Source organism: Polypterus senegalus, chromosome 12 (genome assembly GCF_016835505.1).
Source record: "Polypterus senegalus isolate Bchr_013 chromosome 12, ASM1683550v1, whole genome shotgun sequence".
NCBI classification, from domain to species: domain Eukaryota; kingdom Metazoa; phylum Chordata; class Cladistia; order Polypteriformes; family Polypteridae; genus Polypterus; species Polypterus senegalus.
The window spans coordinates 165,609,249-165,681,337 of NC_053165.1; the positions used below are offsets into that span (position 1 = coordinate 165,609,249).

The window sequence follows — 72,089 nt, forward strand, 5'->3', positions numbered from 1 at the left end:
TAAAGGAAATGGGTACCTGAACAATGTAAAGTGTAAAATACCTACCACACATATTTTATATATATATATATATATATATATATATATATATATATATATATATATATATATATATATATATACACACTAATAAAAGGCAAAGCCCTCACTCACTCACTCACTCACTCACTATTAATTCTCCAACTTCCCGTGTAGGTAGAAGGCTGAAATTTGGCAGGCTCATTCCTTACAGCTTACTTACAAAAGTTGGGCAGGTTTCATTTCGAAATTCTACGCCTAATGGTCATAACTGGAAGGTATTTTTCTCCATTAACTGTAATGGAGTTGAGCTGGAAAGACGGGGGCGGAGTTTCGTGTGACATCATCACGCCTCCCACGTAATCACGTGAACTGACTGTCAACGCAGTGCGTGGAAAACCAGGAAGACCTCCAAAAAGCGCTTAAGAAAACATGCATTATATAATTGAGAAGGCAGCGAAACAATAAGAAGCGGCGAGTGACATATACTACCATATTCATGAGTGCTGCTACCTCAGAAAGAAAGAAAGGTGTAAACCTAAACTTTAAATTAAGTTCATAGACAGGCTACCGCTGGCGTTTCACATGCCCACAGGTAATGCGGGATACAAGTTTAATGAGAGGACGAGGATATAAACGAGAGTTTTGATCACTTTGTAACTAAGTTAAAATTGTAGGTGAAGGGTGTGCTTATGCAAATTCGAGAGACTGTGTTTGTGGGGATTGACAGTTAAGGCGGTGGGGAGTCACGCCATCATCCCCTCCCATTCATCTAATTTCGGTCTGAGCTGAGCTCTGCAGCTAACGCCGTCTTCCGAAGCAACTTCGTCAGACTGCCACCAAATACTCACAGAAAAATCCACAAGTTAATACACACGCTGTCTCTAGAGTTTCTACACACTGAATCCTCCAGGCACTACTTACAAAAGGTCACATTGACAATCGTGTTACGTTATTTTTAAAATCTTTCCTTTTCTTAGCACAAGCACAGCTGAGAAGCTTCATGCATGTGCTCCATAACGCTAAAAATAATGCATTTAATCACACTTTGCATTACAAGCAAAGGGAGCTTTTGTCAATGCATGATTTCCTGGTACACGATTACATTGATCAGCATCCCGATTCATTTTACCCTCGCACCACCTTAGTTTGAGAAGAAGTATGAAAAAATATGAGGTTAACACAGAAAAACAGATCACCAATTCAAGCTTTATGAATAATCGATTCGCCATCAATAATTGTTTTGGTAAAGCCATCCTCCTTCCATTTTATAATTTTTCCGCCACTAGCCATGATTAAATGAACGGTAAAAAAGTAAGAGCGAAGCGAGGGTGACTTATTTAGGCAGGCATATATATGCCAGCAACACTCATGACAATGTCAATCATGTTACGCTATTATTAAAATGTTTCCTTTTCTTTTCATTACTTCTAACACACTACTTCTCTGCTGCAGGCGCGGTATTTTGATATATATATATATGAATGACCTCCAAAGAGCGCTGAGACTTTTGATATCATGAACGTGTCTGCAAAACTGGGTCTCCTGCCCAGCAAAGTCGAGCAGCCAGCGCGCGTGCATAGCTGTGCCGGCCTTTGAGACGCTGACTGCGCTTCTGCCTTAAGTCAAAGTGAGCACTTTTAATTTTTTCATCCTCCCCGCGCTATAGCCCAGACAAGTGCAAACACGGACCCCTTTTCTACACCACGGCAAAATAATATTAAGGCGATTCACACTTTCTTTTGCACGATATCACGATTATGAGGTCCTCACTCGGATTATGAAGACACGCACACGAGTGGAGGACTGACAGTGCCATCACAGCCGATTAATGGCGGGACGCCTCACCAGTCTACACAAGACCCACCGCGACTGTCCCCAAAAGGCGATCATAACGTCAGCGAACACATCTCTCTATCTATACTAATAAAAGGCAAAGCCCTCACTCACTGACTCACTGACTCATCACTAATTCTCCAACTTCCCATGTGGGTGGAAGGCTGAAATTTGGCAGGTTCATTCCTTACAGCTTCCTTACAAAAGTTGGGTAGGTTTTATATCGAAATTCTACGCGTAATGGTCATAACTGGAAGCAGTTTTTCTCAATTTACTATAATGGAGAGGAGCTTCAACGCCGTGGGGGCGGAGTTTCGTGTGACATCATCACGCCTCCCGTAATCACGCAGTACATAGAAAACCAGGAAGACCTCAAAAAGCGCTCAAGAAAACATGCATTATATAATTGAGAAGGCAGCGAAACAATAAGAAGCGGCGAGTGACATATACAACCATATTCATGAGTTCTGCTACTTCGAAACAAAGCACGATGTAAACCTACACTTTAAATTAAGTTCATAGACAGGCTGCCGCTGGCGTTTGTAATTTAGTGCCTGCCCATATAAGGCCATCCGTCAGCAGCAATCCAATAGCAAACTGCCACAGGTAAATATTCACGGGTGAAGGACTGTGTTTATGGAGAGGAAGATGAGATGGTCAGGGTGGTGTTTGACACAAACTCAGCGAAACTGCGAGAGAAAATTTTAAGTGCCAGGACTAAGGTAACATTAAATACAGCCATGGACATAGCAGGAGATGGCACCAGCACAGCTGGGAACCTTCGATGCATGTACACCGCGGCTCACGTGAACTGACGCGGTGCACAGATAAAAGCAACAGTTCCAGAGCGCTGAACAAAAACCGAATTACACAATTGAAAAGGCAGCAAAAAATATGAAGCATCTGATAAGCATATTCATAAATCCAGCTACTGCGGAAACAAAGCACACGGTGGAAAAAGTCAATGTCCGCTAAAGGAAGACAGTGTAAAAAACCTGTGCATGCAGTGTGTCAGGTCTCAGATAAAGAAGAAGACGAGCTGTTTATTGATGCAGTAAGAAACGAATCGATGAATGAAACCTGTCATCTTTACAACGATTGACAAACACGGAATGTAACTTGAACACAACACATCCTACAAATACGAACCTGATTGAAAGAAATAATGAGAATCAAATCCTTGATGACAGCAACACTCAGTAACACTCACAAAACAAATACTGTATATTGACAGTCATGTTACGTTATTTTTAAAATGTTCCCTTTTCTTTTCTAGCTTTTTAACACACTACTTCTCGCTGCGATCGCGGGTATATATATATATATATATATATATATGTATATATCCCGATCTACATATTCGAATAATGGATACTTTATTTGCCATCAATGATTGTTTTGGTAAAGCCATACTCAGTGTATTCATTAGATGAACGGTAAAAAAGTAAGAGCGAGGGAGGATGCAGGCTGTAGTCTTGGCGTCAACTCTATCTGAATTGCGATCACATTTGAAAAAACATATCTTTTCAAGTTCTATTTAGTCCATATGTGTCAAACTCAAGGGCCAGGGCCACATCTGACCAGTGTAATTATATCCGCCCGAGATCATTTTATATACTGTATTATTGTTATTAATGGCCCGGGTATATGAAGCGCTGGTAACAATAAACTACAGATCCCATAATGCAGCGCTTCAGCTGTGAAGTGATTTCAAGTGAAGCTGCTTTTATGGGAGACACAAATGCACCAGTTCACCTTGCCCCACTTTCCCTGTTGCCAAGTAATGTTAAACCAAGTCGTCACTACGGTGTTCCCAAATACGCACTTTGCTGATAAACTGAGCGCACTGAGTTTGCACGGCGCTTTGGTGACTTTGAAGAACAAAAAAAGTCCGTCTACATGCGGCTCGAACCTTGTGCATGTTTGGTAGCACATATCTGTGTGAGAAGCTCTTCTCAGTGATAGACTAACAAAACAGCACACAGGAGTCGCCTCACTGATGAGCACCTGCAGTCCATCCTGAGAATCTCCACAACACAGAACTTCACACCAAACAGAAACGAACCTGTGGCCAAAAAAAGATGCCAGGCGTCCAACTCTAAAATGACATCTGAGCAAAGACAACTGAATGATTTGATTTGTTATTGCTGAAAGGAACACATTTGATTTATATTTCCAGGTTTTGTTATGCAGCATGTTCATATTTGAATTTGTATAATTTTGACAGGATATATTTTTATGGAGAGCAAAATCTTTTGGGATATTTAAAATCTAAGTTTATTTTTATAAAATATAAAATTACATAAGAGTAAAGAAATTTGAATGTTTGTTCTTTTAATGTTTACTTTATTTCTAACTTGTATAATTTAGACAGGATATATTTTTATGGAGAGCAAAATATTATAAGTTGTTTAAGGTTTGAGTTTATTTATTCAGGAATAATATTCCTGTCTGTTTTTACCTTTCCTACCAAAGATATTTCTTTCGACTAAATAAAAATTCCTTCTATTTAAAATTTAAATAGAACTTGAACAAATACGATAGTTCATAATATCCACGCAGACTTGCACGTAAGAGCGGGAGTTATCCGTTTTAACAAGCAGCGTATTGCACTGATACAAAATAGCTGTGTGTGTATATATGTAGATATGTATGTATATGTATATATATGTTTATATATGTGTGTGTGTATATATGTATATATATATGTATTTGTGTGTATATATGTGTGTGTATGTATATGTATGTGTATATATATATATATATATATATATATATATATATATATATGACAACAACACTCATCACTCACAACAGTGACAAAACAATTACATTGACAATCATGTTACATTATTAAATGTTTCCTTTTCTTTTTCATTGCTTCTTTAACACACTACTTCTCTGCTGTGAAGCGCGGGTATTTTGCTAGTACTATATAAAAGAAAAAGGCAACTTTCCTTTCTTTACACCTTTTTTCCTTTTATCCCAAACCAAAGCCTTTCTCTCTTAACACTGCAGAGGACACAAAACTAATTTTCTTTAAATGCCAGTAAGGCACATTACCAGAGGCACAAATTTGAACGTTCACATAGAAAATGTAATTTCTATACCACAGCCGTCGTGTAGCGCCTTTCAAAAGGGATCTACTACCGAGATGATCCATATATATTTTAGCTGCTGTTAGTTACTTACCTGTTGTGTTACACAGTCTTTAAAATGTAGTTTACCTGAAACCACTCCAGTAGTGCTCAATGTACCTGTACTTCTTAAAACGTTAACTCAGTGACCAAACCTATACACACACACATATGGACACATACAAACATACACACAAGTATATCTATGTGTATATACACACACACACACATACATACACATATATATAATTTGTGTGTGTGTATGTATGTGTGTGTATATATGATGTAGATAGGTATGTGTATATATATATATATATATATATATATATATATATATATATATATATATATATGTGTATATGTAGATATGTATATAGATATGAAGAGATGTATATAGATATGAAGAGATATAGATAGATATATCTATATCTATGTGTGTGTGTGTATATATATATATCACAGCGACACTCATAACAGTGACAAAACAGTTACATTGACAATCATGTTACGTTATTTTTAAAATGCTTCCTTTTCTTTCTCTTTCCTTCTTTAACACACTACTTCTCCGCTGCCAAGCGCGGGTGGATAGATAGATAGATAGAGATAGATAGATAGATAGATATGAGAACAACACTCATATCAATGACAAAACAATTACATTAACAACCATGTTACGTTATTTTTAAAATTTTTCCTTTTCTTTTTGGTACCTTCTTTAACACACATATATATATATATATACACACACACACACACACACATACATACACACTACTTACTCATTCTTATCTAAATTTTAATTTGTTGGTCTTTTCTAGCAATTATTTCTTTGACATCTTGTGAAGCTCTCTGAGCTACAGTTTATCCTTTGATTAAAAAAGTGACATAGAAATAAATGCTGCTGTTGACTTTTCTTCTGTCTAAGTATTGTATGGTGGCATCTAATGGCACTGCACTGTAAAGGTGGGGTGGCCAGTTTTTGTTTTTTTGCCCCCAATGAATGTTCTGAATTAAATAAAATTCCAAGAGTCAAATAGAACAACCATATGCACATGATGTTCAGTTAGATGCTGGACAAAGATAATAGATGCTGATGCCAAAAAATGATTTTATCTGCTCACATCTTTAAAGAGATCTCACATCGAGTAAGATGGCTGGCCACTTGTGCTACCTCAGAATATATCATCACACCAAGGCTGACCATAGAGTCTGGATTGTGAAGACACGTCAAAGTTGAACTAATGAAAACACAAAAGAGGCGTTTCAACAACCAACGAACAGGACTGTGCCAGCAGATGGGTAACCAGCTCACTGAGGTGAAACAAACTTATTTGTGTAAAATCTGACACACCTTAATTGTTTCTTTTCACTCAGTTCACTCTGCCTCAGTAAAATGTAATCAAGCAGTAGCAGTTCAAATGTTCAACAATGTGCAGGGGTATGAAGCATACGTGCATAACAATCACATGAATGAACAAACACATCAGTTTATTGTTTACAGAAAAAAAAAAAAACACACAACCCACGGATTAAAAAGCACTTTATATTTCTGAATATTCTGTAGGCTGCTGTTTACTGATCTGCACCACTTCAATTAAACAACATGTACTTTTTTAAATAAAAATATATTAAAATGTTTTTTAAAAAAAAAGTGACAGTTTTACAGTTCCTTACAACTTCATCTAACCCCTTTGGTATAACCATCTGGCATCTTCTTATTGTTACTTTACTAAAATAAAATGTCCGACCGGCACAACCCTACAAGGTAAAAGCACATCTTGTAATGAGGCGGATTTGTACGGACAGCGTTTACCTCCAAGCTTACTGATCATATGTGCAGCACAGAGGACTCAAACCAACTACTGTAATGTAAAGCAACTTTTAAATCCCTCTCAGTACAATGAACTCTCAGAGAAGTCTTGCTTGTGTAAGTATGACATATTAAGAATGTAACATTCATCCTGCCAATATAAATGCTGAAACAATTACTAACCAAGCAAGAAAGTGACCCTAATCAACAATCCTGGGCAGTAAAATTAGTAACGAAACATACCTGTTGGTAGGTGTTGGTAGCTATAATAGGCCTAATAACAGGGACTGTTGGTACAGCCAGCGCCACGGGCACTGCTTCCACCACAGCTGTCACTGCTGGCATGGAGACGGGGGCTCCCAGGACCTCCTGTTCAAACCTAAAAGTCAAATAAATGGAGAAGACAAACAAGTCTTTAATAAAAACAAAATGCAACACTTGGTGTATCAGAATAAGATTGTTGTGACATAATATAAAAGACGACATCTCCAACTATTAAGCATGGCGGAGGATCGATCAGCTTTGGGATTGTCTTGCAGCCAGTAGCACTGGGAACACGTCACTGGTACAGGAAGAACAGATTCAAACAAATGGCAGCAAATTCTGGAAGCAAACATCACACCTTCTGTAAAAACAGTTGAAGGTAAAAAGGGGAGAGGACCTGCAAGACGACAATCATCTGAAACACACTTCCAAATTTACAATGGAGCACCTCAAGAGGCCCACACAGTCCTAAACATCATGGAAAATCTGTGTGGAGATCTCAAAAGAGGCGACGGCCCAAGAGCAGAAGTAGAAGCCTTTTTCAAGGCCGAATGGGCGAAAAGACCCCAAGTAAGAACTGAAATACTCTTAGCTGGCTCCAAAAAGGTGCGACGCTTGCCAAAGGGGGGTCTCACTAACTACTAACCATATCGGGGGATTAAACTTTTGCTTCAAACCCTTTTTTTTTTTTTTTTTTTGGTACTTTGTACCCGTGAATAAAGGAAACGAAAAATGTAATCTTGCTTAAAATATTAAAGAAACCTGTCGGGTCACCTCCTGGTCATTTAACTCTTCACAGTAACAGCCATTTTAAGCAAGCAGCCCACCTTTTTGCATGCCATTGTGTGCACACACACACACACACACAGACACTCTCACAAAACTATATACTGTACAATATGTTTTTAAAAATAAAATGTACTCACAGGGCCATTTCTGCCTCCATCTCCTTCAAGCGCTCTTCTCCAGATTTCACCGCCATTTCCAGTTATTGATGCTCGTTTTTAGCCTCTCAGACAAATTCCTGTTAAACGTAACACCAAGTTACACTTCATATTTGACCGTCATTAACATATTAATCATACTCTAAATCAAAATAAGAATTACAAATGGTAAGAAGACGCCTCATCCCCACGCTGGGTTGTTTTACTGAATGATGTAACAGCGACACGAATGAGGCGCCCTATGTTAAAATCTAAATTATCTTTCTTGCCTTGCTTCAGTGACTTAGCAAATCTAAAAAGCGCACTTTGACCATTTAAACTGGGCGTTAAATATGAATCGTACAAGAGGCGCTGCTGCTTTGTAGTGAGGAGACTGAGCGCCACATAAATATAAAGAATTACTATGGAGTGCGCCTCAAAATTACATATTCACATTTACGCTTCATTTTTGTTCACTACGCCAATGAAACTGAACTCCGCGCACGGCCCCTCTACTCACCTCAGACAGAACTTTCCACTTTTACTCTTTTAAATCCTACAGAATGGAAGCCACTCGAGCACGCTCACACTGCATAATTGCTCGTGTGTGTGTGTGTTTTTTTTTCTGTAATAACACACTGCCTGGTCGCTTCTTAATAATTGTGTTTCAATTACAACACAACAAGCGGATTTCAGTTTATAATTATTAATAGCGCAGGATAACGCGCTGAACCACCAGAAACCAAAGCGCGTAAGGCTCAGCCGGAAACTCAACTGCGTGTTTTGATGACATCACTCAGCAACAGTGGAAATGGGGGGAAAAAAAAAATATATATATAACAGGAATAACAGGAGTGTAGGCTTACAACACGATTTAAATACTATCATTTCTCAGGTTGATCTGAGAGAGACATTATACTGAAATGATAAAGTTTCACGATTTCTCATTCGTCTTTCAGCTGTGAAAGTTAGGATGTGTCGCAACAAACGCATGCGCGCTGTGGCTGAGCTCTTACGTCATTAAAAGGCGCCACATAAGCGGAAAAGGGTACGGCGAAGCCTACTGTAGCGATTGATTTTTGTCTTACGTTCATTTCGTAGTCTTCCACCTTTACTGACGGGTGATTAGAATTTTCTAAATAAGATGTTGCCAGATAAAGTAATTCGTGATCTTTACACATTCAGCAGAAATTCTCTTAATTCATCGATTGTCAATCTGTTTTAACGAACCAGCGCGGGAACTTCCTGGGGTTCCCTTTGCCTCCAGCAGCCAAGGAGGTTCACAATAAAATATGTAACGCCATCTGTCCCGCGGCAGAATTTCTTAGACGCAGATGTAATATTGATCGCAAAAATTGTTCATTTTCTGTAATGGATATTGAGAGTTTTTCTCAAACCTTAATTGTAACACATTTTGAAATGATTTGTTCCAAGTTATATCCAGAGTTTCCATCTCAGTCCCATTTTACCAGCCACGATAGGATCTTCGGGATTCTTATGGCGTACAAGAAGGTTTTGTATTTGTTGAGTGCCGGATATAACACAGATATAAATGCCTCCAAATTAAACCTTTATTAAAGAATTGACATTGTGCTATAAATCATTAAAGTATAAGAAAGAAAACGGAAACTTTGGCGAGACCCTCAGCGCAGCCTTTCGTCCTTTTTCGGACTTTCTGCTCCAGATTTGTTTCACTGGGGACGTTTATTTCTGTTGCTGTATTATTGTATTGTGTTGTCACTAAAAGTCTGAATTCTCGCAAGCCGCCCTAATTCGGGTGTTCATAATGTAAGCAGGAGTTCATGTCAGGGAATTCCAATAAAGTTAATTGATAGATTATTTAAGGGAGGAGAAATTTGGTGGGTGGAGTTGGGGGATAGAGAGATAAAAATGAAGTGTTATTGTGTAGCTCAGTGCGGCATCGTCACTGTTGTATTAATAAAGAAATAAATATAAATGGCAAATAGTCCACAAAACTGGGGTGGCCGTCTCTTTGTGCCTTTCCACACATCGAAGACTCAGTCTGCTACGCTACCGAGGTCTCCCGCAAGCCACGAAGGTTAGCTTCGCGGGGTAGAAGGACATAAACATGAAAATTTGTCAGAAAATATTGAAATGTGTGCTTCAAGTTAAACGATGAACGTCTAAACTCTCTCGATTTTAGTCGAACTTGTCATTTGTCGCCATCTGATGGAGGTCCAAACTGAAAAACAACCTGATATTGGTAATCACTGACGCTTAGGTTTGCCATTTGTCATTGTGAACCTTCTGAGAGTAGCTCTTAGTGGGCTGAAGAGTCAAAAATCAAAATATGATCATGTTGGGGATCAGGACCATGAAATGACACCAAGCGACACTCCACGTGACCATATTACCGATCCACATTTTCTCCGAGTTCAGTGAAAAGGAGTAATGTCAGAGGGGGACATTTTTTGTAGACGGAGTCATTCCATTTCTCTCTTGGGAAAAGAAACATGTCAATATTACATTTAAAACCCAGCAGATGAACAGGCAATAGGCACCCATTGTTGGCACTGGGGGTGAGAAGCTAAAAGGCTGTCTGCAGACTGGAGGTATTTGCTGGATTGCAAAGGAGTCACCACTATGAAGTTTGGCTGGTTGAGATTACAAACAATACCAAGTTGTGATAACAGAGCTGCTCCTTCCTTGGAGGATGTCTGTATTTACCTGACTTGGAAATGAACGTGTTTGGCAATATTGGCTTCTAATCAGCAGATCTGTTCTCATTCATGGTTGGTAATAATACATTTTGTTAACTTGTGTTTTCATCGTTTGTTAAACTCAGGAAATTGAGATATGCCATTGTTTAATCCGATTGTCCAGAACTGATAATTGCAGGGACTGAAGGAGATTTAAGCTTCTGGGCAGGAGAAGGCAAGGAGAGGGACAGTCCACTGAGAACGCTGCCAAGACTCGCAGAGAGCACAGGAGCTCACTGGCAGACTGGGGTACGAGGCTGGTGTGACGTGAGGGACACGGATGGAAACACTTACCTCGAGCGAGGGAGGAAGAGACAGCGCCACAAGAAGATGGTTGTGGGTCCAGCGAGTGAGGGAAGCTGCATGAAAGCACTGAGCAAAGCTGGCAGACGAGAAGTGAGTCGTGCCGAGGTCACAGCAACACAAGGAGCGCAGAGTGGAGAAAAAGAACAACGAGGAGACGCTGACTGGGATTCCACGATTTGACAAAACTTCTGTTGGGCAACGAGTGTCCAGTGAACAGAGTGCATCGGTGGACAGTTGGACGATTAATTGTTGGGGTTAACAGTGCACAGACTGGACTCTGCACCACTAAAGGTTGTATCCTCCAATTCTGTTTTTGATGGACTTTTAGAATGTGGACTGTGTGTTCATTCTTGATATTGTTAGACTTTATGTTCATTTATCTTTTTAATGTCCTTGTTATTGTCTGGTGTAATAGAAGTTACTGTTGCTTCACCTGAAATTACTGTTGTGTCTTTCATTGTGTGTTTACTCACCGCCTAATTTAAAGAGACCTGTGTGCTATTATTGGTAAATTTCAGGAGTTCCCAGTCTCTTAATAAACTGGGTGGCGTAGTCGGATATTTAAATGGTGTCTAGGTTAGATTACCTGTAAGGTGACCAGACATCTGTCACAGTAACATTGACACTTTATATCCGGGTCGGTGGATGTGTCCCGTGCAACTTCAGGTCCTTCCGATCATTCTGGCTGAAGACAGATACCTATTGGTTTACTCTTTATCATAATGGTGCACTGAATTTGGTCCAAACAGGGCCTAAAAATGAGAGTTTTTGGGGTCTAGAGAGTGAAAAACAGAGAGGAAACAAAAAAAAAAAACAAATAAATAAATAATTGGATTTTTTGGGGGGTGTATAAGGTAAAAAATAGGGGAGAAACACCAAAAATATCCAGACAAGTCTGACGCGTGAGATTCAGGAGGTGCAGGACAAAAAGAAATAATTAAACGAGGGCGATTTCAGAAGGAACACAAAGCATAATTCATTTTTATTAAGAATTTTATTAAGAAAAAAAAACCTCTCGACATCTCAGCGGCAAAGCTTTGGAAACAGCGACATCTGGTGGTGTCCTAAATCATAGCAGCACCCGTATGCAGGTGATGAAGCCCTGGGTGGTCGCATCGTTTCGGGCAGGTGCGCTCAATGTGTTCATTTTGATCTCCTAACAATCGTCATTATTGTCATTGAACCGCTGTAATAAATGCACATGTCAGTATGGGTGACACGTTTCCACGGTGATCTATCTTTACATGTCTCAAAGGTATCATCTGTGGCCATTTGGTACGTACGTCGTATGGCAAAGCTGTGCTGAGTGCTGCCGGTTTCTCGCTCTGTTCATCCTCCTTTTCGGCAGAAGTGCCACAGTAGTGTACCAATGCAGGTTGCCTCTGACCCTCGGTGAGCAAAGTGAGTGTGGCATCTGTGCAGCCCGGAGCTCCGAGCACCTCGACATTACTTGGCATTATTTGAGTCAGACAGCCTCCCACAGCCCCACTCCTAACCATAGCGTAAGTGTGTGGGGGGCTATGGAGGTCTGCAGATGGACCCAGTCGGTGCCCACTGGAGTCAAGCCCACCTACCTGGAGCTCCAGTGTGGAGCCTGTGGGCTGCAGAGATATACAGAATACGTGGACCTGGGTGGTACGAGTGAACAGCCTAAGGACACAGCGCCCGGGAGCACATGGTACCAGCGGCCCTTTTAAGAGCCTGTAAGGAGGCTCATTCCACTCCCTCAACTCCTGCGCCCTCGGATCAATACAATAGTCTGCGATGTAAACGTCAATTTCCATCGTTAATCTCAATTCATTATTTGAAAGAAAGAAATATCAATCTTCCATGCTTTGGACTGAAGTTTGAGAGAATCGTCACTGGTAAAGGATGAGTTCCAGAAGGTTTCCTCACAGGTCAGAGGTGCTTTACTAACCTGCTCGATCCAGGACTGGACTGGCAGTAAGTAGCTGGTGCCCATCCTGGCATCGTTTGGTGCAAGGCAGGAATGCGCTGGATGGGGTGGAGACTTTAGAGCATCGGTGGACGTCTGAAGGAGCTTTGGTCTGCTGCAGTTCATTCTGGTGTGTCTCCTCAGAAGAGTGGCGGTACTACGATGGCCAAGAGGAGGACACACAGGTACACTTGGGCTACAAACGCCTTATGCTGCACATTCGCACACGTGGCGCTTCTTATGTTAAATGCTGTTCACAACCTTACAGCCTGTGGCCTGACTTGTTCTGATTTGCGCTCTTTCTGTTTTCTGCACCACTTCTGTGTGCTCCATGTACCCCATGAGGAATTCATTTTTCTTTATTATTACCTTCAGCACTGCTTTATAAAGGTTACAAATATTTCACGTCTTTTTGTGGCGCCATTTTGTGGGCTGATTTCTTCACGGTTGTTGCTGTCGTTGCTGTTCACTGGTGTGACTCTGGTAAGGTGGGCTGTGGATGCCCCCAGGATTGTGGATTATTGCAGTTAAAGAATCACAACATTCTCTATTCCTTTTTTTTAATGTCCACACCATTTTCTGCTTCTGTGCACTTTAGGTGGTGATGAGGAACTGAACACCCAAATAACGACAGGGACTACCAAAGTAATATTAATAAAAAAAAAATCAAGCAAACAAAAAGAGCAAAGAAATTAAACTGCATAAAAGAGGACAAAAGACGAAGACTGAGCCTCCTGAGAATGTCCGGCTGCCTGTGGGGGGCCGCTCCACCGGCCCAGTACCCCTCGCTCCGTTCACCTCACAGGTTTTTCTTTCTCTCCCTTCTTCTCCACTTCCTCTGGCCATCACTGCAAGCTCTCAGTGTCCCCATTGAAAGGGGCTTTCAAGCTCCAGGCCAGCCCAGGAACTCTTCTGGGTGCCACCTTGTTGGTCCTTCTGGGCTGCCCAGTCCCTGAGGAACTCCCCCTGGTGGCGCCAGAGTTCTCTGCAGGCTCCTCACACCACAGCGCCAAATTGGCAGCCCCCCACAGCCACAGTGTCCTCTAGTGGCCCACCTTTATGATGTTCGCCCCACTTTTACACTTCAAGTATTGAACTGCGACTTTTGCTTTAGGGTTTGGTTTAGCAATTCATCTGCGTTTCAAAGCTTCACATCAACGTGACCTGGTGTTTTGGCTCTCTCTGAAATGCCAGTTCTCCCAGTTTGGACCTCTTGCTTTCCCATTCAGCTCTTCTGGTCTTTGCCTTCACCCCTGGCAAAACAGAACTGTGCCCTAATCAGAAAGCCTGGGTGAACACAAGGAGAACATGCAAAGCCTACAGAGATGGTCCATGGGACAGCAGTGCTGACCACAGGAAAAGCAACGCATTCCCATTCATGAGGCGCCTGAGATGTGAGGCAGGAACAGAACTTAAAGCAGTAAAGTCCGACTTGGACCCCAGTGGAGCGCTTTGTGTCACAAAAGAAACAGAAAACTGAGTGGACGTGCAGTGCATCATGAAAGTGGCCTTTTATTTTGGAGGACGAGGCCGGTCACCAACTCACAATACAAAAGGCCTGCCTGCCGTGTCAAAGAGCAGGAGGACCACAGGGTCAGCGACAAAACACAATTGCATTTTTAATTAACAAGCAGCTTTTTAGCTCTCCCTGTAAATAATCATTTTAAGGCAAATGAAGCACACAGGCCAGTCAGACACGCCACCTCCATCAAAGGCTTTCATGTCATAAGTGAGCGTGTCTGAGAGAAAAGCCCTGAAGTTACACGCGATGAAGCCCAAGCACTGTCTTCAGGATGGCATTAAATGATGAAGACGAGTCTAGCAGAGTCGGAGGAGCAAAACAGGGGCAAGAAGAAGAACCAGGAGGTGGCCGCTCCATCCCAGCTGTGCTGCGCCGTTGCAGAGATTGTGATTGCAGCATTTAATGTCCGTTTCCTGTTTGGTGCCATAATACAAATTGAAGATTTTGCGGACATTGCAGGCGCTCTCAGAGGCACATCCTCGGACTTCTCCCATTTCTTTAGCTGCAGAGTAGAAAACAATTGGAGGAAAACAGTTAGCCTTGAAAATGGCGCCCACTCATTAATCAGTCCTTCATTTTGAAAAGCTGGGCTAGCCATGTATTTAGTGGCACTTGTGTCTCAAGCCATAGCAAGTGTTAAAGTCCCCACAATGTCCTGATGACAGAGAACTGGCCACACATTCACTTATGGGGCTTGGCCATGTCAAGATGTGTGGATTAAACATGGAGGTGAGGTGAGGAAATGAGCCAACGTGTCTTACCAGAGCAAAGAGGGTGGAGCAGGAAATACCCGGGCACAGACGTCGGCAGTGCTGGCATTGACAGGAGCCAAGGAGTTTGGCTCAGTGTGTGATGGACGGCCAGTTGGCCTTGCCTGTTATGGTGGTCCCAAGGAGCAGCTGACATACTTGGAATCAATCATCAGACCATCCATTTTGTTAAAAAATATGCTGATAGTCCCGATTGGGTGTCTTTGTTCCTTAAGAATATCAGCTGATTCTTGGGAATTTTATTTCCTCATCTGTTCCAACTATCCCTGGACCCCCAAGGCATTTTAAGTTTACCACTTTATTAACATTTAATGCTTCAGGTTGACCACCACTTCTTTGTGTGTGCCATCTTTTGTTTTAATTGCTCTAGGAATGGCACCAAGTTTTTGTTTTCTACTCCTCCGGGGCAGAAGTTTAATGTTAGCAAGAATTCATCTTATAATGACTCTGCTTAGGCTGGCATAGCAGTTAGCAGCCCCAGTGTCCCTGCCCTATTTCTGGGTGGACTGTCCTTCTCGTATTTTGTGAGGTTTTCTTCCTTCATCCCCGTGGATGTGCTGCTTACGGTTGTTTGCTGACTGCAGGTCCACGTGTGTGTGTGTTTGTGTGTGTGTGTGTGTGTGTGTGTGTGTGTGTGTGTGTGTGTGTGTGTGTGTGTGAATGGGCCCCACAAAGCATGCCTGGTGCCCGGGCATGTGCTGCTCCCTGCCAGGACTCCCTGTGACCCTGAACTGCATGAGGTGAGCGTGAGAGAACGAGAACTCACTGAGGTTACGACTGAGGGCGACCGCATCTGTCTGTGTGCTGATGTGCAACCCCAACTCCGAAACAGTCGGGACAAACAAAACGCTAATAAAAGCAAACGTGAGTGACGTGGACGTGGACTTGTATTCAAACAAAGACATTTGATGTTGTGCCCAATCTGCTGCTGTGGTTTTTGAAGATGTACGTTTATTCGGAAATTGAGGCCTGCAACTCATTCCACAAAACTGGCGACAGGAGCAGTTTAGGACAAATAACGATGTGACAAGTTGAAATAACAAGGTGATGGGAAACCAGTGAGGCCATTGTGTTCCAGTACATCAGGACCCTCCAAAACAGGCCGAGCCCATCAAGAGTGAAGAGTTGCCAGCAGACGCGTCAGCGAATAATCTTATACTTTGAGAGCAGCACACCGCAAAGACAAATTGGTACACTTTGGGGCATCACGCTCTCTGCAACCCACAATGTCTTAATGAGACTCAAAGAATCCGATCAAATCTCAGTGCATGAAGGTACAGCAAGGCAGACGTTCACTTGTGAGTGCACATCACTGCTAATCTCTCAGACATCACGCTCTTTTAATATCATGACTGGCTGTGCCATTCACCACTGCATCCATGGATGCCAGTTAAGGCTTCACCGTATCGAGCTCAGCCAAACATCACGCGTTCAGATTGGGGAGCAGCATATGTGGCCATCCAGGGGTCGCCCCTGCGTTTTCTGGCAGCACACCATAGCACTTTCTGCTCAGATTACAAGTTCATGGCTGTATAAGTATAATGGATGAAAGGGACGCAGGAGGAACAGAATTTACAAATCACTCCTTTTTACTTTTAATTAGCATTTTTCCATACAGCACTGCTGCCTCACAGTTAGGAGACCCGGGATCACTTCCTGAGTCCTCCCTGCGTGGAGTTTGCATGTTCTCCCCGTGTCTGTGTGCGATTCCACCCACAGTCCAAAGACATGCAGGTCAGGTGCATTGGCAATTCTGAATTGTCCCTAGTGTGTGCTTGGTGTGTGTGCCCTGTGGTGGGCTGGCACCCTGCCCGGGGTTTGTTTCCTGCCTTGTGCCCTGTGTTGGCTGGGATTGGCTCCAGCAGACCCCTGTGACCCTGTAGTTAGGATATAGCAGGTTGGGTAATGGATGGATGGATTTTTCCTTACTCCCCCAGTTTTTATGGAATTAGGGTTGTATGTAAATGTCGACATTGTTTGTGTTCTGCTGCTGTCATGTTAGATTTGTGAATCTGTGTCAGGGGTCCTGGGCTCTGTACTCCATGAAGGGCACTAGCTAAGGGCTGCTATGAACTGGAGTTGAAATTTTGTTTTCTATTGTTCAGCTCTGTGGCTCCCATCCCCAGGTAGTCGCTTCAATTCAGGCTGAAGATCCCCCTGTTCTCCCTGGCATTTCCGTGGCTGTCCTTTCATCGACAAGTCTGCCTGGTCCTGTCACTGCCTCACCTGGGCTGCTTGGCCCACAATCCATCAGGTCACCCTGAACTGCCACTCGGCTGCCTGCTTTGTGGTCCTGTGCTGTAGCTGCACATCTTGTGTCACCATCATTGTATGCTGTGACGAGGGGACTCACAAGGCTACAGGGTTTTATGTTTACTAATTTCATGATTGTTGTGTCATTCTAACTTGTAATTGATTTATTTGTTTTTAGTTAGTTGTACATTCTTTTGTCCTGTTATTACTATTACTATTTCTGTTCTCTGCCATAACCTTAAATACTTAAGTTCCCTTTATCATATTCATTTAAGTGCCCCTTGCTTTATTGCTGACAACACTAAATACTGAGGTGGACCAGTGACTTGAGGGCCATACTGACTGGTCTGACTGGTCGTTTCTACAAATGTTTCCAAATGAGCAGAAAAATCCCAATGGCAGTGAAGTCGATGCTCCCGTTTGCAGGTTCTTACTGTCCTGTGTGCAGACGACAATGAAATGCTGACTTCAACGCGCTGATCAACATGTAACACGTCACCTGTCTGGTGCCATGCTTAGATAGATAGATAGATAGATAGATAGATAGATAGATAGATAGATAGATAGATAGATAGATAGATAGATAGATAGATAGATAGATAGATAGAGAGATAGATAGATAGATAGATGTGAAAGGCACTATATAACAGACAGATAGATAGATAGATAGATAGATGTGAAAGGTGCTATATAACAGAGAGATAGATAGATAGATAGATAGATAGATAGATAGATAGATAGCTGTAAAAGGCGCTATATAACAGAGAGACAGAGGTGAAAGGTGTAGTGTAGCAGGTTTATAGGGTCGTAATATGGGCAGTGAAATTCTGACTGGCATGTTCTAAATGACACACAACACATCACCAATCTATGGCACTGGGACCACCTCGCCTTCAAACCTCTTCAAACACTAAATAAATGACCACGTCTAATGACTTGTGAAGACATAAAGAACACAACATGAAGTACATCTGCTTACCCACCTAAAGCTGTGAAGTCCAGGAGCCTGAAAGACCACCAGGCTTAGTGTGTAAGACATTCCCAACACCAGTGGCCGGAGCTCATTGTGTGTCCCTTACTCTTTGAAGAGTCATTTGTCATTAAGATTGCAGGACAAACACCAGACGTCATTCAGGATATTCCGGCTCTTTGGCCATCAGTCACATTGTCCCCCCTCGTTGGTCCCCTTTGGTCGAGGCACATTAGACTTACTGTGAACTTTGTAGCACCGATCTTGTCCCTTTGCACAATTCATCTGTTGGGTTTTATTGTCATGGGCTCCGACATGGCACTGGTAGCTGCCTTCAGGCTCAGGTGTGTGCCCTGTGAGATAAAGAGGTTAGCAGAGGTGACAGCACTCAGGGACAGATTTGACTGCCTCTTGGTGATGGCCAACGTTAGAAAAGGGAGAGACATGCAGGCTCTACTGAGGGAAGAAAGAAATAAAAAAATGTTAGTCTTAGGCTGCTGAGCACCCATAGATACTACGGAGGATACCGAGGTGACTCCCATGAGAGAAGGAAATTGTAGGGATTGTGATTTAGGTTTACGCTTAAAGGGTGGGGGACTGAAACAAAAGCAGAGTAGATGGGAGGAAGGTCTGCTGGACGGCTTCTGTAGATAGATGCAGATCCATCAGTTATACCTGTAAACCAAGATGGGGTATCACTGTGTGGGGGGCTGGCTGAAGGCTCCCTGCTCAAAATGCTTTTGTCCCACAGGCTTTTCCCTCCTTTTGTTAGATCTTTGTAACCCACAGACTTCTCTAGGTTCTCCTAGACTGACTTTTCTTTCTTTCTTTCTTTCTTTCTTTCTTTCTTTCTTTCTTTCTTTCTTTCTTTCTGTTATTATTAATTATGTCTTTAACAACAGTCCTTGATACTGGGACGTACTGGCTCTTGGCCTCTCATCGTTGACCACCACTGTGCAGAGGTCCACACATACGGACTAACACATCCCGTCACTCTCGGACCTGCTTGATCAAATTTCATGGTCTTGGGAGGCCAGAGCAGGGACATAAAGCACTAACCAAATCTGGACAAGATGTCATCATTAATGGTGGCGACTCCTTGGCTGAAGGTGACTTGTCTCTGAAGTGATGACTTTAGCGTTTTAGCCTTTGAACTTTGCCTGTTACGATTCCTGAAGGTCTGCTTGTCCTCTTTGCTCGTGTTTAGTGGCCTGGCCAGCCTGACTGCTCTTTTATAAAATCCCATTTAACTGACTTCAGGCCACTCAGGGTCACTTAAACTGTCTGCTCCTCACATGGAGGCTCAAGTGCAACACACGCCAGTCAGGAGTTCAGGGTGCAGGTGACTGGAAAACAAAAAGGAAAGTCTAAACTGGGAGGTCAATCAACAGCAAAAGGGGCGACGAAACCACATTTAAAAACTGAAGCACACAGCAAATGAAAAACAAGGAGTTTTAAAAATGGGCTTCTGTTTGCAAATCCAGATGAGGACGGACATCTCTGAGCGGCGACCTTTTACCGGGTCGCGTTGTCACCAGGAGGCATGACCCCTGAGGATGTGCCCCTAACACAGTTGGAAGATCCACTGATGTAGTTATGATATCTGGATGTGCCCCTCACTGCCGTCATGACAGGAGACACAAACAGTGGCACCCAAGTAAACACAATGGCAGTGAAAGAATATCACAACAACACATGCGATTTGTACAAATTAAAGACACAGCAGTTATCTGCCATACAGAACCCTAACCCTAACGTCTGTAGGGAGAGACGAAGTAGGTGGGCGGGTGAGACAGACACGGGTTCAAGGCACCTGCTCAGTCCGCAGCACATCTGAATTCTCTTAACTGGTACTTGTGTGTCCCTCCCTGCAGTTTATTTTGCTACTAAAGGTGTGTATCTTCTGCCACCGATCTGCCAGTGTGGAGGTCTCCCATGAGGGCCCACTTCCATGACCCTGTCGTTATGAGATATTTCAGCAATCCAAATGCCAACCTGGCAGAAGAGCGCGTTCGAAACAGAAACTCGGAGGTGCAGCTGAACTTGTCCTTACCTTCAGTGTTACATGAGCTCGTGGCGCAGCAGTTTGAACTTACAGTAACATTCTTATTGTCTCTGATGTAGGTGAAGGAAACGTCACAGAGGTCTTTAGATGTGCAGGAAAAGTTATAACTGACTGACTCAGTATAATCTGAAAAAGAAGAAGATATTAGCCAGTAAGAGCCCACTTATTCATGATGGCAGACTTGCATTTTAAAGAGATGAATGAACTTAAAGTTACTTTCAGTCACAATGGAGGATGACTGCTGTTTGCAGTTCAGATTTAAAAATCCAAACTATCCCATAAAGCTTTGCTTCAGTTGCTCGTCTCTTTGCCTGCAGATTTCCGGTTACAGGCGGTTACTTCTAAGCTAGGCGTGCACCACCGTATCTAACACATCAGACGTCAAGACGACAGTCATTGCTAACCAAGTCCTCCATCTCCTCCAAGCTGCTTTTATGAACGTCTTCTGACCTTCGTCAGGCCAGGAAGACAGCCGTTTGAGAGTCACATGATGCCACTCAATAGTCGTGAGAATTTCAGGGGACTCCACGCACATGACATTAAACATTTTAACACACAACACAAAAATGCATAAGCCGTTCATAAACTTGACTGGCATTCAGTGTGCGCCAACTCAGAGTGGTTCGTCTTTCACGCGTGTCTCCTCTAAATGATCCTGACATGAATGATGGGCCTTTTGATTTGGTTTGCTGTTGTTCACTCCACTCTGCCTGGAAACACTGGCCATTACTACAAATAGCATGAGGTAAGTAACAAAAATATGTATTAATAAATAGCAATATATATATATATATATACGCATAGCAGTTTTGGGTGAAATATTCTAAGACCAAACCTGCGCTTTCCTTTCTTCATGCATGACGTGTTCACAAGCGCCAAAGCAGAATGAATCTAATAAGACTTGGAGGGAAGATGATATGAAAACCTAACATTTTATAAAACAGTTTTTGAAGTGGAAGTTACTTCTTTTTCTCAGTCACAGTATTTATTTATTTGCTCCAGGACACTCTATTCCTAAGTAAAGCCTTTTTGTACAATTTGAAAACGGCTGAGTTTGTACTTGTGGCTTCAAATGGGGGCTACAAGTCTGTTGTGCAAATGTGAACAGAAAGCTTAACGGAGCGAAGGCTTCAGTTTCACAAGACAGGCCTTCTGTGTTTAATCAGGTGCCAGGTGAGTCACCACTGACCCCTGGCACGGTTTCCCAGGGCACATCCCAGTTCAACATTATGGATGGAGTGAAAGAGCCTGAAAGCACAGAAGTGTCTGATGCTGTTGGAGAAGGTGAAGGCAGAGCCGTTACAGGATTGGCACCACTAATGTCCTTCACTGGCACACGGAGTGGACCTCATGCCTGGCGTTTGTTTGGGTGGCGTTTCCTTCTAAATGTTCAGGTTAGCTGAATTGGAAACTCCAAATTGGTGTAAGACAGAGTGTGGATGGGCACATGCAAATGAGTTGGTATACAAAGGCGGCTCATTTTTCGAAAATCCTGGAAATAATTTTACACTACATCAGGGATGGCACGAGATGAAATTTAGTAGGGGCACTGGGTGGTCAAGTGCAGGGCGGATGTGTGATTACAATAGAAATAAAACTCACAATAATACAATGAACATTGTAATTCCCAGTAAATGTGCCTGGCAGGACACAAGCAACACGAGAGCAAACTGAACCTCACCTACACAACGCCACGCTGCATTGAGAGAACGCGGTCAAGTGGCATCAGTAAGCACAGGGGTAAATGGGCATGGAAATCCCAATACACAGTGTGGCATAGACTGTCCAGTGTAATGGAAAACCATAAAACCAATATAAGCCTCAAATATAAGACTACCACTGCAGGCAGCAAACAAGACAACTCCGACTAGGACATGAAGACCCCTTTGGTTGAATGTTTAGCCATCAAAGCAGTTTGCCGTGAGGAGACTCCGAGCAGGACGGGTGACACTGCTGGCTTCAGACACAAAGGCAGACGTTAAACCACTGAAGTCGCCATTAGAAGAACTCATTTTTCACCAAACAGTACTTTTTATTTTTGAACGTATAATGCCAGCATTAACCCTGTATATGCTGTACATGGTGGTCTGCCACAGACTAAAGCTGTCAGGTCACAGGGGCAGCGTAGTCACTCATGTACGTGGTGTCCCACCAGCAGGACTCCGCCACACTTCAACATTATTTGTGTACATTGCAATAAACCCACATGTCAATCAAAAGCAATAATGGCGTTTCTACACACCCAAGGGTGTCATCTTTCAAATATCTTCACTAATAAAATGTGTGATTTACACACGCAAACCTCAAAGCGAACAGCACAGCACAGCTGAGTCATCAGATATCGCGTACAGTGAAAGGCTCATCACCATTGGACAGCTGAGGTTCCACCCATTCAAATGACACTCAGTTGTCTGTGATTGGCCAGTCATAATAGACGTCACAGCTGTGCACAAAAGACAGGAAGTCAATGGCTTCTGTGACAGCCACTTATTACGCTCAAAGCTTGACTCTGATCACAGTTTTGACTCTTTGATGAAGGCTTTGAGGCCACACTTGATTTGTGAGCACTGCTCTTGGTGTTTTACAGTTCAGGCGTCCAAACGCTGTCTGCTTCACATTCTCCATGTTAGTTTACTGGGCAGCGCTCTTTCAGCTTCATCTCAGAGTCCAGGCAGTGGTGCCATGCTGTACTCGAGCCTCTAGAGGTTTCATGTGAGGACCCCCTAGTTGAAGGTCATAGTATCACATCACCCACGTCGCTGCATTGTGAGCACAAGGTGGCTTGGTCACAGTATAATCCACAATGGGATCAGCTGTGCTGTGGGGTATTTATTATCCATCCATTATCCAACCCGCTATATCCTAACTACAGGGTCATGGGGTCTGCTGGAGCCAATCCCAGCCAACACAGGGCACAAGGCAGGAAACAAACCCCAGGCAGGGCGCCATCCCACCGCAGAAGGATTTTTATTATCCCATTTGTAAATTTAAAATGTGGCCTTCAGGTGGGGGTTTGGGTCTCGTTCGGTGGCAGTGGCGATCGATTATACCGTGAACAAGCCTCTTGTGCTCGTGACCAGTGACTGCCACCTGAGAGACCCTGACGTGTGTGTGTGTGACTGCATGACCAGCTCTGTGCCCAGGGCTACCATTGGTGGAAACAAAGGTGTCCATTCATATAAATACTTCTTTTCAGAATCTGAGATGTTGCACTCACTATGTCTCAGCCATTTGCAGTTTTTTATAGCAATAAGTGAGTACTGACTGCTTATTTTTGGACTGTAATTTAGACACAAAAAATCCAAAACCCACTCAGTGCATAAGCGGCTAAGAAAAGGACCAGGAGTTGAAAGGTGAAACATCTACCAGAAGACTAGCTGGAGACAAAACCATAAATACTTTTAAAGAATTCAAATCCAACTCCCAATGCGGAAATCAAAGTTGATTTATTAAAGAAGCAAATCCAGCAAATGAAAATCAAGGGTGTCTTTAGAAAGGCCATCCACAGACTTGGACATGAAGGGAGACACAAGCCGCTGACTTAAAGCGCGTCATGTGATCTGACTTCTAGGACACTCCCCTAGCAACGGCTACCTGCGTCATAGCAACCAAAGCTGAAATGGCGGCTCTCATCAAAAACCAGCAACGTCGCATTACAGGTTTTGCATTCATAAAATAACTCATTCCAAATCAAAATCAAAGTAAAACTGCGGCCTACACTTTTCAAAGCCTAAGGAAAGAATAAAATAATAGCAAGAAAAAAGAATAACAACGTTCAGAAAAACAAAAACACCACAAAGACCCAAAATCTTAGCGCACACATACAGTAGAATGTTTTCTGGTGATTGCTTTGTGTAGATGGGGGGCCTGGTCGCCCCTTGTAGCCCCCCTTAAAAGGAAACCACAGAGGCGGATGGGCAGCGAGGTGAAGAGGACAGGCAGACTTCTTTAAAAACAGCAGAATCCCAGAATGATGTGCCTGCGTTTTCAGAAAAACAAGACATGAACTGACACTCTGGGAAAACTCAAGGCTTGAAGGTCGACGTATTGGACTCGTTTTTACAGCTTTGTTTCACGTTTGCCATTTTAAAGGCAAAAGAACAAGAATGAGATGTTTAAAAATGTCTAAAAAATGGCACACTTAAGAATAGAACTTCCTGTGCAGAATCAGTAGACACCGTGATTGAGAGCAAACCCACCCCAGCTGCCTTTTAAGTGCCAGACACACGTGGTGCCCCCCCGACTGCACACCATCATGAACGTGTCTGAGATGTCGAGACTCGGACGTTTGCAGGCCGCTTTCCTGTCTTTTTTACCTTTACTGGTAATATTCTGGATTACAAACACTCCACACATCGTTTCTTCCTTTGAGCAGTTATGTAGATCGTGTTTTCCCTCTGGCTTATTCTCTTTAGTAGTGCAGTTGTAACACATCAGGGAATTCGTTGAACCTGTCAAAGACAAAAGCTGATTAAAAGGTCAGTCAGTCAGTCAGTGATTGTCCAACCCGTTATATTCTAACTACAGGGTCACGGGGGTCTGCTGGAGCCAATCCCAGCCAACACAGGGCACAAGGCAGGAAGCAAACCCCGGGCAGGGCGCCAGCCCACTGCAGGGCTGATTGAAAGGTTCACATTAATACTTACAGAAGAGAAAACTGTAGCAGGTGCTCTGGGAACAAGACCACCGTGCTTACCTGCAAATTGGCTCCTATGTGTCAAACGTGTCGTTGTCTAAGCATGCAGGGCTTGGTGGTCTCAGTACGAGTCCTTTGACTCTGGTGACTGATGACCTTGATGTTCCTCCTGGACATGGCGTGACTATCATCTCTGGATTAGCAGAGGCTTAAGTGAAAGCCAAGGGGCCGCCGAGTCACCTACCTACCTGTCCACACTGTTTGATTCTGATTGGTGGCTTTTGTTTGTTTTGTTGGTCAACGTCTTCTTTTTAAATTAAATCTTCCTTTGTAGAATTTCAGTTTATGTGGTTGAGAGATTTCCTGCATTTCATTACATGTCATGACAAGGTGCCTGCTGGTTCAGAGATCCTGCAGATGCCAACAGCCAGGGCACAGGAGGCATTGGGCAGTGCCAGCAGTATACATGTGAGTGTGAGACAGACTGGGGCAAATGTGCGGTGGGCTCAGCCGACTCAAGAGCAGACAGATGGAGGCTGCTGTTCACTAAGGTTGTGACCCTCACCTCGTTAGTTCAAGGGTGTGAAGGTGGGCTCTGGTGGCCATGTGTTTTCTGAGTTTGGTGGCTATCCCTTTGAATCAGTGGAGTTAAAAGGACACTTGGACATGGACACACTGGGCATTGGCCTCACCTTCCAGAGAATGAATGTTACGGACACAGGGTGGGAGTCTCCTCAATCACCCCAAAGCCGCCGAACCCGTGGCTTCCTGCAGGTGGTCTTCCTGCTCCAAAGGCTCCCTCCATTGGGATTGTCTGCCCTGTTCTCTCATGTTGCAAGTTAAGCCCAGAGGCAGACTGGCGAGTAAGGCATTTGGGCAATGCCCGGTGGACCGCGGGCTCTGGTCTGGTCATGGGCCGGCAGTTTCATGAAATGAGCTTCTAAACATTATCTGTCCAGTACTGTGATTTATATTGTCCTCCATAATATACCGTGTTACGTCATCAGGTTGTTTTAGTTGTCAGTACACAACGTTGCAGTGAAATACTTGGTCAAAACTGTCTTTTGCCGATTTCTGTTTCGATCCCGCTACATTTCGGTTACCACATACATTACTGCAATTTATTTGATCTCATCTCCAGTATTTCAATTCTTCGGTACTAATAATTAGTTTAGATTAGGTATAATGCGTTTTATTGTTCTCTGGTTGTCAGCGTCATCAATAATTAGTGGTTTTCAGCTGCGATTATTAGTGTGAAGAAATAAAGTTATAAAGCACAGGGTAGGAAGTGTTCATATTAGGACGGAACATTTCTAGTTTATCGTTAAGTTAATGGAACGTTTCAGTCAGGTGAGGTTTTCATTATCACCTCGGTTATCATTTATTCATTCTAAATGAGCCGTTTGACTATTGAGTTGAAAATAATTGTTTCATACCTGTAATCACTTACTTGGCTTTATTGTTGATGATGTGGCTGCTGAAAGCAGCGAACTGCGTAAGCTACGAGCCTATAGGGTATACTGGCACTTGGACATGACATTGGCATTTGACGTGTACCCTAATGATCTGTAAGCCGTGTTACTACATTTGTATTCTTCATTCAATTTTATTTCTAAGCATGTCGTCGAATTTGAAGTTGTGTCTAAACAAGAGTGTACAGTTTAAGTTTGGCAACAGTTTAGAGAGAGTTCATGTCGTAGGCTCATAGCGAGTAGCGACTCATCACAGTGAATATCAATCTCGTCACCTCACTCGCTGAAGGATGCCCGGGCCAGTTTTGAGACCCAGTCCGCTCCTGGTTAAGCCTGAGGACCTCCAGCTCTTTTTAGCAGGCTGCTGCCCTGAACTGCTAGGAAGGAAACCCTCACTTACCAGTAGGTTTAGAAGGCTTGTCTTCTGTTGAAGCTGCAACTGAAATACAAGAAGAGAAGAAAAGTTCTGATGAGAAGAAAGCAGGCTGGAGGGTGACAGTCCTCATTGAGCCAAACATCCAAAAGGGCAGCTAAGTCAACATGTGAGGGTCCTAAAGTGCCTCCATTGGGTTCCCTTCATGGTCACCACGTGTGGCATTAACCCTCCCTAGCAATATGTTTACCCCTGGAAAAGACGTGTAAGAGAAATGAAAACGTCGACACAAGTCTGGCAGGAGAGGACGGTCGAGCGTTCAGCGCTGTGCCGATGCTCCTTCAGTACACGCCTGCTGTACGTTAAGGAGACTCTACTCATACGTGATAGTTGTGTATCGAGCGAGTGACGTCATCTGTTCTTGAGTTTTGTCTTGAGGGTCGCCACTTGGTCACTCAAGGCTGTCGTGTTTTGTTACCTACCCTAACCCTAACCCTAATTTTGGGACACCCACTGCACACCCAGCCTACCTGGAAAGGGGTCTCTCTTTGAATTGCCTTTTCTAATATTTCTTCCACCTGCTCCCCACAAGGTTTTTTTTTTGTTTCCTTTCTTGTCTTAGAGAGTCAAAACTGGGGGGCTGTCAAGAAACAATGGCCTGTTAAGGGCCACTGAGGCGTTCCTTGTTAGATTTTGGGCTCTACAAGACATAAATGGCTGTTTTCAAACAGTCAGCACAATTGGGACACTAGACGCCTGTTTCCTTTCTTATATTTTTTTGCATGAAGGGGTAGAATCTCAATGCCTGATTTACACGACTGACGCGCCCCTCGTGTTCCTTTTTGTCATGGAGCTACTGTCACACTGTGGTGACACTTCACATGATAAAATTCAGCGGGCATGTCAAGACAGTCCAATCGTATGCATCACCATCATGCAATAAATCTTAAGGTTCAGCTTCAGTTCTTCTCATTTAAACGTCACTGTGCGTGACCCTGTAGTTAGGATATAGCGGGTTGGATAATGGATGGATGGATGGATGTGCTTTCACTTGGAGGCTCATGAATATTGATGAGTTGCACAGTAATAGTCGTGAATATTTGCAGCATGATTTGCATCCATTAGATGGCAGCAGAACCCTGCCCTGTAAAGACACCCCAATTCTGAGGAACATTTCTAGTTTATCGTTAAGTTAATGGAACGTTTCAGTCAGGTGAGGTTTTCATTATCACCTCGGTTATCATTTATTCATTTTAAATGAGCCGTTTGACTATTGAGTTGAAAATAATTGTTTCATACCTGTAATCACTTACATGGCTTTATTGTTGATGATGTGGCTGCTGAAAGCAGTGAACTGCGTAAGCTACGAGCCTATAGGGTATACTGGCACTTGGACATGACATTGGCATTTGACGTGTACCCTAATGATCTGTAAGCCGTGTTACTACATTTGTATTCTTCATTCAATTTTATTTCTAAGCATGTCATCGAATTTAAAGTTGTGTCTAAACAAGAGTGTACAGTTTAAGTTTGGCAACAGTTTAGAGAAAAGTCATGTCATAGGCTCATAGCGAGTAGCGACTCATCACAGTGAATATCAATCTCGTCACCTCACTCGCTGAAGGATGCCCGGGCCAGTTTTGAGACCCAGTCCGCTCCTGGATAAGCCTGAGGACCTCCAGCTCTTTTTAGCAGGCTGCTGCCCTGAACTGCTAGGAAGGAAACCCTCACTTACCAGTAGGTTTGGAAGGCTTGTCTTCTGTTGAAGCTGCAACTGAAATACAAGAAGAGAAGAAAAGTTCTGATGAGAAGAAAGCAGGCTGGAGGGTGACAGTCCTCATTGAGCCAAACATCCAAAAGGGCAGCTAAGTCAACATGTGAGGGTCCTAAAGTGCCTCCATTGGGTTCCCTTCATGGTCACCACGTGTGGCGTTAGCCCTCCCTAGCAATATGTTTACCCCTGGAAAAGACGTGTAAGAGAAATGAAAACGTCGACATAAGTCTGGCAGGAGAGGACGGTCGAGCGTTCAGCGCTGTGCCGATGCTCCTTCAGTACACGCCTGCTGTACGTTAAGGAGACTTCTACTCATACGTGATAGTTGTGTATCGAGCGAGTGACGTCATCTGTTCTTGAGTTTTGTCTTGAGAGTCGCCACTTGGCCACTCAGTGCTGTCGTGTTGTGTTATGGAGGTGGCCGTGACAGTTTGGTCATCGAGTTCTGTGTTTTTGTGCGTTGTCTTTATCCCATTTTGGGGCACTCACTGCACACCCAGCCTACCTGGAAAGGGGTCTCTCTTTGAATTGCCTTTTCTAAGATTTCTTCCACCTGCTCCCCACAAGGTTTTTTTTTTGTTTCCTTTCTTGTCTTAGAGAGTCAAAACTGGGGGGCTGTCAAGAAACAACGGCCTGTTAAGGGCCACTGAGGCGTTCCTTGTTAGATTTTGGGCTCTACAAGACATAAATGGCTGTTTTCAAACAGTCAGCACAATTGGGACACTAGACGCCTGTTTCCTTTCTTATATTTTTTTGCATGAAGGGGTAGAATCTCAATGCCTGATTTACACGACTGACGCGCCCCTCGTGTTCCTTTTTGTCATGGAGCTACTGTCACACTGTGGTGACACTTCACATGATAAAATTCAGCGGGCATGTCAAGACAGTCCAATCGTATGCATCACCATCATGCAATAAATCTTAAGGTTCAGCTTCAGTTCTTCTCATTTAAATGTCACTGTGCGTGACCCTGTAGTTAGGATATAGCGGGTTGGATAATGGATGGATGGATGGATGTGCTTTCACTTGGAGGCTCATGAATATTGATGAGTTGCACAGTAATAGTCGTGATTATTTGCAGCATGATTTGCATCCATTAGATGGCAGCAGGACCCTGCCCTGTAAAGACACCCCAATTCTGAGTCACGCTTGGGGCTCATCTGGGGTCCCTGCTTTTGCTGGAGGACTCTGGATGAAGTCTCGGCTATCATCTTTAGTTCTTTTTGGTTTCCTCATGTTACTCTTATACATTTATATCTTTTCCTGCCTGCCATTTTCTTGTTTGCACAAATATCCATGACAAACACTAGCACCATTGTACTCAACGTTGTCCCCAATCTTTGTCTGCGTCTGCTTGTCACTCTTACATTGTGTCTCCTCATCACCAATGCAGCAGACCTCAATTAAACAACAAGTCAACAAATAACAACAAAAAGAGGAAGAAACTCGCCAAACCCGAGTGAACACAAGAGCGCCTGCTGACCCTCTGGCCTGAGCTCACTCGCTTGTCCACTGACCGCTGCAGAGGGGCCTGACTCACCAAGACGGCTCCTGACAGTTACAGACAGCACTGCACAGCACAAGTCCCTGCCTGACAGGTGACAATTCACAGGTGACAGTGACAGTGGCACAGCAGGACATGGCCTGAGATTAGAACGGCTCTTGTTTAAATGAGCACTTCATCTAAAAGTGGGCAGTATGCTCTATTCTGGGTCTCAAGTTGTTGGATGTCATGGCTGCGAAACACATTTAATTTCATACTTTCATACACTGCAGACATCCCATCAATTCCTGATATGAAGGGCTTGAATGAGGACCCAACCTGAACAGCAAAACGTCAACGAGTCACGAGTCAAAGGCTCGTGCATGTCATTCACTTGGCAGTCATCTAGTCGTACGTTCACAATGTCCCAAACATAAAATGAAACACTTGTGGCAGTTAATGTGTGCACCAATGAGCTTGAGCATTTGAACTAAAGCCCCACCTCCCTCCTCTTTTATTGGTCAGAAGTCCCGGTCAGTCCCAGCTCCTTGGTAACCATGGCGTGTCATGTGATATCTGAGAGGGGAGTGCAGGGTTACCAGGTAAAGAGAAGCCAGTGAAGCCTCAATGTGCAGATCTGAGGGGATTCAACGTGACTGTGCAGATGGTCAGCTTAGCAGTGCAGTTTGACAAACGGCCATTGAAGGATTGAAGGACCGGGAAGTGCTGCCGTGGAGGAGCACCCAGTGTGCCAGGCTCTGTATCATGGGACTGGGATAAAAAAGACGTCATCAAAAGTCGACTAAAAGGTCTAAACTGGGAGATCAATTTACACTGTCACCAAAACGAAACTGAGAGATTGCAGTCAAAAACTAAACAGAGTGAAGGCCAGAAAACACAAATCAAAGGGAGTTCTGACAAAAGGCTTCTGTTACCTGAAAATCTGGAAGAAAAAGTGCTCTGAGAGACGCCATTTTGAAACAGCGTGTTCTCACCAGGAGGTCATGACCTCTGAGGACACGCCCACCCTCCCACCATGCTGCTCACTCTCCTAGCAACAGGATACACCACATGGCAACGCCTGTAACTAACCAAAATAGTGGCGAAAACAGACCTAAAAATATTACAACAATTAAAGTTAGCACAATTTTAAAAAAAACAGAACCAGCAAGTAGCTTCGGGGTCACCAAAAGAGTTGTCAGGATTATTAAAACAACTTTGTGACTTTTCGTTCTCTGCAAAAACTGGACATTAAAAGTTTCTTTCGGCCTCACAGGGTGAGTATCAGATGGTAGATGCCAATTCTCTGCTCCTCTCAGCTCTTTGTCCAGGCTCAAAAAATGTCAGGACAGCCATGACACAAACACACAAAAGAAACTTGACATTTTTAAAGAGGAATTTCACTGGACACAGGACAATAAGGACCCTATTAATCTTTTCAGCCCCAGCCAGCTGCCATGTCACCACTCCTTTTTGTCCCTTTGATTTATTCATTCTTCAGGTGAGGGGGACAGAAGTTTCCAGGTCAGGTAACACTAACCCCCAAGTCAGGGCACCATGTTGTGTGTTGATAAGTGAACTCAGGACAGAAAGGACCCTATAAACATATTAATACACATGTTCATCAAAATGTTTCCATGCCACTAACACATCATTCAATAGTTTGGTCATTCCAAACCATTTACTTGTACGTCCAGTATATTTTTATACCTTACAAACGATGTTCCCTAGGAGTGTTTCTTAACCCCTGGGTCATGACTCACTTTTGAGCCACTTGCTGCCGGAGTTGGGCGCCTCACCTAAGTGACTGACAGTGCCACCCTGGCTCTTACTCTTGTGCTCCGTTCTTCAAATGAAATTCCCCAGCCCATTCTTATGATCATCCTCACCTCATCAATTGCTTGTGGGTCGTCAAAGACTATGAAAGGGTTAAACTGGATCGTGATACCATAAAGGGTGAGAACACTGCCCTACAGTATGAACCCATTGTAGCCCAAAAAGGCCCACCCTAGCTAATTGATCACCCATTGCCATTATGGGATGATGTCCTACCACCCATTGTTGGATGGGCAGTTGTCTAATGGCCTGACCCCTATGCCCTCCCCTTGAATGGGCGGCCATATAAGTACTGTGCTGCCATCAGCTGGCCTGGGGCTCCTGTGGCCTTTCATAAAATGCTGCCAGACCTAATGCCATTGATTGGCAACCTAATGTGGTGCCAGAGCTGACTGAACAATGAGTCCTCCTCATTGTGAATATGGAAGTTCTGCTTAATCTGAACATTCACACTGCAAGGCTACATGGAGTGCCCACTAATTTATTATTAAGGGGTCTTGTACTCCTGAAAAATGAAGAAGGAGTTCCACTCCTGTGGCTACTTCCTCAGGGCTTTCTTCAGGTCGTCCTCTGCCCAAGGCCTTGACTCCAACTGTCTTCTGATAAGCCGACTGCTTAGCCTTTGTCTTTGCCTGAGTTTATTTCTGCACTTCCCAAACATTTCTGATTTATAACACATCTAACCATCCATTCTTGTCAAAGCCACCTTAACTTAAACTGAGGGTCATCAGGGACCCCCAGCCAGCTGGTGTGTCCTTCTACGGGATGGTCAGTTTTGTTTACCACTTTGACAGAAGCCACCACCCACCCCAGTTTGGCCAATCAAGGCCTAGCAGTAGATTCATGTGAAGAAGAGCAAACAGCATGTCAGCCCCAGGTTCATGGAAAGTCAATCACTGTGAAGGCACATTACAGCAGACGTGTTGGTTTGCACCATTAAAGGAGCGTCAGCCTCTTCTCATCTCATTCTTCTCACTACTGATGGTGGGCCTCCTCATGGTTCCTCGGTTTCCTTGTTCTACTAAATGTTTCACACCGTGAAGAATTAAAGATGGAAGTTACACACACTTCTATCTCAAGTTCATTTCATTCTGTACATATCAGAGGGTCACAGGGAGCTGGCGCAACTCCTGGCCCATCCAAAGTAGGTGATGTAGAGATGCCAGTTAACTAAAGAAGAACAGCCATTCACATAGACATGGGTGCAGCAAGCAGGCAGGAATTTGCACCTTTGATTTTCATTGAGATGTCAGCCACCTGGCATCGATGCCTGCATCAAAAGGCTCAGATGGCACCACTTATCATCGAACCAAGACGCCATGCGATCCGGGGACACAACGGACGGGTCTGTTGGAGTTTAGCTGCTAACTTTCAGCGATGCCTCATGTGACAGACAGAATGACCACCATGTGACAAGTCAGCGGCCCAGTTACCTGAGCAGGTGCATCCCTTGGGGGCCTTAAGTGGCTCAGTGTGTCCAGGCTGACTGGTGATGGACAAGCTGAAAGGCCATTGACCCGTGAGGCCCCCTGCTGTCCATGTGTCACTTCTCATTTGTCGTATCACCCACACCTCACACACACACACAGACACACACACACTAGGACCACCGTGAAGGAGCCAAGCCTCTGCGTGAAGGTCAGACTTACCTAAAAGAGCGCAAACGAGAGCGCAGCCCAGAAGTCGGTTCATTGTAAGGCCAGTAGGAAGTGGCGGTCGATCAGAAGGTTGGGCGACTCATCGACTCCACTCTATTTATACACTGGTGGGCGCCTATCAGCATCTCCATGGTGACAAGAGGAGGAGGAGGAGGACGAGGACCTTCCCTAAAGGTACACGCCAGAGATAACCTGAGAATAAACAGAAGCAGCTCACTAAAACTCCATTTGACTTGTGACCAGCAGCGGGGTGGCCATCACTGCTGGGTGAAAGATGCCACTGTGGTCACCTGCAGAAGTCAGACAGGTAAACGACTGAGTGGTGGCTAACATGAGCCACTGTGGAGGTGATGGACACAAAGGTGGACACACACGCTCACACACACCTCGGGCTTATCGGCCCTTTACTCATTACGATGAAGGAAGTCGCTGAATGTATTCCTAGATTTCAGATTAAAATGCTGATGTGTTCAACATGCAGACCCTCAAAACCTTTGGACTTTTTTGTAATCTTTGTGAGCACTCTGTGCCAGTATTGGGTGAAGGGCGCTATATGAGTATACTTTTTGGCACAGCAGTCTGCCTCGCACGTCCCGTGTCCTGGGTTCAAATCCCATACCCAGCAGTTACCTGGGTGGAGTCTGCATGTTCTCCTCGTGCATCTAGCTGACCTGCTCAAATGACATTGAGTGTCCTTCAGCTTCATCTTATCGTCGCCATATCTCCAGAACAATGCAGCGTCACAGCACAAAGTCCCCATGTCCCTAATGAGCCTGTGCTGCCCCTCGAGTCTCCTCCTGTCTGTTCACGGCAGCCCTCGATTCACAAATTCACCTTTGCACCCCTCCATCCAGCCTGACCTTTGGCTTTACTTTACAGGCCACAACATCTTAGGAAGGACATGAGCGCCTCCTCAGAGTCCCATAAAAGGTCAGTCTGCTCCAGTTGTCCTTCTTCTTCTGGTCACTTGAAGCTCCAGGCCATCGAGGTGAGTCAGCCCTGCATTGAGGGTCCTGAGTGTCTGTCACAGGTTGACTCGAGTCTGATGGCCCTGAGTGCACAGAGGTGCCCAACCCAAGAGGTCTTCCTTTCACTGCTAAGCCCACCTTTTAGCAGACCCACCCAACTCCATTATAGACCCTTATTGGTGCTCTGAAGAGGCCTTGTGAATATCCGTAGTCCCCAGTCGAGTCGTCCTTCAGTAAACTCTGTGAAGACTTCACTCCGCTGAAGGAGCAGGCATGCAGGAGCACACGGAGTCTTGTGGTCTGCTCATTTTTGGTGACCAGGCTCTTTAGACAGCCATCATCATTTTAGGTCCTACGATTTACATTTACCAAGGCGACTGGCAACTTTCAGGAGACCATCGGTTCCATTTTCTTTGGGGCACAGGCGGGTGAAGTGACTTGCTCAGGGTCACACAGTGACTGTGGTGGAATTTAAACCCACAACCTCAGGGTCTGAGGTCCAAAGCCTTAACCACTGCAGCACGCTGCCTGCCTGAGGCCTGCTATCTTCTCTGTCATATTAGGGCTGCCATATGGACTCAAGTGGAACATCAGGGTTAGAACACAATGTGGTGGGCATCGTGGGCCCCCTAGGGTGTGTCCTGTATGGGCCACAGGCTGGCACTATCTTGGCTGGCCACGAAGTTCCATGGCATTCCCAGATTACGCGGTTGTTTTCCTTGTAATTTACAGGGCTTGAGATTAGATAGAATTCATGGAGCCAAACACGGAGCTAAAGAATCTGGAGTGGAGTGGCATGTCGGCAAACACGCTTGGCAATATTGACTTAAGGTTACTTCCTTCTGAGAAGCTGACTCACTTTGATGGAAAACAGAAACCCACACTGGATCAGAAATGCCAGGGTGCATCAAACACTTGAAGTACGATGGACGCCGTCTCTGGGTGCTCATTCATCTGCTTGGTCTGTGCCCATGTGCCCGTATCTCTCTGTGTTTGCTGGATGTCTTCAGTTTGCTGTTTATGATGCCAGATGAGTGTCACTAGTCCACCTGTTGTGACACTGAAGTGTCGTCTGGACCTGCTAATCCCTGGACCCAGGCTGGCACTCTGGGGATGCCCAGGTTTGCCTGGTGGACTTTGTCTTGTTTTGTCATGAAGGAGAAGCCTGCAGGTTTGGCACAGTACAGACCTTCCTCAGCTCCTTCAAACTCCACATTGTAGTAGCACAAAGGGGCAACATGGAGGCACAGTAGTAGGCATGGTACATCTGCACAGCAGGGTCTGCTTTCCCATGTCACTGGTCAGATGCTCCAACCGTCCTTCTCTATCCCAAAGATGTGCAAGCTAACTGGACCCTCGAACTGGATACTGGGTAGGGGTCTGTGCAGGGATGGTACCATGTCCGAGGTTGCCCATTAACCCAATGCTGCCATGACATGCCCTATGGCCTCAGGACATGAATAGTTGGACAATTAAATAAAACTAGCCAACCCGTGGTGTACCATACGCCGCATAATCAGGCCGTTTTTTTAATGATTTTTAAGCACAGGGAGAAAATTAACATTTGAAAAATTGGTAATGTAATAAATCAGCAAGAAAAGCAACATTGTAACAATGCACGGAACAAACCAACACACAATCGTCCGTGCGGCGCTCAGGTGCGGAGGGTGGAACGGGAAGAGAGGAGAAGGACATCCACCCCGCTCCCTCCATCATGTTAGTCTGCTGATTTCTCGTCCAGTATGCACTGCCTGCTCATGTGCCCACCTCTAACTCGTCACTCGAGTCGTTGTCATCTTTACACAGTCCAGATGCAGCTGTGACTCACGTAGACGTCTCATTGTTCTGTGCGGTTTTGGCTGCCTTTCTAAATATAATCCACCAAGACCCCCGACCACGGTGGTAGCGAGGTGGGAGGGCGGTGTGTACAAAGTGCAGGAGCATCTAAGAAGACGCATGTTTGTCGCGGATGCGAATTGCTGTATGTAGCGTGTAAAACAGTTTGCTATGGTCATGCGGTCGTGCGTCGTAACCGAAAACTCGGTTTTTAAAGTCTGCTTACTTCATTGTTTATACGACTGTAGGTGAATGAAAAGATGTAACTCTGGAGAGGGCAACATACAATACAGCGTTGTACACGCGGCACACAGTGATTCACATCCGCGACAAATATGAATCTTCTTAGATGGCTGTCGCGTCCACCCACGCTCTCGAAGGACACACACTGCCTGGTCATGTGCCCGCCGCAAGAGCAACTGACAGAGACCCGCCACCGAGTCTAAGACCATGGAAACCCTCGAAACTGTTTTACATGCGGCATACAGCGATTCACATCCGTGACAAACATGCCTCTTCTTAGATAGTCCTGCCGCGCCGTGTGGTGCCTCTGTGTGAACCGGTCGGGCACAGCGAAGGTCAGCTGCTGACAGAGCGTCTCGACTGTTGCAGGGCCTGCATTGGTGAAGCAGGTGAGACGGTAATGAAGCAGAGGCACAGGTAGCGAGGTGGGAGGGCGGTGTGTACAAAGTGCAGGAGCGTCTAAGAAGATGCATGTTTGTCGCGGATGCGAATTGCTGTATGCGGCGTGTAAAACAGTTTGCTATGGTCACGCGGTCGTGCGTCGTAACCGAAAACTCGGTTTTTAAAGACTGCTTACTTCATTGTGCTTTAACCTCAGTTGTAAAGGAATATTTTAAAGATCCCATGGGATACCCCTCGCAAACCGTTTTACACGCCGTATGTGGCGATTCACCACCGCGAGAAACATGCCTCTATGAACAGTCAGCGTGGGTCGGAGCTGCGTGTTGCCTCTACGACTGACGAATATAAATGACGCCATTTTTTCTGTGTCGTCGCGTCTGAGTTGGTGGGCGTGGCTCTGCGAGTTGTCGTCGTATCCAATGGTCTTGGAGTTGGTGGGTGTGGCTCCTTCCTGCGTGCGCCATAGGTGTCTCACTTGTCGGCGGCTTAGTGAATCCACGCCCCTTCCGGCGTGCTTTCCATGGTCGTCTTGCCTTAGTGAATTATATATATAGATACACGTCCACCTTCCACAACAGTTTAAGACTTACAGTATCTTATCAGCCACCTGAGTGCATACGTTTCTGAGTTCGTGACGCTGCCCCATTCCTGAAATCCCAACAAAAAGACAATTACCAGGAATTCAAATGGAAAAAAGATTGAGGTCAAATAACATCAGCGGATATGAAAACTGACAGAGTTAATGAAATAGTCCAATAAACAGAAACCGTGATGAGTCGCATCTCCTTCATTAAATTGTTTGTTTGGCTCATTTGGCACCTCTTTGACCAACTGCTTTGACGTCCTCATAGGGGGCGGGCACTTGTGTCTATCAGTGAGAGTTAACAGCCAATGAGCAGTCGGATAGAATTAAAATGCAACCAGTGGCTGCAAACCGTGAAGGAGAACGGCCGCCTCGAGGAAAGAAGGAAGGTAAGAGCTAGGAGTGTGCAAAGGCGTGTTGAACTTGGAGACGCCATATTAGAACATCAAGACACTCTGGACGAGAACAGGCCATTCAGCCCAGCAAAGCTCGCCAGTCCTGTCCGCGTATTTCTTCTTAAAAAACATCAAGTTGAGTTTTGAAAGTCCTAAACTCTTACTGTCTACCAAATTCCTTGGTCTCTTATTCCAAGTGTCTGTCGTTCTTTGTGTAAAGAAAAACTTCCTAATGTTTGTGTGAAATTCACTCTTAAGTTTCCAGCTGTGTCCCCGTGAACTTATTTTAAAGTCACCATCTCGATCCACTGGTCTGACTCCCTTCATCATTTTAAACACTCCAGTCAGGTGTCCTCTTCTTCACTGTGAAGGCTCAGCTCTTTTAATCTTCATCACTCACCCCCTGTAGCCCCCCATAATCAGTCTAGTCGCTCTTCTCTGGACCTTCTCTTATGCTGCTGTGTCCTTATGGAGACCCAAACTGCTCACAGGATTCCAGATGAGGCCTCACCAGTGTGTTATAAAGCTGAGCAGAACCTCATAATATGGACGTGTGTTTCATGTTCTGAGCTCATCATATGTCAGGAAGGTACACGAGTGGGCCTCTGTTTAATATTTGTCTAGGATTCTGAATTTCTATAAGAATTTATGGACTGTTTTTGACTCATTGGATTTTTATTTCAACTATAAAAACTGGTCATGATGTTGAAGGAATTTTGGGAACTACTGAGATTCTATTTTGTGTGCCCGTGGCTAACGACACCCCCTACTTCCCTGGTGACGTCACGCTGATGACATCACTTCAAAGCTGGCAGCTCCTGTTGTCCAAGATTGTGGATACTCTCTCAAAAAGTCGCACGTGTTTCTGGCTTCACTGATACTGCACTTAAAAGGTAACTGAATTCTTTTTTAAAATATTTTATTGAAAGGAAAACGCAATTCAGTCAAAGACACAGACATATCATGGAGACCGTGACACTGACATCGTGTCCTAAGTAAAACGTCTCGTCCATTACAAAGAACAAAATGGCTAAACTGACCTGAACAGGAGTGGCCGGTCATGTGACTCTTTTAGGGGAGTGCATATCTCGTTTGACGTTACTGAATTTCTCATTGCTTTGAGACCACCACCTTATCAAAGAGCAGCCCAAATACAAAGACAGAATAGCAGTCCAGGCTGACAGCCTTAGCGCTCGGATTGGACCTTCTGGGGAAGTGAAGCACAGAGCAGAGAGACAAGGGTCACAGGATCAAAGGAGACCCTCAGGAGCTGGCCTGTACAAACGAGATGTCTGCCTTAATAAAAGAAGAGCAGCGCAGTCAGGAGCAGTAAAGACGAGGAGGCACTCAGACCCTGGGACCTCCCGATGCTGTTGCATTCGCTTTCTTCACAACAAGTGATGGCTGACGTTGTGCTCATCTTAAACAAGCTGAACAAGCTGGCCACTGGGTTGGTGATGTTGTCACAAGTTGCTTTAGACGCACAGCCTCTGACGACTCCAAGGTCCTGAACTGAAAAAATCCAAGACGGCAGTGTTGATTATTCCTACGCCTGACCTTCATAAGCACGCCATAATAACAAAGATGGCTGTAGCTGGCTTGGTTTCTTTACCCACAGGCCCCGTGTCTACCATGTCTCCTTCAGTTCATCTCCCTTCTCCTTTTCTGTTTGAATGCTCACTTTCTCTCCCTAAAACAGCCTTGATCTGCTATTGTCGAGTTTCACTTTCAACCACCCAGCTTTAAACTTGGCCCCTGACCTCACAAATACGGGACTTTGTTTCATTTTCAAATATAAAGCCTTGGTCACGTTAGTCATTTGAATGATGACACTCACTGGACTTAGCACTTCCTGGTTGATGACATCAGAGACTCGGTTTACTAAGCTGATTGGCTGAAGGTCAATGACTACCCTGTGGCCCCCTTTCTCAGCTCCCCTCCACTTTAGTCACAGATGCTGAAGCACACGGCACCCCCAGAGTTCACCTCATTCCTCAAGATCCCGTCTCCCAGTTAGTCTCTCACTCCCTGTTCAGCTTTTTACTCCATGACCTTTGGTTTGCTGAGTTACTTCAAGTCTGACTTTTCTCTGAGGTGTCCTAGCAGGGCTCCCCCTAGTGGCTCCAAATGTCATTGCATTCTGTGGTCCGAGCCTTCCAGCAAGGGGCCATTCAAAGTGAGTAGAAAGTGTCCCTGTCCCCACGTAATGCCACCTATTGTCATGAACTTACTGTACATCACTTGACATACTGGTATATTTTGTTAAAATTGGATTCACTGAGGCTCCTCAGGAGTGACAGTCTGTCGTATATAGCGCCTTTCATACCCATTTCCATTCTGCAATTGTCTGTATTTACTATGGTGCCTTTATGTCTTTCTAGCTCTCTATTATGTGGCATCTTTCAGATTTACTTTTGTATTTTACATTAGATTAGATTTACATTTTCCTTTCATATCCATCTGTCTTCATGTTGCATTGCATCTTTCAAACCTCCGTCTTCTGTTCTTTCATGTCGATGTTTCATGAACTGCCTGTCACATCTGTCACATAAGGCACATTTCAGATCCATCCTTATGTGACACTGCAGGCCGCCTTCCATGTCAGTCCACCCGTCTGTCCGTCTCTAGCTTTAGTCCTTTTATAGCTTTCTGTTTAGCATCCTTAAGATCTGCTGCTATATAGCGCCTTTTATGTGTTTATCTGTTATATTGTGTATTATACAGTGCGTCTTCTTCTTCATATATCCACCTCTCTCCTTTGTAGCGCCTTTAAGGTCTCAGTCCATCTTTCTGCTATGCTGTATCTTCCGGATCTTTCCATCTCACGCTCGCTCTATTTTACACAGCATGTTTCTGTCTTCCATGCAGAGTTTCTTCTGTGTATCTAGCTCTCACTTTTCAGTGCCTCTCTTTATCTGTCTGTTTCTTTTATAGCACTTTTTGTGTTTATCTATCAGCCTGTCTTTTATATAGTGCCTTTCAGACTCCTCTCTCAATCGTCACTCTTTTCAGTTCCTGGTGGTCCAGTGGATCTTCCTTGTTAATCCGGTGGGATTCAAATGGATTTTTAAGACATGTCGCTCCTTAAAGCATTCAGGACAAGGGGGCAGCAGCATGACGAGTGGTGTCATCACATGGTGACATGCAGCACTTTAAAAACACTGAGACAGTGCAGAGCATAAGGCCAAGCTCACCACCAGGCTCCAGATGCCTTTAATGCCCACTCTGAAGAGCCCCCTACACCCCATGGTGTGGTGCTGGCAGCACTTGACAACCTGAGGGCCGAAGTTCACAGAGACCTCTACAGGACACTGCTGGAATTGCAGCCACCTGCCCTGCTCAGATATTGTAATCTGTAGATTTGGGACTCGTTTGCCAGCTTTGTTTAGCTTGGCACCCTTTCTGTTTAGCAGCAGCCCACAGGTCAGCACTGTTTATAGCGCCCCACGCTGTTCTACCAGTATCTGACATGGATACCCTGATAGACTATCGAGACTACGAGGCTGTGGTTCACTTGTACTTACAATTCAGCTGCTAAAAGGCTGAAAACAAAGCTGCTGGCTGATGTCCAGCGTACACATTTGATAACGACAGCTGGGGACATTATCAAAGAAAAGCAGATGACAAGTCACCAAGAAGAAGAAGCGAAACTGATGGGGAGTCATGCAAGGTGGCTGTTAAAAACACTGGGGAATGGAGCAAAGGAAAATCAGAGGAAACCCTGGAATGGTCAAGAAAAACAGGAATACTGTATAAAGGAAGTGGCATCTTCACAACGGGAGAATGCCAGCAACGCTAATCCTGTCCGTCTATACACAAGAATTTAACACTTAAAGGAGGGCCAGCTTCAAGGGTGGCAGCATCTGACAGTGTGGGGACATCCAGAAGATGGACACTCAGAAATCTCACAAGATGCCAGCCTGCCCAACGGCAGTCAGACAATGAGTCGTCACATCTCAGTTTCAGATAACTGGCAGTGTGGCATATCACTGGGCGATCATTTAAGCCGTCTGCCCACCTCGTTGTCACTGTGAGGCCTCCTGTGGCCAGTCATTGGGGTCTCATCTGGACTAAGAGGGTGGTGGAGAAACTCAGCAGCAAGAGTTTTGTGTGAGGACCAGCTATGCCCACATGCTGGGGGCACATGGGCACCACTTATTCAGTTGTAAAGACATCAGCATTGAAGGAAGGAAGGGTAAACAATTGAGAAATAAAGGAGACCCCAAAAGCCACCAACATCGATGACATCGTTACCTGTGACAGTGTTACAGAGATCTGAGGAGCAGCACTGGGACGAGAAAGTCGTGCTGGCAGTCCCATTGAGAAACGACAAGGTGGCATTGCAGATCTGGGGACTGGCACAGTTCTGAACATAGCGACTCTGAGACTGGCCGTCTGCAGAAGAGGGAGAGAAGAAGGTTGCTGTCAGTCTGGCATGTGGCGCCATTCCTAGTCATCTGTTATACAGAATGCATTTCAAGGCGAGTTTCGATTACGCTGAGCCTTACAAATGTTGCACACATGACAATGCTGGGCTACTATTATCTCCGCCCGTCCCTCTGTTGTATAGCGCCTTACCAGTCCAGCTGTTATTAGAACAAAAAAGAGAGGCGAGAACAGGCCATTCAGCCAAGTCCTGTCCATTCAGCTCCCCCATAATAACATCAAGTGAGTATTGGGGGTCCCTAAAGTCCTCCTGGCCACTCATTCCACGTGTCTGTGGCTCTCTTTCTAATGTTTGTGTCAAATGTCCCCTTAACAAGTTTCCAGCCGTGTCCCCGTGTCCTTGTTGAATTCATTTTAAACCCTTCAATTGTGTCTCCTCTTAATCTCCTCTTCTTTTTATAGTGCCTTTCCCAGGAGGTATGGCAGGCAAGTCAAATGTCACTGGACTCTGTGTGTGACACTTCTAGCTGTCTGTTATATAGTGCCTTTCTAGCGCTCTGTTATGCAATGCGTTTGTGTCTATAATATGGCGTCTTTCCCGTCTAGTATATCGTGCCCTCCACATCCATGATATTGTGCTTTTCACTTCTGCTACACGAGTCCATTATTTATTTCTATGAATTTGTGTTTTTCATTTCTGCCTTTCCTGTCCATACCTCTTAATCAGTTGTAGTGCGTGTTCTCATCGGCCTTTTCCTATGTCATGAAACACTTGAACTTGTACATGTGGGGCAGTAAAAGCCACAAGGAGGACATTCAGACTTGCAATGGTGTGACTGGGTTGGGAAGTTAGCCACTGAGCCACCTTGTCATCTCAGGCCATCGGGCCTCATTCGACTTACTCTGAATGGTCTGCGCTTCGGCGAATCCACAGGTCAACGATGGCGAGGTGCAAGTCTGAGAGCACAAGTCGGGGCCATTGCAGGAGAAACAGCTGATCAGAGGTACTGGGAATGAAAGGAAAGAAAATGGAGACTTCATTAGGGGCAGGATGAGCAGCAGGAAGATCCTTTGGTGCCTCCTGCACTCAGTGGACTGCCGGCTCTTTATGAGAGACAAAGCCAATACCGCCATTGTGAGATGATCTGTGGCCGTGGACCTCATCAGTCAGCACCTCAGCCTCAGCACAGGGTGCTCAATAAGACGAGTCAGTGAGGGGCGCTATATGACAGGGAATTGAACTGAATTTCTGAGATCAGACTGTGCAGGACTGCATGTGCTCCAGTGACCTGTGCCATCGTCACATCTCAGATAGCAACACCAACAGTCGGCTCCACTCGTCACACGAGCCACGTGAGCGCCATGAGGTGTGACTTGTCCACGTCACATTATTTACTCCTCTGGGCTGAAAAATGACAAAGTAAACGTCAGGCTTATAAAGTGTGGGGAAACAATCTGTGAGGCCTGCAGAAAAGCAGTGCCCAGGAGGAAGAAGCTCAAAATGGAGAGAGCAGAAGTGCAGAGGCTGAGTGAACCAAAAGGAGGCCAAACACCAAAACCTCCTCAAAGTGCCTTTCAGCGTCCGCTAACATGAATGAAGGAGCTGAAGGGTGAAATGGATCAAAACACGGTGGTCTGTCATTTTAGGTGAGACAGGTCTGAATGACGTCACATGACCGGCAGTGGGCACAGCTGGCACCATTCAGAGATTTGACCTAAAATAGCAGCAGCCGCCCAAAAAAGAACCACGAAAGGTGTTACCAGGATCACAGTGAAATCATTCAAGTGGCATGAAGACAAACTTCATATACACAAAGGGCGCAAACACGAGTGCAAGGCGGTCCAAATGTTCTGTCACAGGTAACACCATAAAATAAAGACGATGTCCACAAAGGGACCTCAGACCTGCTGGACATATTTGAGTGATCACCGCCTCACTCGTGGTGCTGAACTCACATTTCAGAAATCGATTACTTTGCACATCACAGTAGTAGTCGGGCAGGGGGACATCAACATGCCAGGCATGCCCAAACGTTCTGTCTCAGGATTTGGACTCATCTGTGCCACACCTTGGACATTTCTCTAGACTTTCTGTGGCTACACACCAAGGAGGTTACCCATCCCCAGTGCGTACCACAAGTGTTTCTAGAACATGTTCGTCCTGCAGGATGTGGCACTTCCAGGGTTTGTCACAGCCAGTGGGACACACTGGGACCATACAATGAGTTATGCTCAGGGTCTCCATTGGCCAATAAGGCCATTCGGTAACTTTAGCTGGGTGACTGATGAGGACAGAGGGCTGGATAAACACTGCTGGACATCCACGAAATCCAAACCTGACGCATCATCAGAGTGCGCTAACGTGAAGAGACCTGGAGAAGACACCAAGGCGAAGCACAACACACAACACACATAACCAACTCCAATGCAGGCTTGAACCCTCGACTAGACCCCCCACTAGACCCCTCGACTTGAGGCTGCTTGTAGTTGTAGGCCAAGCCTCAGTATGACCTCAAGTTAGAGCTCCATCTAGTGGCCCTGCACCCCTAGAGGCCTGCTAACCTGCAGGAAGTGTGTGGGCCTCCTCCGAGGTGACAGCTGTGCCTTAGAGGGTCTTACCCCCTGTTTTATCTTGATAGAACAATATTTATTGCTCTACTTTCCCCTATTGTATTATTAATATGCAGCCTTAGAATGCCTAATCCCCTGCTCAACTTGCTTGCGTCAACTCTTTCTGCAGTCTTCATATGTCATCAGATCTGGTGGTTCAAAATGAGACAAGTCCACACCTTCCACTAAACTAGCCCACTACAATTTAGTCTATTGTGTGAATTTTTAGTCTGTACTTGTTCTCTGTCTGACTGCTAATTAGACGCCTGTCCCAAACTATCTGTTTAAGCATATGCAGCTGTAGAATTAACATCAAAATTTGAAAGGTAACATGCCACAGGTGCCAGTACAACCACTTCTACCCAAGTGAGAGCACATGTGCCACTGCATTAACTGTTCACAAACCAAAATTTGTGGCCCCTCTGCACACATTTGGGGTTGACTTAGTTGCCTCTTGTGCTTTCCTACCCATGGTGCAACTCTTGACTGCCATCAGCCTTTACCAGTATAGGCTGGCATCACCACCATGAGACATCACAGCTATGCAACTCTCATCATTCCCCCGTAGACCACCCCTAGAGTTGTTTGCTCACCATATGCATACTCGTTGTGCTAAACACCTCAGTTCAGAATTGGCCCACTGGTCCTGTGCCTGTACCACAGCCGACAATCTCAGCAGGGCTTCCGTATTTTCCCAATTAGACTAACCCTGAACATCGGAGCCCATATGTCTTGCAAATGTACCAGCTGCACCTGCTTTCCTGAACAGTTCACCAATTTGATCAGTATACCTTATATTTCTTATATTAATTATCCCACTTAATTAATTAATACCCAGAATGTATACTTTATGAACCCAAAATGAATCCCCTTATTTTTGTCATCCCTAACTGGTTTGTTCAGTTTCCACCCCTTGGAATATAAATTTGCTGCAGTATTGAACAAACCTTTCCTTTTAAACTATAGCTATTGTGACTAGCCTTATTATTGCATGACTTGTGGACTTGTTACTCACTTAAATCCCAGTAACTGTCTTTTCTTGCTGTCTCTTCAGTTCTTCTTCATGTCTTTGTCTTTGTCTTTTTTTCTTTTTTCATTCCACTATGTAGGCTGGTCTGCACAATGGAAGGTGACAAAGCAGTTTCTGTCCATCTCATTTTCTTGGCTGTCGACCTGATGCCAACACTCAAACTTTGCTTCTAGGCATTCATTGGAACAGCTTAGCCACTAGTGCCATGCCACTCCAATGTGCCAATGGTAACCCGATCTCCTGCATGGATTTTACTCTGCTAATTGCCTTCACTATTTATTACCTGCACCAACCCAAAGTCCATGAAACCTTACAATAGAAGTAGCACTTTTACAGAAGGCCAGAAAATTGAAACAGAAAGAACTGTTTTCCCTTTGCTGTCTTCCTGCACTACCCTTTTATTTTATTTTTTTCATTGCCTGTGTGTCCTTTTTTTTTATTATATTGTAACTCCTACCGGAAAGTGTGGGCTAAAACCTCTCCGGAATCCAAGTGCTAAATCCAGCATCGCTCCTAAAACTGACCTGTGCTCTTTACTAAAGACCAGCTCACTTTTCTCCATTTTATTGCATGGAGATTCATAGGCTGTCTTTTTAAACAACTGGTCAGTCAGGTTTTGAATTACTGGACCTAAGTGTGTGTGCTTTTTAATTACTGCTGGCCCCAGCACAGCTGTTAGGACCCTCACACCCCTGTGAATTCCTGACTTCCTGCCTGAGTTTCCTGCTGCACCATCCCCATCCTTTGTTCTTTGGCTTGTCCTGTTTCATTCAAACCAACTCCTAAACTGGTGCACTTTCTTTCTAACTCAGCCATTCTTGCACTAGCACATTCAGACCATTCACACACAAGCACTTGAATCCCTTTCATTTCCATTGTTCCTTGTTTAAATCCCACACTTTCTTTACTCAGTATCCTTAAGCCATTATCCATTTCATGCCCTCTAGTCAACAATTGCCATTCACACTCACCAGCTCCTCTGCCTTCTATCTGATTTCCAGGAGACAGAGCTGGAGGTGACAGAGTTAAAGATGTGAAGATTTGCATTGGGTGTGACGAGGATGGACAGGATTAGAAATGAGGACATTAGAGGGTCAGCTCAGGTGGGACGGTTGGGAGACAAAGACAGAGAGGCGAGATTGCACTGGTTTGGACATGTGCAGAGGAGAGATACTGGGTATAGTGGGAGAAGGATGCTGAGGACAGAGCTGCCAGCTAAGAGGAGAAGAGGAAGGTCTAAGAGAAGGTTTATGGATGTGCTGAGAGAGGACATGCAAGTGATGGGTGTGACAGAGCAAGATGACGAGGACAGGATGATATGGAAGAAGATGATCTGATGTGGTGGACCCTAACGGGAGCAGCCGAAAGAAGAAGAAGAATTCTACAGAAACACACAAAGACCGAAATGTCCATTTGCAGCATTTACTCGTTGTGACTTGTGCGACTGCCATATCCTCTTCTTCAAGCACATCTGTTTCTTCAGTTACATAATTGCTGTTCTATTCAATAACGCAATGAATGTCTTAGTTACGGAACATCTTGCATACTTTTGTCATTTGCATCTCATCAGTTTTGTGTTCTTACGATTCATTTGGCTGTTTCAACAATGGCTTACTTGATTTCCATGAATTTTAACGTCACCGTCACTTTTTTCAGATATGGTTGTGTACAGAAGTCAATAAACAGACTGAACTTAACAAACAAACTTTACACATTTAATCTGTCACTGCGGTCATATTTAAAAAGAAAATATTTAAATCACAGTTTGCAAAAGCCTTTTCTGAACGATCTATTAGTTTTATTTTTAATTATTCACAGTTTCTTCCTTGTTTTTCTTCTTTCAATTCTGTTCCTGTGAAGGCAATAAAGTCTGATAAGGACAGCTGGTTTGCCACATTCTGCTTCTCTTGCTTTTGGTACAGCAGCAGAAATTTGTATTTTATACAAAGGAATAAAAAGAAGCACGGACATTTGAACCTGATATGTGACAATAAGGTAAATGTCATTCTACGGTGGACCTTTTAAAACATGTCATTAATGTTGTGGGCACAGGCCATAAACCCTCTGCCCTGCTGCCCCTTTCACTTTGCCCTGTTCCATAAGCGCATTCACTAAACCCCATGATGATTCTCTGCAGGATGGCATGTGGGTGAGGTGACAAGGCGCCTCCTCAGGTGACACTCTGGCATTGGTGGCATTTCCATGCACTTTCACTGCCAAGGTAAAAAGCGAAGTGTGCAGGATGAGTGAAACAGACGAGCTTCATGTCTCCTTCAATTGGCTATTAAGCAACACATTTTTGGAATTGGGCGCAGGATGTGAAGAACGTGCTGTGCGTATCTTGTGTTGGTTTTAATACCCGTTTCATTGTTTGTAAGCTAACCTTTTTAATTGTTTCGGAAAACAATATTTTTTTTTGCCAATTGGTTTGTTGATGTTCATTATTGCAGAGATGTTATATTGTGAAGGTTGCATTGCAACTTGTATTTTATGTGGATAAGGTGTAAGGCAGGGACGTGCGGTCAGGGGAGGCACATCATGAAAAGTAAAAAACTAATAAAGATAACATAAAATAAATGTGTCTACTGGTCAATGCTATAAATTTGTTTTCTGTATAATTCCAATAAGTTTGATCGTTTTTATTGTCAAAATCGTTCCTGTTCAAATACAGGGGAGAAATTTGAGGTACAGCAGTGACGAGCCTCACCTCACCTCGGACTGCGCTCTCCTCACACACTGATGGGGTTGATGCCTGTGATTGGCGTGTGCCTGTCGCCATCTCTCTGTATGTCGCCAATATAAGGTGTGCGGACACGTTTAATATACACCCTGACTTTACACCGCCTGGCTAATATCTTTAATGAATGTGTGCGACATATTTAGTCTCGCTGATCGGACATCAAACCGCAGTGAGAAGGTACCAGGTGAGGCAGACAGTATCGTGCCGCCCTGAAGGGGGCGCATGTGGGCCCAACAGGCGCTTGTTGCTGCTGTTCTTCTGTGCAGAGGCGCCGATAAGTTAGCGACATCAGAAAGTCAAGTGCACTGCAGCGATCCGCTTATTTGGATTTCTTGTTCCGATTGACTAAGATTAAGATTTTTATCATCCATCCATTTTCTAACCCGCTGAATCCGAATACAGGGTCACGGGGGTCTGGAGCCAATCCCAGCCAACACAGGGCAGGAACCAATCCTGGGCAGGGTGCCAACCCACCGCAGGACACACACAAACACACACTAGGGCCAATTTAGAATTGCCAATCCAACTAACCTGCATGTCTTTGGATTGTGGGAGGAAACCGGAGTGCAGACACGGGGAGAACATGCAAACTCCACGCAGGGAGGACCCGGGAAGCGAACCCAGGTCTCCTAACTGCGAGGCAGCAGCGCTACCACTGCGCCACCGTGCCGCCTAGATTTTTAACACTAAAGGAAAATAAGGAGGGACTTTTACAAGAAATTGACAGAGATTTTCATGGAGAAGGATAGGCGCATGGACTTCATTTCCAAATAAAGGTAAAGACCACAAATGGTTTTCATTTTTTAAAAAATGGGATCAGACTAAGAAAAAAAAATCCAATATTTAAAACCTAAATTGTGACCTTAAATTGAATATTCTTTTCTTTTTCTTGTTATCCTTTTGTTAGAACAGTCTGTTTTAAAATTGATTAAAGCATCAGAATTAAAAGCTTTTAAAAACTAAATATTTCAATTAAGGTCAAACTTGAAATCCGTTTTATTTGTTTACCACTCAGAACTTTCATTTGCATTGAATGAGTTTGAATTGTGGATTTAGAACACACGGAGGATGAGGAGCAAATGTGCCCTCTCGCCTTTAGAAAGGTGACGTTCTTTCGTAGCCAAGTAGGCGCCTTACCTGTGTGTGTAAAGAGTGCTGACGAGATGTGAAACATAACCAGTCGTCAATGAGCAGGCTACCGGCTGAACAGTGAAAAAGCTGCTCCTTGGTGTCCATGTAATTGTAAATCTGACTGTGAAGGACTCGGTGCCTCACCAGTCATGAGCCCCACTGCACGTCACTGGTGTAAGGTCTCAAGAATAGTAAGAAGGGACAGGGTTAGGGTGTCAATAATAGGCCTTGCTTCAGGCAGCCTTATTTAACATGTCAGCCCTGATTTTCTTTAGAAGATTAGAAAACACTGAGACAAGAACAAGCCATTCAGCCCAGCAGGCTCAGCCGTCCATCCACCTCACTGAGATGGTCCAAAAGGACATCACGTTGGGAGCTGAAGGTCCCCTAAACTCCTGCTGTCCACCACACTTTATTCCTTCTGTCTGTGGTTCTCTGTGTGAAGAAAAACTTTCCACCAATTATGTGAAATCTGCCATTAACAAGTTTCCAACTGTGTTCTTGTTACATAAATTATTTTAAAGAGCAACAGTTGGATTCTCTGTCTTCATTCCTTTCATAATCCTAAACGATGTAATCACATCACCTCTTAATCTCCATTTGCTTCAACAGAACCGGCTGGACTCCTGTCAAATGTCCTCAAGGCTCAGACCTCTCTGTCCCTGAAGCAGTCCAACTGGTCTCCCCGGGACGTTTCTTTTTCTAGCACTCCTGTGTCTTTTTGTAGCCCAGAGATCAAAGCTGTAGACAGGACACCAGGTGAGGTCTCCATCTTTAGTCCCTCACACGTCTGGGCGCCATGTAACCTAACATCCTTTTAGCTTACTTGATTGCTTTGTCCACTGTCTTAATGGACCATTGGACTGTAACACTCAGGTCCATCTCATAAGCAGAAATATCAAGTTTTAGACCTCAAATCTACTTGAATATTTTGTCATTATTCCCCAAACACTGATGTTAAAATATTGTGACATGCAGGCTCTCACTTGAATGAGTGACAGAGGTAAAGCTTAAGACGGGGGGCATAAGTGCGGAGCAAGGGGAATTAAGAGTGACGAGATTAAAGGTGACCAAGGTGACAAGTGAAGTGGACAGATATGCATGGTGGCTTAGATAGGAAAGCTTCAAGGTTTTGATACGTGGCTACGGTTTTTGTGAGTGCGCTCTGTAACCTGAAATCCGGTAGCAGAGTTAACAGTTGGGCTTCACTTGCGCAGAAGCAAACAGAGCACTAAACCTGGAGAGACCCTGGCAGCTGCGAGTCCTCGTCTTCTTATTTACATGAGGCGCTACAATCTGAACCTTCCACACTGCCTCACAGCAAAAGTCACGTCATATGAAATGATGCATTCATAATGTGCTAAAGATGAAATCTGATGGGAGGACTGTTACCAACACATTTAAATGTTTAGTATTGAAGGAAACTGCTGCCCATACTAACCTGAAGACGCATTTCATTGTTTTAATGACACGAAGTGAACTCCCCACGCGTTCTTAGTCTTTTAGTGCAGCGGCCGCATTGCGCATGTCAACAACACGGCACGGCACGGCACGGTACGGCACGGCACGGCACGGCACGGTACACATCGCACTCCGCTGGCCGCCCAACACATTGAAGCTGCTGTGATTTCTCTAAGCCGACACACGTCCTTTTTCTCGAACCCAATGAGGCGCTCCACCACTGCTTCTCCGTCAGCTGAGGTCCATTTTTCCAGGTGTACGGACACCAGTGGAGCTTCGCATTTATGAAGCTGGAGAAAAGTGTGGCCTCTGACCCCAAGTGAGCTGTGAGAAGCAGGGCCGGTCATAAAAATGTGCAAGCAAAGGACAAGGCAGATCACAGAGGCATTGTGAAGCGGCGGTGAAAAGAGACGCTCAAAGCTGAGATCCAGACCTGGAACACGGTTTGCAGTGCCATTTCAGTAAATGAAAACGGCAAAGAAACCGGGACATCTGCATCTCCACAGCAGGAGGGTCGCCTGCTTGCCTACAGCTGACCAGCATTGAACACACAGCACGGGACAGCACTTAACGTCCTGGTTGTGCCACCTGCCAGTGCTGCACACCCATGTGACAGCACAACACTCCCAGACCCTGCTGATGTGCTCTCAATACCAGCTGCATGACCGAAGTGGGAGAGAAGACGAGTTTGTGCGCCATTACAAGAAGTTGAAATGGCCTCTGGGGACAGTGACTTTGAAGGGAGGGCTATGCGATGGCACAGGGCAAGTGACATCGACTAGGGATGAGTCACCAGAAGATTGAGCTGCCATTGTATCATTGATAGCAACAGCACCAATAAAAATGGCAACTGTGCACAATCACACAGGCTTTTCAAACAAGAACAGCAAAAGGCAAGGAGACCTTTTAAGGACAGCAAGTCGCCTCAAAGAGCCTTGTAAAGAGCAGGGAATCCAGCCATTACGCTACTCTGTGGTGACGCTACACTATAAAAATACAAAGCGTCCAGTTTCTACTTCAGCGTAAATCGATGTAAACTATGATCTAACTATGATGTAATAAAGGCTATTCTCTCTCATGTTAAATATTGTAATTTAATTGCAATTCATTTCCTCACAACTCCAATTATGCGTGGTCTTCGGATTTTGTGAGAAGGTTTTGCTGTGAAGCTCACAGTACGGGAGTGAAAAAGATCAAAATCCCGTGAATTAAGCAGTCAAAGTGAGGAGTATTCTGTCGATCAAAGTGGCCCTACAGCTACAAAGGACTAAGAATTGTGGGAGATCGAGGATCAAAGCCCCGCCTTATTGCATGTTGACAACTTGAAAACGAAAATCCATCCATCCATCCATTATCCAACCTGCTATATCCTAACTACAGGGTCACGGGCGTCTGCTGGAGCCAATCCCAGCCAACACAGGGCACAAGGCAGGAAACAAACCCCGGGCAGGGCACCAGCCCACCACAGGGCACACACACACACACACACACCAGGGACAATTTGGAATCGCATGTCTTTGGACTGTGGGAGGAAACCCACGCAGGCACTTGGAGAACATGCCAACTCCCAGGTCTCCTAACTGCAAGACAGCAGCGCTACCCACTGCGCCACCGTGCCACCCAATGTGGAAATGCTTCTTGCAAATTAAGTTTATTTCATTTTCATTTTTGCAGCATTCTTGCCCGCAGACTTTGACAATGATATTGCCAAAAGAGAGACTGCATTTTCATTTGATAATTTAAATTTTTGCAGAAAATACATGTTCATTGAACAAAAACACATACAATAACAAGGGTTTGCACTTTGCTTCAAGGGCAGCAGCTTAGGGGTTTCATTGAAACCCTCAGAAGGTTCAAGGTTTAGAATAGCAGTGACACCTGAGGACACCAATGTCAACTCTGCCCCCATGTGTCCCACATACCCCTTGGCCACAGCTGTGTAACTTGGCTGCCTCTTCTTGATGCTTCAGGGTTATACATTTTGCAAGGGCATGCATTACTCTGACGGGATCAAAATCAAGAAGTACAACTGGGAAACTTCCATTTCTTGCACCAGTGCTTTCCCATCAAGGCCTGAATGGTCATTGTAGTGTCACCACCAGGGCCTTTTTCAGGGTTGGACAATTGGAGCTGTGTTTGTATGGTGCTAAATGTGTCCCTCTGTGGTGTCCCCCTGGAGTGTATGTATTGGCTAAAAATCCCTGGTGGTGTGGTGGCCTCAGTGCCCCTGCTGCAGTGCCAGTCTCCTGCCTCCAAGACATCCTCTCCTCAGGATCACTCTCTCACCCGAGGAGCTAGCCAAGCAGGAGATAGTGGCAATGACAGGAGGAGGCTGCCAGGACTCAGTCGCTCACTGCACCCGGGTCGGCTAAATCTCACCCAGCGGTGCCGCGCTTGAAGAGGAGGAGGTGTAGGGGTTTGGGACCCACCTGTTTGTCTGTCTGGCAGACTGCATGTCCCATGGAAAGACTCCAAGTAGCGACTCCTGGTCCTGCCCAAGTTGAGGCGGCTCTGCCTTGTGGTCATCCGCACCGTGTACCATTAATGAGGAAGCCGCATGTCGCATGAGATGCACTAATGTATGAAACAGTACACAAATTGTGCTGTGCATAGTGCAGGCGCTGCTGAATTGCACAACAGAAACATCTCTTTGTGCTCCGCTCTGGTGCAGACAAATTGTTTTAAACAAAATAAAGAAGGAATCTCTGCAAATGGTTGCAGTAATGCACCCTGACCACTAGAGGCCCTTACTTACACAGCCTATGCCCAGAAACAGCCCTGCTCACCCACCCCACGTTTCATGAATCCATTTTTATAGTAAAGTGATAAATTGTTTAAATCCTCCATTAAAGTAGACCGCCACTTGACAATTCAAGGACATTGGACTTGGGAGACGCAGTGAGAATTGAGCAGTTTATGTGCCGGATGGAGCAGCTTTAAATGAGAATGGAAACATTAACAAAAGAGCATTGATGGAGGAGACGCCATGTAAGTACTGAAAGTTACCTCCAGGCAAAGTCTAAACCAGCAGTGAGAGTGAGTGAGGCCTGAGGGCAGGTAGTCAGGCCGGGCTGGAGGAGAAGGAGTGGCAGCCATCAAGGATAACAAGAGGTGGCGCCAAAGAAACACGAAACTCAGCAAGAGGAGCTAAGTGGGTGAGCGCCAGGACAGTGAGACCCTTGGACCCAGTGTTTCTCTTTACTGGACTGGCAGTGCCCCTCCAGCCCTGGGAATATGATTGGTTTAGTCCAGTCACTCACTCGAGGTGTGTGGCAGAGGTCAAGAAGGCCTTGGTATTTTCCGGTTGCGGAGCTGCAGCTTGGCTTGGCTTGAAGTAAATCCCAGTTTGCATTTGTTACCCGTGTCTTGGGCATTGTGCCCTGTGTTCTGGTACAGCTCTGCTTTTAAGTGAGGCATCTAAGTGGTCCATCCGTATGCACACCTGTCTTCTTATCTGCTAAATCCAGTTCAGAGTCACTGGGAGCTGAAGCCTGTCCCAGCAGCATCAGGAGCCAGGATGGAGCCACTTGTGGATGGGGTGCCAGTCCAAGGTAAAGATGGCTTGTGATCTGCATGCTTGATCTCCTCAACACTGTCACAGCCATTATTGCCTTGTCAGCATCCACATTTAAAGATGGACAGATGTGTTCAGTTTGTCCTCCTTCATGGCCTCAGATGGCTGAGCCAAATCACTGCACTGCCTTTATAAAAACCGAGTTTCATCATTACCATCAGTTGGACACTAGAGGGAGCAGCGTCACCAGGACAGCAGCAGGAATACAGCATGCAGCCAACGAGACTGTCACGCTACCATGTTTCCAGAAGAATGTGTCTTTATCATTTCTCAAAATTTCAGAAATTTCCATTTACATAATCATTAGGTAGGAATGTAACACCAGGAGCAACGTAGCGTAATTCAGTGTACTTTAATAAACCTACAGAGATCTCTTCATGTGATGAAGGTTCAAGAACAAGTACAACATTCGGCAGCACAAGTAGCCAGCTGTCACAAAGCACCATTGTCATTTATTGTCAGGGTGGTGGAATTGAAAAAGTGAAACATAAGGGCATCTGTGAGTGTCTTTAGTTTTACAAACCCACCTACTGTGCTTCAGGGTGAAAGGGTCACTCCATAACGCCACACCATTGCAGCAGTGGGTGACATTCTCCCTTCTGCTGGGATGGGTTCCAGTCCCTCCAGCCCCCTCATTTGGATCAAGTGGATTTATGAATATAACATTGTGATGCAAGGTGGCGCAGTGGTTAGCATTGACATCTCCTAACTCTGGTAGACTGGGTTCAAATCCTGGCCCCACTTCTGTCTGTCACCCTATCCAGGATGTTGTCACCATAGGCTCCAGTCCCTTGTGGCCCTGAGTGGAGACAAGTGGGCTTAGCAGATGGCTGATAGATGAGGGGACATGTAGTGTACTTCACTTTGAGTCTTATTCATGGCATAAAGCTCTCTGCTCCATGCCACATCCATACTTCACTCTCTTTGGCCCAAAAAGGAAAATGAACACTTGTCAAAGGTAAAAGGCTTACATCAAACAGGCCACAAGCTAAACTGAAACTGGACATCTCCCACCTTGACATGACATGTCTCCTCTTAGTGAATTCATAGGCAGGACTGGAATGACTGGCACTTCTGAACCCATGATGAAATAAAAGAGTCGAAAAGTTAGAGGGCTGACTACCATTGGGGGGGCATTAAGGTAAAGTTGTGCAGTGGGGATAGGGGGAGTCCTCAGGTAGTGTGCCACCCAGACTGTCGGGTAACTTTCCATTCTTTCTTAATGGGCACAGACAGTCAAGCCTGCAAATAAAGAACTCAACTTAGGGGACAAAATGGAAGGATGGCCATTTGCGAAGCACAGCCTCCACTTACCCAGGCCAGAATGAGGAGATCAGAAGGTTACATGGGGCTTTGGGGCAGACAGGACCTTCACTACTGAGGTAGGGTGCTCTCGAAAGAGTCCTCAGCAAAGCCAAAGCCTGGAGAGCTCATCAAATACAACATGGAGAAGCGAAAAGAGACACTGCTAGTCTGAAATGCAAGGGCAAGTGGAGCAACTTCAGCGGACCTCTGGGTCAATACAAGAAGGGCCATTTCTTTTTTGTATTTCAGTATATTTAAAGTGGTGCACTGGGACACTTCATCAGTGATGGCACAATGGACAGCCCTGAGGTGTGTCAGGTCTATCAGCACCAGAAGCCCTCGGCCACCATGTGACCAAAAATGGCCCTTTCTAATCCACAGCCTTCTCGAGGCAATCCCTGCATTTATTTTCCTGCTGTCCTTTCTTCTGTGTCCTCTGATGATGTGCAGGAGGCCGAAGACTTTGCACAGTGACTGACCAGCAAAGTCTCTGCAGCCCACTTACCTGGGCATGTCTATGGCATTACTCCACCAAGTCTGTATTTTTGGCTGTGTTCTGCTTACTGCGTTCCTCCATCCATTCCTCCCAAAGAACAGTGAGCTCCAACACAACATCCTGTCTTAAGGTGGTCTCTGTGATGCACTCCAGAAATCCAAGCTATTTCTGCAGGTCCGCCTTCCTCTTCTAGTCAGATGTTGCCCTAAGCAGTCCTCCTGCTGCTCTTCGTGGGAGCCTGGGCTTCAAGTCTGCTTTGATGAAGATGATGCCAAGTACATCTGTAATGCCACTCCTTATTCAGAAGAAGATCAGTTACAAAATGTGCAATGGCAGCTTCCACCTGCAGCTATAGACTCTTAGGTACACGAGCGACTCTCCACACTAGTGCTTAGATCTGACGGCGCCATGCTGATACTTCAGTACGCCAGCAGTGGTACGAGAATGTAGTCTTCTTTTTAGGCACAAACACCATCAGATTAGTGAGTACATACTATGACCACCACAGGGTGCAGCAGTGCAGCAAACCCCAAGAGAAATCTACAGGACACCGTCATGGGTTCAAATATAAGATGTTTATTCCACGCAATACCTTCACAGGTTTACAGTTTTCTCGTTTTCATGCTGCACAGTAAAGTAATACGTTTTTCCCTCTCCCTTCACACCTCACACTTAGTCTCATCAACCTCCTCCTGGTTGTCTACTCACATAGGAAACTTGGCTTCTTTTTTGCCAGACCCAGTGGTACTTCTGGTGCCATGGCACTGCACATTGGAAGCACTTCAAAGAGGGTATAATGATCTCCTGCACCTCCCATAGTGGCACCAAAGAACCCTGACAGGCCAGCCTACCCTATGGATTTACATATGGGTGTCCCACCAGTGGGATGCGGCTGTCATTTGTACTTGGGAGGGGACATGGCCATTGGAGCCCATCAGAGCAGGTATCTCCTCTGGAAAAGGCACCTGCAACCACCCAGGTTAGGATGGCAGTAAGCTTAATGTGAATTAATAGAAGGAAAAATGAATAGAAGGAATCACTAAGGGTAAAATTGAACAGGACATGGGAAGAACAGGAGATTTACTGAACAGTCAGCATGCGTTCAGAAGAGAGACGTCATGGTTTACAACATCCTGGAATTCTATAAGGAAGCGACAAAAGGATATGATCAAAGTGGGGCAGATGAGATTATTGATCTGGACTTTCAGAAAGCATTTGATAAGGTGCCACATGAGAAGTTGAGTATCAAACTGAAAGAAGTGGCACATCAGTGTGAGGTGTGAAGATGGGTGCAGAATGGTGTGAGGTACCTTATCACAATGGGCTGACGTTAAGAGTGATTTCCAGCAGACGTCAGTGTTAGGGCTGGTTTATACTTCACGCTCAGAACTCGTACGCGCACGCATCATTGCTGCCGCACGTTCCCAGCATTCATTTGACGTCCTCTGAGCAGGTCCTCAGAAATTAACGCGTGACGCGCGTGCGAGTTGCAGTACCAGCAAAAAGTCAGGGGTGGCGTGTGATAAAAGTCGGAATGCGACGTCAGAGTCCCTGTTTACTATCTACATGTGACAGAAAGCTGCTATGAGGATCGATGTGCGCGCTTCAATGTTTGATGAATGGTTCGTTGTGGTGAAGCAAAATGCCGACATACAGATGCATTCGTGGTGCTTTTGTATTCAAGCGTCGCATATTCCCAATCGCAATGACATTTTAAAAGTCTCACATTACCATATTTTGTGCCGTCTTTTTTCTGGGGGTCCCTCCTGACCTGACAGCAGCAGCAAACATCAACAGATCGCCACACAGAACACATTACATGTATGATATTCCAACTCTCTGCACATTTAGAATCCTTAGATTTACAGTATACTTGATATCACTTTCATGATGAAATGCATTAAAGTATGTATGTTACATTTTACAGAGAAATCGTTAATTTCATTTAAATACTGTTAATAATTACACACATGGGGGTGACACGGTGGCGGAGCGGTAGCACTGCTGTCTCGCAGGGAGTCACATTGTTGGTGTTCCCTGCCTGGAGTTTGCATGTTTTCCTGCTGGGGTTCCACATTGTGCTCCAGTTTCCTTTCAAAGATATGCAGATTTGGTGACACTAAAATGACGCCAGTGTGTATGTGAGTGCTTGTGTTCACCTTGAGATGAACTGATGCCCCGTCCAGGGATTGTTTTTGCCTCGTGCCCAGTGCTAACTGGAAGGGGCACATCCCTGGATTGATGGATTTAATCATTAAACATCCTTTTCAGAGATATTGCTGTAAGGTGTCCTCAGAATTGAATGGATGTTCCAGACAATTCACAACACAGTGAAGCCAAACCTTTTCTCACCGTGATGATGAATATCACAGGCGGCTTGTGATCGAGCACTCGTCATTAGATGATTTTCTGACGATCAGATGGAAACGGCTGCACGTTGCCGGTGCCATCTTCTGGCATCGCTCTGTTGCTTTCTCCTGACGTCTTCGTCCCTTCTTCTTCCTCCCTCCTATGTCGCTCTTCAGACAATGCATATTTATTATAAAATTCTACCAGGGGGTTTTGCAAGATGTGATTGTTAGATATTCTGATTGGCTGGCTGTTTTCCCAGACAATACAACTTTTTTGATGCCTACTGGCATGTCTTCCTTTCCCAGGCTGTAAACCAATTTAGGTACTTGTTGTCCCAGATGCCCAGGTTATAAACTTATCAATAGCCTTCGGCACCGGCATGTCTTCCTTTTTTCATTGAACAGCTGTTTTAAAAGTGAGGTACAACTGGAAAGAGGATATGCTTTGATGTGTTCTGAATTTAGTTCATCTGTTGTTGTATCTTGAACAAAATATCAAAATGTACAGATTTTGTACCCCCCAACAAGAAGATTAAGAGGAGACTTGATTGAAGTGTTTAAAATTATGAAGGGAGTACAGTGGATCGAAACTGTGACTTTAAAATGAGTTCATCAAGAAGACGGAGGCACAGATGGACGCTTGTTAAGGGTAAATTTTGCACAAATGTTGGGATGTTTATCTTCACACCGAACACCACAGACACATGGAATAAGTGGTTTGGCAGACAGTCGGACTTCAGAGACCTTCAAAACCTGTCTTGATGTGTTTTGGAAGAATTAGGTGGGGAGCACTGGCGAGCGTTGTTGGGCTGAATAGCCTGTTCTTGTCCAGATGGTTCTAATGCTCTCAACAACTTTACTGCCCCTCTCACATTCACACTTCCTCTTTTGACCATGTCACCAAGGACAAACTGACCAATCAGATTGCTCTGAGGCACTGGACACACACACACACACACACACACACACACTGACACACAGTGGCATTCATTTTACAGCAGACAGAGTTGTGTACTCGGCTTGAGAAATATCTTTACCTTCTGGGGACTCCGGTTGAATGAACACCTAAAACTTACTCTGGTCCTGCAGGATACACAATGAATTAGAAATGGAGAAGATTATCAATTCTTCTTCTTCTGCTTTCGGCTACTTCCATCATGGGTTGCCACAGTGGATCATATTGTCCACATATTGAGTTGGCAAAATTTTACACTGGATGCCCTTCTTGACGTAACCCTCCCCATTTATCTGGGCTTGGGACTGGCATGAGAAAATTCACTGGTCTGTGCATCCCCTGTGGCTGAGTTGGAGAATATTATCAATTAAGGTATACATATCTGAAGTGTATGAATTGCATTTGTAATAAGGACGCTATATAGCGCCCGACCCGGCACAGACTGACCCAGAGGTACGTGTAAAATCCAAACACAGACTTTTATTTTCTTCAGCTGGAGGGCACGTCTTCCCCGTGAACCCCCCAGGCACAACACAGTTCCAAAAGCACTTAGTTTCAACAACACAACTCTCCACCTCGTCCTCTTCCTCCTGATTCTGCCTTCTGAGTGGTGGATGCTGGCCCTTTTTATAGCCCACCCAGAAGTGCTCCAGGTGCTTGATCACCTGTTGCTAATTGCACTTCCTGGCGGGGCTGTAGAGGTGTCCAAGTTGACTCCAGGACACCCCAGATCCCCATAGGGTTGTGGAGAACTCCATCTCCCATGGAACCCTGCGGGAAACTGAGGCACCATCGTCACCCAGGGAGACTGCCACCAAGCGTCACAGGCGAGGTACTGAGGAGCTCATGGCTGCTCCCCCGGAACATATGAAGCAGGGGTGTCCCAGCCAGCCATCACATCTTATACGTGAACACGCACTGTGCAAACAAAAACACCATCATTAGGAGGAAACTCTGCTTTTTATGACATATTCAACTGACCCGCTAGCTGTTGTGACAGATAGGGAGCGCTGTTGTCCCCTTGAACCCTCACAAGAGACACAAGATAAATTTTTGATTTATTATAAGAATAAAGTGCACAAAGCACCCTCCACTCCCCAATACTCCCCCTAACCCTAACCCTAACCCTAAACAATACAATAATAATTACAACAATAATCCTTCCACACCTCCCAGCAGCTCAGTCACCCTTTTTCCCAACTCAGCTCAGTTCGCTGGCATTTCCTATAGTCCTTTATAGTCCGGGTCAGATCAAAACTCCTGTTTTCCTTCATCCCGGAAGTACTTTATTTCTTCCGTCCTCGTGACTGCGACGTACTTCCAAGCTATATTGAACATACGAGTCCTTGAGTCTCCCTGCAGCGTCCTCTGGTGGCCCCCACGGTATCCAGCAGGGCTGTGAAGGGAAACTCCAAAGTCCCTGATGCCCTGCTGGAATTCGGGGCATCTCCACGTTGCAGGGAGGGCTCCACCTGGCAACTTGCGGGTATTGGCCAGGATAAGCTGCCGGCCATAGTCCACACTATCAAAGTGCGCTGTAGCTTCAACTGGACCACTTCATTTTCCTGCTGAAGTTCTTTAAATCTCCTGTCAGCTCCAGCACAATGGGTTTTATTTTTTTAAGTATTTTATTTACACAGAAATAGTTAAAAGTAACATTACAAAAATATACCAGTTCTACTGGCCTGGCTCAGCTGACTACTGATGGCTTTCCTGTTCTGCAGTTCATTAAATGAGACAAAGGAAATCCCTGAGACTGATAAAACAATAGGGGGATATTGGTGTGGGGAGACGAGGTAAGAATGTAACGCCAGCACTGTCCCAGTTTCTGTTTCCTTCAGAATGGAGGAGAATACCCCAAAGATAAGTGACATCACATCCGGTCATGACCTCACTAGCTCCGCCTCTCCAGTTTCCTCCCATACTTAAAGCCACGCCTGCTAGTAAGTCTCTGAAGAACATGGATACCCACATTGAGAAGGAGGTTTGTGACAGCAGATGGCCATATTATCTATGTAGGCCTCGTGTCAACCTAATTCTTTGATCACTGCTTTTGTTTTCACTATCAGACATTAAATGAGGCTTCCTATGGAGCCCCATCTGTTTTTCTGTTTTCTTAGCAACTTTTATAATTTAACACAAGAATAAGAATTCACAGAAAAACTCAATACATCCAACAACTCATTTCAATAAGGGGAATGAGTGAGATGCTACTTTTAAATAAACTGAAGATGTAAACGAAACATCAAAGTTAGGGCTGAATTGGATGAAATGGAATAATTTAATAAAATAATTGATCTAGTTTTCCCATCATTCTGTGCGTTGGTGAATAAACAGTCAGAGTCACCAGACTCCTCATCTTGTTTCCCACAAGCTCACGTTCAATCACAAGCACTTGACACCTGAAGGGTGGTGGACTCATTTGATTTTATAGAGCATATTAATACGCCAACTCACTCTCTCGGTCACACCCTTGATCTTGTTCTTACTCGTGATATTTCAGTGAATAGTATTGATTTATGTGATGTTTCTTTCACTGATCACTTTTCTGTAATGATGGATCTGAATATTACTGTTGATCGCCCGACTAATAGCCGTCCTCCACGCTGCACGCGCTTTTTAAATTCTTCTACTATATCTGATTTTAAAACCATTTTTTCTAGTCTTTATATGCATGACCAAAATAATGATATCGATGATTCTGTCGGAAAATTTAATTCCTCCTGTGAAACGGTTTTAGACGCAATTGCTCCGCTCAAGATACGCAGTAATAAGGTAAGGCCTGCTCCCTGGCTGAATGAAACTACGCGATCGCTGCGCCGCGCCTGTCGAACTGCTGAACGGCGTTGGAAAAAAGATGGACTGACTATCTCTAAACAGATTTTCAGGACTTCTCTTTTCAATTTCCAGGCTAAAGTTAAGAAATCGAAACATGACTTCTTTACCGATTTAGTATCCTGCCATTCAAACAATCCTAGGGTTTTATTTAATTTAATTAATGCGGCCATTCAGCCTCATTCTGTGATGGGATTAAATAGCACTGTTCATTCATGTGAGCAGTTTCTATCATTCTTTGTCAGCAAGATTGATACTATCCGCCGTGGCATTGTTCAAACTGAATATGAACTTCCTACTGTTAATCATGACATTGTTGTAGATTCCTTTGATCAAGTCTCACTTTCACAGCTAAAAAGAATTATTGACACCCTTAAACCAGCCTCCAGCCCCCTCGATGTTGTACCACCATGTCTCTTAGTGGAAGCCTTTGACGTGTTGGGCCCATCTTTACTAGCCATTATAAATGATTCTATTAGTTCGGCGGTTGTGTCCTCATTTTTTAAACATGCTGCAGTCCGTCCCCATCTAAAAAAGGCAGGATTAGATCCTGGAGTTTTAACCAACTTTCGTCCAATTTCCCAACTGCCATTTCTGGCTAAAATTCTAGAAAAAAATTATTTATATTCAATTGGTCAGTCACCTTAACTCCAATAATTTATTTGAGATCTACCAATCTGGTTTTAGGCGTTATCATGGTGTTGAAACGGCACTCCTGAAAGTGTTCAACGACATCTCTCTTATTACTGACTCCAGTGACGCGGCAGTCCTTGTCCTCCTTGACCTGTCCGCTTCCTTTGACACCATTGATCATGAAATATTGCTGATGCGGCTCGAACATCTTGTTGGGCTTAAAGGGGCTGCTCTTAACTGGTTCAGGTCATATCTAACTGGTAGACACTTTTCAGTGACTTTAAATTCCTCTTTTTCATCTACTGCTCCTCTTAAATGTGGTGTTCCTCAGGGATCCATTTTAGGTCCTATCTTATTCTCTATATACCTTCACCCTATTGGAGCGATTTTTAGGATATTTAACATTTCTTTTCACTGCTATGCTGATGATATTCAGGTTTATATTCCCGTCTGCAACTCTGCAACAAATCAACTCCACAACTGTCTGTCTGAACTAAGATCTTGGATGGCTAATAATTTTCTTGATCTAAATCAAAATAAAATGGAGGTGCTTATAGTGGGTCCACCAGCTAAAGCCCAAATTGCTCTTGGACTTCTCGGCTCTCTCTGCCTTTTCCAAACCTCAAGTCCACAATCTTGGTGTTACCTTTGATAGTAATCTCTCTTTTGAGAAACAAGTCAATTCTGTAGTCAAGAGTTGATTTTTCCAACTTCGTCTATTAGGTAAGATAAAGCCTTTTGTATCTTCTAAAGATCTTGAGAAAGCTACTCATGCTTTTATTTTTTCTCGCCTCGATTACTGTAACTCGCTGTATTCTGGGATTAACAAATCTCTGATTCACTGGTTACAGTTGGTCCAGAATGCTGCCGCTCGCTTTCTGGTTCGGGCAAGAAAGTCTGACTCTGTTTCTCCTATTTTAGCTTCTTTACACTGGCTGCCTGTCAGTTTTCAAATTGATTTTAAAATCTTGCTGCTAGTTTTTAAATCTTTACATGGACTCGCTCCTGCCTATTTATCTGAACTGTGTGTTTTACACCAGCCATCCAGAGTGCTTAGATCTTCTGGTCAGTTGTCTCTGGTTGTCCCTCGTACCAAGTGTCAAACCAAGGGGGACAGGGCCTTTGCAGCTGCTGCCCCTCGCCTGTGGACTCCCTACCTCATCATATTAAGGAGTCGTCTACAATTGAACTGTTCAAAATGAGATTAAAAACTCACTTCTGTTCACTTGCATTCAGTGATCTTCAGTAATACTGATGTTTTCCTCTTTGTGATCATATAACATTATTTCTATTTATTATCTATCTTATTTTATGTTCATATATTTTATTACTATTTATGTTTTTATTGTTTTTTCTTTTATTCTATTATTGTAAAGCACTTTGGCCGCAGCATTACTATGTTGTTTTAAATGTGCTATATAAATAAACTGACATTGACATATTTACTGCTAGTAGCTTCTCTTTTCCCGTAGTATCCTGCCCGTCACGTATTTCCAGTTTGCACTTGCCTTCCTCATTTCTCAGTGTCTGCCTGCAGGCGCTGACGGGATGCACTTGCTTCAGTCGTCAGATTTCTATCCAGATGGCATTCCTTCCTGTTTAATTCAGGTGGCGATGCCACCAGCAGGTCTCTGAACTCTTTCTTTAACTGTGACATCCGACTCTGTCATTGCTTTCCATTTCTCCAGACGGGGGGCATTCTGTCTGTATGTTAGCTTCCTGCCAGTGTGCCCGCTGTTTTGTTTGCCTTAGGATTCACATTTCTAGTTTTGGGTACATTTACAGAAGATGTACGTACATGGTGAGAAAAGTGCCAGCAGCTCATTTTTTTTGGTCACATCGTAATATCTTGTAAGTGAGCACTGCAGAATATCGACACTTGATTTAAGTGTCACCTGACTCCAGTGCAACTTCCTTCATGTCTTCAGTGCAGGTCCAGATGTTCCTTATCTGGTGGTAATGACTCACCACATGGACCTGAAAAGCCTCACTAGCGTTAAATGATGAGGAAGGCAGCTGGGAAATTCACACTACGCACTAAATGACTGACTGCACAAGGTTTGTCTTCACACTGAAGACCAAACATACATGGAGTCAAGCATCAAGCAAAGTGACTGGCTGTAGGACCTCAAGCTGACGTTGGAGAGTCTGACTGGCTGGGCTGTGCCAAGTGGCCTATTATCATCTAATCCTTACTTATCTTCTTAAGCTCTTGCACTTTCCGTTCATTGTTCTACTGGTTGATTGTTGTGCTGGGTAAATACAAGCTAAGAGGGAAGAAATGATGATCTTGGCACATTTTTCTAGTGCATGGTGAGTGGCATCATCCATTAAAGGATGATGTCAAGCTCCACGACTTTTCCAACAATTCCCAGTCATAGCCTACATTTCCATATATCTGAATGAGAATCAAACGGTTGAACCTCCCGCCCACATCTGCCAGTCAGTAGTGTGGCATCTCCACTGACTCAGCCATGGCATTTTATTCAAAGTAAATGTCTGGTCATTCTTCATAGAGTGCTAAAATGTGACAAACTTTCATTTAGGGTTCATAAAGCCACACTTTCACTTTCATAGTCTCACTCCAAAGTGGATTAAAAATGACAAAATCTTAATTTGAAGCGTTGGGATAGTGACCAAAACCGTCTGGCATGGGATAGTCAGGCTCCATTGTGGTTCATTTTAACACACAAGCAACATGAAGGCGTCAGGCAGAGCAATAAACCAGTGGAGGAAACAACTCAAGAAGTTCAGGGCAGTTGTGCTCATTGCAGGCCATGGAGTTGACATTTCAAGTTCCCTGGGCATTCGTACTTTCCACGTTTCTTGACACATAATTGGGCGTCAATGGCTCTCGGTGCGAAGAACATTCCAAGGATTGTGTGAAATTTCCCTTTCGCCAGCCTCACCTACTTACAAATTTCTTGAGTGCTCTTCTGTTTTGCTCTCTGCTGCCTGTCTTGTCATTTTTGTCATTACTGCTATCTACTTATTTAACACTAAGGATGCTTTCCAAGTCTATCTTGTGGGTCATCACTGCATGGACAGGCACATCACAACAAGAGCAAATTCACACTGGAGTCAGTGGTGAAACTTTGGAGTGCTCATCTCACCAGGTATAAGAGAAGACCTGACAAAATGTACTGAGCAACTGGCACATCTTGTGCCCTGTATGCCATCTAGAAATTCACCCAAAAACAAACAAACTGGACAATGGCCTAAGGAATACACAACAGCGGGCACAGATCAATGGCAGGAACCCAACAAATAAAATGAATGACTCCAGTCTGGAGAACAAGAGAGCACCTTAGATCTTAAGGGGTGGTCAAAATTAGGAAAGGAGACAACTCTCCAGCACATGCCCAGAAATTAAAAGAAAATTGTGAAGGAACCTCAGAGCACAATAAACAGATTCAATCTACACACCAGGAAGTCTGACACATCTGGAGAATGTGGATGCCTGCAGGCAAAGGTGAGACACGAGGAAGGTGAGTGAAAGCTGAAGAATCTGGTTGGAGTGAGTGTTACTGGAAACGAGAGGAATGTGAGCCAGCAGGGCAACAAGTGTTTGGAAGGAAAGATCTGCCGATCACGAGCTGGACACACATGAGACTGTGCGAAATACAAGTGGAGCTATGGCAACTTCAGCTGATTCCTTCTCTGCTGTCCTCCATAAACCCTTTGCGAACGACTGTTATCTCTCGCTGCAAATGAGCTTTACTCTCGTCTTTGATATTTTAAAGGGGCTGAGGGGCTGTGGTGAGTAAATCTGCAAAGGGGACACACACCTTGAAAACACGTGCTTTATCTTGCTGGCCAAATGCGCACCACACAAGCACAACTCAAAGTGCTAGTGAAAAATGACGCTTAAAAGATAAGAGCATTCCAATATTTTAGACAAGAAATAGCCATTTGATTCAATAACTTCAAAAAGTCAAGTTTTGAACTGAATTACCTCACTGTCCTGCTGCCCACCCTACTACTTGGACACTTCTGTTGTGTTTCTGGTTCTCTGAGTGAAAATGACTTTGTAGCTTTTCCGTCTGTGTCCCCGTATTGTTGTTGAAAATCTCATTTTTAAGGTGACAACTCCAGCCACAACCCTAATTCCCTGCATGATTTCAAGCACTTCAGTCATTTCCCTTCCTAATCTCTACTTGGTTAAGCAAAAAGAGCTCAACTCCTTCAATCCCTCCTCACAGTTTATTCCTCTTATGTCCTGCGTCAGCCCAGTTGCTCTCCGCTGAACTTCTCTAGCACTGCTTTGTCCTTTTATAATGTGGAGATCAAAATCGTGTGTAGTACTTCCGGTGAGGCCTCGCTGTGTATTATAAAGCTTAAGCACATCAGGGTGTTATATAACTGAACACCCTGTTAGCCTTCTTGATCATTTCTGTCCTCTGTCACTCCTACCAGGTCCTTCTCATAAGCTGTACTTTCAGCCCTGCCATTGTGTATTCCAACCTCACATTTTTACTTCCTACATGTCATAATTTAATTTACTGACATCAAATTTCATCGGCCACAAATCTGCCCAAGCCTGCCTGTTGTCAAAGTCCCTCTGTGATGATTCAACAGATTCTCAATGATCTGGCAATCCACCTGTCTTGATATCCTCTGCAAACTCACCCAGCTTGTTCTTTACATTTCCTTCCAAATCATTTATATATAATAAAAATAGCAGTGCCACCTGCACTGAACCCTGCTGGACGCCACTCTTAACCTCAGCCAGTTCTGATAAGGTTCCCTGCCCTACCAGCCTCAGTTTTCTGTGTCTGAGCCAATTCTGCACCCATCTACACGTCACACTCTGAACTCCCACTTCTTTTAGTTTGATGCCCAACCTCTCATGTGGCACCTTATCAAATACTTTCTGAAAATCAAGATATCATGCACACCACTCATATCCTTTTGCTGCTTCCTCACAGAATTTCAACATGTTAGTAAAACATGAACTTCCTTGTTTGAACCCATGACAATTGGTAAATAAACCTACGGCTCCTGGTATTTGCCACTGAAGCTTTTCCTAAATAACTGCTTACTGGCCTATAGTTGCTTGGATACAATTCAGTTTATTTTTGTGTAGCCCAAAATCACACAGGAAGTGCCGCAATGGGCTTTAACAGACCCTGCCTTTTGACAGCCCCCCAGCCTTGACTCTCTGAGAAGACAAGGAAAAAACTCCCAATAAAACCTTGTAGGGAAAATGGAAGAAACCTCGGAAAGGCAGTTCAAAGAGAGACCCCTTAACAGGTAGGTTGGGCGTGCAGTGGGTGTCAAAGGTAGGGGGTCAATACAATACAATATACACAACAGAACAATTCCTTAAGACAGCATAATAATAAAATTTTAGAAGTACGGTTTAACAGTAGATGATATGACATAATTAGGTTTGGATATTTTTAGAGTCCTGGAGACCTCATCCATCTAGCTGCCTCCCCATTTGGCCATGCCACGGCTGAAACGTTGCTCCGATGAAAGGACCCCTCTTTCCCATGATTCCTGTGATCCTCCATCAGGGATGACTTTACCATAGGCAGGCAAACAACTTGGCAGGTGGGCCGTGGCACCAATGGCCACATTTGGGTACCGAGAAAAGAAACAGAATAGGTGAGGGTTAGTATTCAAATATAATTATCATGTTACTTATGTTATAGTGCTAATGACTAACAACAGAGATGCAGTCTGTACAGTTAATCAGCAGCTCTAGTCAGGATATGCTAAACTGAAGTAGTGAGTCTTCAGCCGGGATTTAAAGGCTGAGACTGAAGGGGCATCTCTTATGGAAGCAGGAAGACCATTCCACAGTTTAGGGGCCCTGTAACTAAAAGCTCGACCTCCCACTGTTATTTTATTAATCCTTGGAATCCTAAGCAGACCGGCATCTTGAGATCTTAATGTGCACTCAGGTTTGTAAGTCATGATAAGTTCAGACAAGTAAGCGGACCTTGGCCATTTAATGCTTTATATGTTAAAAGGAGGATTTTGAAATCTGCCCTGAACTTAACTGGGAGCCAGTGTAAAGATTTAAGAACTGGAGTTATGTGTTCATATTTTCTTGTTCTTGTAATAATTCTTGCAGCGCATTTTGGATTAACTGGAGGCTGTATAGAGAACAGTTTGAACAGCCAGTGAACACCGCATTGCAGTAGTCAATCCTACTAGAGATAAATGCATGAATTAATTTTGCAGGCCATGGAGCTGACATTTCAAGTTCCCTGGGCATTCGTACTTCCACGTTTCTTGACACATAATTGGCGCCAATGGCTCTCGCGAAGAACATTCCAAGGATTGTGTGAAATTTCCTTCGCCAGCCTCACCTACTTACAAATTTCTTGAGTGCTCTTCTGTTTTGCTCTCTGCTGCCTGTCTTGTCATTTTTGTCATTACTGCTATCTACTTATTTAACACTAAGGATGCTTTCCAAGTCTATCTTGTGGGTCATCACTGCATGGACAGGCACATCACAACAAGAGCAAATTCACACTGGAGTCAGTGGTGAAACTTTGGAGTGCTCATCTCACCAGGTATAAGAGAAGACCTGACAAAATGTACTGAGCAACTGGCACATCTTGTGCCCTGTATGCCATCTAGAAATTCACCCAAAAACAAACAAACTGGACAATGGCCTAAGGAATACACAACAGCGGGCACAGATCAATGGCAGGAACCCAACAAATAAAATGAATGACTCCAGTCTGGAGAACAAGAGAGCACCTTAGATCTTAAGGGGTGGTCAAAATTAGGAAAGGAGACAACTCTCCAGCACATGCCCAGAAATTAAAAAGAAAATTGTGAAGGAACCTCAGAGCACAATAAACAGATTCAATCTACACACCAGGAAGTCTGACACATCTGAGAATGTGATGCCTGCAGGCAAAGGTGAGACACGAGGAAGGTGAGTGAAAGCTGAAGAATCTGGTTGGAGTGAGTGTTACTGGAAACGTAGAGGAATGTGAGACAGCAGGGCAACAAGTGTTTGGAAGGAAAGATCTGCCGATCACGAGCTGGACACACACATGAGACTGTGCTAAATACAAGTGGAGCTATGGCAACTTCAGCTGATTCCTTCTCTGCTGTCCTCCATAAACCCTTTGCTTGACGACTGTTTATCTCGCTGCAAATGAGCTTTACTCTCGTCTTTGATATTTTAAAGGGGCTGAGGGGCTGTGGTGAGTAAATCTGCAAAGGGGACACACACCTTGAAAACACGTGCTTTATCTTGCTGGCCAAATGCGCACCACACAAGCACAACTCAAAGTGCTAGTGAAAAATGACGCTTAAAAGATAAGAGCATTCCAATATTTTAGACAAGAAATAGCCATTTGATTCAATAACTTCAAAAAGTCAAGTTTTGAACTGAATTACCTCACTGTCCTGCTGCCCACCCTACTACTTGACACTTCTGTTGTGTTTCTGGTTCTCTGAGTGAAAATGACTTTGTAGCTTTTCCGTCTGTGTCCCCGTATTGTTGTTGAAAATCTCATTTTTAAGGTGACAACTCCAGCCACAACCCTAATTCCCTGCATGATTTCAAGCACTTCAGTCATTTCCCTTCCTAATCTCTACTTGGTTAAGCAAAAAGAGCTCAACTCCTTCAATCCCTCCTCACAGTTTATTCCTCTTATGTCCCAAGGCCAGCCCAGTTGCTCTCCGCTGAACTTCTCTAGCACTGCTTTGTCCTTTTATAATGTGGAGATCAAAATCGTGTGTAGTACTTCCGGTGAGGCCTCGCTGTGTATTATAAAGCTTAAGCACATCAGGGTGTTATATAACTGAACGCCCTGTTAGCCTTCTTGATCATTTCTGTCCTCTGTCACTCCTACCAGGTCCTTCTCATAAGCTGTACTTTCAGACCTGCCATTGTGTATTCCAACCTCACATTTTTACTTCCTACATGTCATAATTTAATTTACTGACATCAAATTTCATCGGCCACAAATCTGCCCAAGCCTGCCTGTTGTCAAAGTCCCTCTGTGATGATTCAACAGATTCTCAATGATCTGGCAATCCACCTGTCTTGATATCCTCTGCAAACTCACCCAGCTTGTTCTTTACATTTCCTTCCAAATCATTTATATATAATAAAAATAGCAGTGCCACCTGCACTGAACCCTGCTGGACGCCACTCTTAACCTCAGCCAGTTCTGATAAGGTTCCCTGCCCTACCAGCCTCAGTTTTCTGTGTCTGAGCCAATTCTGCACCCATCTACACGTCACACTCTGAACTCCCACTTCTTTTAGTTTGATGCCCAACCTCTCATGTGGCACCTTATCAAATACTTTCTGAAAATCAAGATATCATGCACACCACTCATATCCTTTTGCTGCTTCCTCACAGAATTACAACATGTTAGTAAAACATGAACTTCCTTGTTTGAACCCATGACAAT

General features: G+C 44.6%; 2 protein-coding genes across 3 annotated transcripts in view; both read right to left on the reverse strand.

Moving 5' to 3' along the window:
• The window catches only part of rbm42 (RNA binding motif protein 42), a 20,946-nt gene extending 12,176 nt beyond the window's left edge, over positions 1–8,770 (reverse strand). Inside the window, exons 1-3 of one of the 2 annotated variants that reach the window (XM_039770708.1) lie at positions 8,509–8,770; positions 7,992–8,089; positions 7,045–7,180 (exon numbers count right to left, since the gene is read on the reverse strand). In XM_039770708.1, the coding sequence (XP_039626642.1) occupies positions 7,045–7,180; positions 7,992–8,047 (192 nt within the window). In that variant the 5' untranslated portion in view covers positions 8,048–8,089; positions 8,509–8,770. Of the gene's footprint in view, positions 1–7,044; positions 7,215–7,294; positions 7,320–7,991; positions 8,090–8,508 lie in introns of those variants that run through there. The other variant, XM_039770707.1, reaches the window with a different exon arrangement.
• Positions 8,771–14,768: 5,998 nt separating this feature from the next.
• Positions 14,769–43,709, reverse strand: LOC120540563 (urokinase plasminogen activator surface receptor-like). Its single transcript, XM_039771402.1, has 8 exons — positions 43,478–43,709; positions 42,444–42,584; positions 28,747–28,785; positions 27,039–27,077; positions 24,847–24,981; positions 20,519–20,656; positions 18,708–18,818; positions 14,769–14,974 (listed from the first exon to the last, which is right to left on the reverse strand). The coding sequence occupies exons 1-8, from the start codon at positions 43,707–43,709 to the stop codon at positions 14,769–14,771; spliced, it is 1,041 nt and encodes a 346-aa protein (XP_039627336.1).
• Between the last annotated feature and the right edge of the window lie 28,380 nt (positions 43,710–72,089).

What these genes read in the sequence shown, in the direction of transcription:
- LOC120540563 (XM_039771402.1), bottom strand. Translation starts at nt 43,709, where the DNA reads ATGGCGGTATTGGCTTTGTCTCTCATAAAGAGCCGGCAGTCCACTGAG. An exon ending in TCTCTGTAACACTGTCACAG is followed by an intron (nt 28,786 to 42,443) that starts GTAACGATGTCA and finishes CTTGTATTTCAG; the next exon opens with TTGCAGCTTCAACAGAAGAC. An exon ending in CAAGCCTTCCAAACCTACTG is followed by an intron (nt 27,078 to 28,746) that starts GTAAGTGAGGGT and finishes CTTGTATTTCAG; the next exon opens with TTGCAGCTTCAACAGAAGAC.